General features: G+C 59.2%; 3 protein-coding genes across 4 annotated transcripts; all 3 read right to left on the bottom strand.

The window, feature by feature from the left end:
- Positions 1-8,878: 8,878 nt before the first annotated feature.
- Positions 8,879-18,583, bottom strand: NOP53 (NOP53 ribosome biogenesis factor; the record flags this gene model as incomplete). Of its 2 annotated transcripts, XM_081108196.1 has the most annotated exons (14): positions 17,991-18,583; positions 17,669-17,913; positions 17,115-17,179; positions 15,036-15,144; positions 14,160-14,359; positions 13,932-14,002; positions 12,993-13,088; positions 11,841-11,945; positions 11,551-11,766; positions 10,421-10,596; positions 10,153-10,219; positions 9,366-9,442; positions 9,111-9,167; positions 8,879-8,937 (listed from the first exon to the last, which is right to left on the bottom strand). In XM_081108196.1, the coding sequence occupies exons 1-14, from the start codon at positions 18,138-18,140 to the stop codon at positions 8,931-8,933; spliced, it is 1,641 nt and encodes a 546-aa protein (XP_080964322.1). In that variant the 5' UTR covers positions 18,141-18,583. The 2 variants fall into 2 exon arrangements, with proteins under 2 accessions (XP_080964322.1, XP_080964323.1); XM_081108197.1 differs by lacking the exons at positions 8,879-8,937; positions 17,991-18,583 and having other exon boundaries at positions 9,107-9,167; positions 17,669-17,905.
- A 694-nt stretch (positions 18,584-19,277) lies between these two features.
- On the bottom strand, positions 19,278-36,715 carry EHD2 (EH domain containing 2; the record flags this gene model as incomplete). The annotated part of the gene is made up of 5 exons (XM_081108195.1): positions 19,278-20,936; positions 24,234-24,398; positions 31,375-31,787; positions 35,724-35,821; positions 36,312-36,715. The coding sequence occupies 5 exons, from the start codon at positions 36,713-36,715 to the stop codon at positions 20,385-20,387; spliced, it is 1,632 nt and encodes a 543-aa protein (XP_080964321.1). The 3' UTR covers positions 19,278-20,384.
- A 9,950-nt stretch (positions 36,716-46,665) lies between these two features.
- BICRA (BRD4 interacting chromatin remodeling complex associated protein) lies at positions 46,666-65,985 on the bottom strand (the record flags this gene model as incomplete). Its single annotated transcript, XM_081108194.1, has 13 exons — positions 46,666-48,579; positions 49,019-49,121; positions 49,330-49,424; positions 49,541-49,689; positions 50,736-50,797; positions 51,507-51,616; positions 51,818-51,995; positions 52,144-52,782; positions 58,460-58,636; positions 59,665-61,620; positions 63,984-64,049; positions 65,812-65,854; positions 65,945-65,985. 13 exons carry the CDS (start codon positions 65,983-65,985, stop codon positions 47,519-47,521), a joined length of 4,680 nt encoding a protein of 1,559 aa, XP_080964320.1. The 3' UTR covers positions 46,666-47,518.
- Positions 65,986-69,348: the final 3,363 nt, after the last annotated feature.

Raw genomic sequence — 69,348 nt, 5'->3', positions numbered from 1 at the left:
CCCCGGAACCATCACCCTACGCTGGACCTCTTGGCATCAACCCAATGGGAGACAGATGCCAACCTGGGTACCCAATCCTGGACGTATGAGAGGAGCCCAGGCCTGCTAATCATTACGTATTGTTCTCTTTATTATGAAATGTTTAAAAAATATACAAAGTAGCCCTGGCTGGTGTGGCTCAGTTGGTTGAGCGTGGTCCCATCACCAAAGTTGCCAGTTGGACTCCTGGTCAGGGCACTGCCTGGGTGGCAGGCTTGATCCCCAGTAGGGTGTTTCTCTTTCACATTGATGTTGTTTTTTCTCTCTCCCCCTCTCTCACCCTCTCCCTCTAAAATCAATAAAAACCTATTTGAATACATTTGGTCAACTAACTAGAATGTATGATGCAGCCCCAGGTCAGTGGTTCTCAACCTTCCCAATGCCGCGACCCTTTAATACAGCTCCTCATGTTGTGGTGACCCCCAACCATAAAATTATTTTCGTTGCTACTTCATAACTGTAATGTTGCTACTGTTATGAGTCGTAATGTAAATATCTGATCTGCAGGATGTATTTTCATTGTGACAAATTGAACATAATGAAAGCACAGTGATTAATCACAAAAACAATAGGTAATTATGTATGTGTTTTCCGATGGTCTTAGGCGACCCCTGTGAAAGGGTCGTTCGACCCCCAAAGGGGTGGCGACCCACAGGTTGAGAACCGCTGCTCTAGAGGGAGGGCGGCGCTGGGTTCTTTGTCTGGAGGCCTTTTCGCTCTCCTCTGAGGACAGGAATCCTAGGTTCCAGAACGGGCCAGGCTCATGGAGGGTGATGCCGCACGATTCCCCTTCTCGGAGGTTCTAGAACAGGCGAGGCTCGCGTTTGGTGACGTAGGTCAGGATAGGTGTGGCCCTGCGGGGGAATTGACAGGGCGGATGAAATGGAACCTCCGGGCCGGTTCCGTGTGGGCTCTGGGCGCCCCCTGGCGGCCACCGTCTCTCATCTGTGTCGCTTCCCCTTGAACTTGGGAGCTCCTGCCTTTGACCGTCCACAGAGGGACACGCAGAGAGAAGGGATGTGAATGGTCACGCAGGACCACAGGCGGCGCCACGAGACCGCTCCTGGCGCGGTCACCTGGGGTCCCCGCCTTGGGTGCTCCCACCCCCTCATAGCTACCCCCACGCCCCCACCCTCCAGCGGTTCAGTTCCCAGAAATTCACCCCCTGACCCACCCTCCGCCCTCCTGGGGGTGCTTCCAGCCTGTGCGCTGGGGATGGTGACTCACGCGCCGCCTGGCCCCTCCCCCCACCTCTGGTCGCTTCTCTGTGCCCCTTGCGGTCTCCCTCCATTCATTCAGCTCCACTCATTCCTCCCACCCCCTTAACTTGATCTCCCTCTCCCACCTCCCTCTTTTTTTAAAAAAAATATTTTTTAATTGATTTCAGAGAGGAAGGGAGAGGGAGAGAGAGAGATAGAAACATCAGTGATGAGAGAGAATCATTGATTGGCTGCGTCCTGCACGCCCCACACTGGGGAGGGCATGTGCCCTGAGCAGGAATCGAACTGTGACCTCCTGGTTCATCGGCTGACACTCAACCACTGAGCCACACCAGCCTGGCCCCTCCTCCCTCCCTTTGTCCACAAGCACCTTTTAGAACCCACTCCCACTGCCTCAGAGGCCCACCCCTACGACAGCACCGTCTCCCCAGACCAGTCAGTCCCCAGCCCCAACCCCTGTGCCGACCCACGTCCCCCCCACCCCCCCCAACCCCCAACCCCCCCCACCCCCGACAAGCACAGTAGGCAGCCACAGTCGGGTTTCTCTGCCCCAAACCCACTCTCCAGGCTGTCCCCATCTCAGCTTACCTGCTTTTAACTCCTGCCCCTTCATTCATTCACTCACTTTCCACTCATTCCCTTCTCCCTCTGCGTCTCCCCAGCAGCCAGGAGGGTGTTAGAGCCTCGCTTTCCGGGACTGTGTTCCCAGCACCGTCCACGTCCCTCCCAGCAGAGGCCCCACCGTCACCCAGACGTCCCACCAGAACACCCTGGGGCCATCCTTGGTCCCCCCCGCCCTCTCACACCCACACGCAGCCTCTTGGCCAATCGGTCATTCCCCCTTGAAAATGATCCGGAGCCCTGGCCGGGTGGCCCGGTTGGCTGGAGTGTCACGCTGTACACGAGAAAGGTTGTGGGTTCGATTCCCAGACAGGGTACATACCTGGGTTTCAGGTTGATCCCTGGTGAGAGGCAACTGATTGATGTTTCTCTCTCACATCGATGTTTCTCTCTCTCTCTCTCTCTCTCTCTCTCTCTCTCTCTCTCTCAAATCAATAAAAACATTATCCTTGGGTGAGGATTTTTTAAAAAAAGCCCAGCCAGTGTAGCCGAGGAATTAAGCGTCGACCTAGGGACCAGGAGGTCATGATTCCATTCCCTGTCAAGGCACATGCCCAAGTTGTGGACTCAATCCCCAGTGTGGGGCCTGCAGGAGGCAGCTGATTCTATCTCATCATTGACAAAAAATACATGTATTTACATTTTTATTGATTTCAGAGAGGAGGAGAGAGGGAGAGACAGATAGGAACATCAATGATGAGAGAGAATCATTGATTGGATGCATCCTGCACGCAGCCCAGGCATGTATGTGCCCTTGACTGGAATCGAACCCGGGACCCTTTAGCCCACAGGCTGACACTTTACCCACTGAGCCACACCAGCTAGGGCTGTATATTTTTTTAAAGATCCAGAATCTGACCATTTCTCAGCTCCACTGATTGCACCCTGGCCCAGCACCACCACCGCCCCCCTGCAATTGTTTTCTCGCTGTTATTCCTGCTTCATCTCCTGCCCTACAGTCTGGTTCCCACCCGCAGCCAGAGGGACTCTGTCTGGTCCCACGTTGCTTCACGGGCCTCATTCTCTCCTTGGCTGCAGGCACCCAGGTCTCCCTGCCCTGCCTGAGGCTTATTTATTTTTCTTTTAAAAAAATAGATTTTATTGATTTTTTATAGAGAGGAGGGGAGAGGGATAGAGAGTTAGAAACATCGATCAGCTGCCTCCTGCACACCCCCTACTGGGGATGTGCCCGCAACCAAGGTACATGCCCTTGACGGGAATCGAACCTGGGACCCTTGAGTCCGCAGGCCGACGCTCTATCCGCTGAGCCAAACCGGTCAGGGCCTGCCTGAGGTTTAAAATGATTTTCTTTAACGTAAAAGCAGTTCATGCTTGTCACAGCAGGAATTGAAACCTACACAGAAGCCACGCAGGTGTTTTAAACAGGAAGATGGTGAATACAGGGAACCGGGTGCTTACAGAACCCTGGGAGTGGAGCAGTGGGCTGTGGGCCCGGCCTCAGGGATGATGCCCTGGAAGGCAGGCAGCACAGAACCCACGGACCAGGCGTGCTCCTGCCTCTGAGGCCGCCACCGGCACCCCTGGTTCAAGATCATTGTCCCGGCTGCGACCTGGATCACTTCTGCTGTCCTCCTCTAGCTGCGGCGACCGTCCTGCGTCCAGAATCCAGCAGCAAGAGTGTCTGGGAAATGCAGTGGCTGCTCCAGCCCCGGCAGTGAGGCGGCAGTGAGGCCAGCCAAGCCCACAGTGTCCCCCAAAATAAAGAGCAGGGAGCCCTGGCTGGTGTGCTCAATGGTTAGAGCAGTGTCCCGCACATGGAAGGTTCTCAGGTTTGATTCCTGGTCAAGGGCAAGTACCTGGGTTGCAGGTTGGATTCCTGGCCCTGGGTTGGAGCACATGTGGGAGGCAACCAATCAATGTGTCTCTCTCTTGCACTGATGTTTCTCTCTCCTTACTTCCCTCCCTTCTCCTCTCTCTAAAGTCAGTGGGGCCCGAGCTGGTTCCATTCTTGTCAAAGGCACATGCCTGGGTTGTGGGCTTAACCCCCAGTAAGGGGCATGCAGGAGGCAGCCGATCAGTGATTCTCTGTCATCACTGATGTTTCTCTCTCTCTCCCCCCTCTACCTTCTCCTCTGAAATTAATAAAAATATATTTTTAAGTCAATAGGAAAATATCCTCGTGTGAGGATTAACAAAACAAAAGAACAGGGAGGAAGCCGAGACACAGAAAAGCAGATGTGAGGAAGAGAGTAATGCCAACAGATGATCGTTGGCACCAATTCAACAGCAACAGGAATCCCCAATTTGGGGTGCGGGGACAAAGGAAATTTTATTCAGCGCAAAACAGCTCAACTGTCGCACAGCGAGGCAGCCTGGGGCCAGGCCCCTCTCCACCGCGCTCTGCGGGACCTGCCTCTGCATTGTGGTCAGTGTCTCAGCTCAGCCGGGGAGACGGTCTGCAGTCTTAGGGGGAAAGGGAAGCTGCTCCCAGAGCCCGGGGAGCTGGCTTACACAGAAGTTCCCAACCCTGGTCCCTGCGTGGTTTCTCCTCATGCAAATGAGGACTCCAAATCCTTGCCATCTGATTGGTCCAAAAAGCACAGTCCTGATTGGTCAGAATAGAGTTGCTCTGGCTGGTCGAGCTGCACAGCTCCGGACTGAATGGGGAAAGCCTCCATCCTATTGGTTGAAATAGGATTCCAGGGACTGCTTCAGGGATCGCAGGGCAGGAACACGGTGCAGGCAGTCAGTTCAGTGCAGAGCCAGGTAGCCCAATGCAGTTTTCTCCCGGGAGTGCAATTTACATAAGAGGCCTCTGTGTGGACATGGCTGGTTAGGCTGTCTTTTGTTTGTTTTAATTTGAGCACAGTTAGCCACCAGGAGTCCTTCATAGGCGTCTTCTTTCTCAGGGTTCACAGCAGCAATCCCCATCATTCCCCATCCAGGTGTGGCCCGTCAGCCCCAGCGTGCATCCTCCGGGGCCTTCGCTGCCTGTGTTTATACACATCGTAGACTAGTCGGGGTCATATTGTGCCCCATTTAACAGTTCTCTGGGACAGATCCGAAGTGTTTCCCCAGATCGTTAAAAATCCCTCCAAAAGCTGATCTTTCCTAAGGGGTAGTGAAATACAAGTGTGAACACCCCACTTGTCAAAGCCCATTTCTTATTGTTCTACATTCGGACTGTTTCTGTTTCTGATCTTCCAGATAGCACAGTGGCAGGCATCATTGCGTACAGAGAGGAATCTCTGTCCACATTTCACATTCCTATTTTTTCAAAAAGTTTTCTCTGCGATAGAAAAGTCACAGGAAGGAGAAAGTAGCCCCTGGGGTCCCCACAGAGCCCTTGGGCAGGGGCAGGCTGATGAGCCCGTGTGGACCTGTTTGTCCACAAAGCATCAGAACATAAACAAGTCCGTTATGTTCTACCCCTGGGTTAGCGGCCAGAGTCTCCCTCCCTGGAGTGGCCGGGGCTGCCCAAGTCCATGACCGCATTTCCTTCCATTCTACACGGCGCTCTGCGGGACCTGCCCCTGCATTATGCTTTCCCCCCCGTTTCCGGCCATTCCCTTAGGGCACGTCCCCAAGAGTGCAATCAGTGGGCCAAAAGGTAAAGTCTTTGTGAGGGGTCTTTGGCTCAGATTGCAAGTTTCCATGCTTTTTTTTAAGCCATTTTTTTCCCTAACATTGTTTTCATAGCACACACTCATCTAGGACTTGCTCTGTGCCAGGCTCCGTTCCAAGCGCTTTCAGATGCAGACTCACTTAGTCCTTGTGATAAACCAGTGAGGAGGGTAACATCATGTTGTCCATTTTTCTGAATAAGAACCCTGGAGCACAGAGAGGGGGAGTAACCTTCACAAGGTCACACAGCTGATAAGCAACTGAGCTGGGATTTGCAATCAGGAGGCTGGATCCCAAATCCCAGCTCTTAACAATTCCAGGCTGCCGCCTACAGATGGCCTCCGTCCTCTGAGTCAAGTTGCCCTCATTCTGCGGCAGAGATGACCCAGTTAGTGGGTAGAGCTTTCCATTTGTTCTATATCACAGGGGCAGCTCCAGGTCTTATGGTGCCTAAAGGTTTCCAGTTTGGGGAACCCCTTTAGGAAAAGTTACAAATTCAAAAGGGCCCTGGAAGGAGCCAGCACAGATGAGTGGCCAAAACAAGCTCCCTTGGCATCTCGCTCCAGCCCAGGTGCCTGTCTCCCAGAATTATCAGGGATATTTTCAAACAGTCAAGCTTTCCGTGTACCCTGCCACCGAGGCCCTTCCACTCACATTTCACTGTGCTCTGGTTGTTTTTAAAAAGTATTTTTATTGATTTCAGAGAAGAAAGGAGAGGGAAACATCAATAATGAGAAACATCCATCAATTGGCCACCTCCTACATTCCTCCCACTGGGGATCAAGCCCACAGCCCGGGCATGTGCCCTGACCGGGAATCGAACTGTGACCCTCGGTTCATAAGTTGACGCTCAACCACTGAGCCACACCGGTTTTTGCTGCATCCGCCCATTCATCCCGACTGTTTAAGGCACTTCCAAGGAAGGCACAGGCGTCAGCTCAGCTTGCAAATCGTTTAACTGGAGTTGAGCATTCCCAAGTTTTTCCTTTTGCGGGAAAATTCCGATGTGAAATGTTTGACGTGCAGTAAAGCACGCACATGCCTTCGCCACAGAACCGTCTGCGCACACAGGGGAACGGGCACATTTCCTCAGGCCGTAAAACCGTGAATTTCCTGTGCACTCGGCCTCCTGTCCAGGCTGCAGGATTCGCCCTTGAGCAGCTGTGGCCGCCTCGCCCCGTCCATGAAGTCAGCGGATGCGCTGATGGCCATCTCTGGACATTAAGGGTTTCCTCCCTTCTCCCAGCAGGTTCCTCAGATTCATTCCCCAGGATGTTTACCGGGTCACAGGCCAGGGCTTAAGGCTTTTTTAAAAAAAAATCTTTATTGTTGAGTTTTACATAGGTTGCTTACGGCTCTTTAGCAGGTACCTGGAAGCTTTCATTTTCATCTCAGCCTACCATCCTACCTCTCCCCCACCCAGCTGTTTTGTCTGTACAACATTCCCTTTTATTTTTAAGACAGGAGAGGAGAGGGGAACAGTTCCTTAGTCATGATGTTTTATAGGATGTTGGGGGGAGGGTGGGGGTGGCTCTGACGTCTCCCCCTTCACCAATTTCTTTTCTAAATTGCTTGCTCTATTTTCATAAGTATCTTGTCCTGGAAAAACCTTTCCAAGCAGCCGCAATAAAAAATAGAGCATGTTTAACAGAAAACTAAAAATACTGAACACTTGTCTCTTACAAAAGATAACCTAGACCAGTGTTCGGCAAACTCATTCGTCAACAGAGCCAAATATCAACAGGACAACGATTGAAATTCCTTTTGAGAGCCAAATTTTTTTAACTTAAACTATATAGGTAGGTACATTGTTATTCACTTCATTAGGGTGCTCCTAAGCTGGCCTTTGCTAAAAACGTCCTCAATCTGATTGAGGTACGTTCGCTGAGGTCGACCCCTTCCAACTCTCCCATCCACACTCGTCTTGTATACTTGTTTCGTCCATCTCCTTTCGTTCATCCTCTCTATATGTCCAAACCATCTCAACATACCTTTCTCAATCCTCGACACTACATCTTCTTTAACTCCACAACGTTCCCTAAAATTAACTTAATAAACTTTAAAGTTTTAAGTCAACTTTGCACTGTACGTGCGCGCCCGCACGTGGTATTTTGTGGAAGAGCAACACTCAGGGGGCCAAAGAGCCGCATGTGGCTCACGAGCCGCGGTTTGCCAACTACTGCCCTAGACAAAGTCAAAAGGAATAGCCCGGAAGAAATGTTTGGAATATGTGTGGCTTCAGATCTGTAATAAATAAAGAGCCACTACAAATAAACAAGAAATAATGAAAGGCCTAGAAAGAAAACGGTCAAAAGGTTTGAACCTGCGCAGAAGAGGAAACTGCCAGTGGTCCTACAGAGATGCTTGACCTCTTGGCAACCAAGCACAACAGGTAAGTAGCAAAATCACATGGTATTGAAGCCACGAGGAAACCAGGGGGCTCTATGCGCTGTAGGTAAAAGTCAGCTACAGAGAACAACTTGGCCAACTCGTCAACGAGCCCTTAGATATGCTTCCCTTCAGCCCAGGGACTCACTCCCGGCTCGTCCTGCAGACACGCGGCCGTGCACGTGCAGCTATTGGTTCCAGCGCCAAGAGGGGCGATGTGGGCGTCTGAGTGGAATGGGACGCGCTCTCTAGCGGGAGTGCATGAGCTGTGACAGAGTGAGCAAGCGCCTTGTAGACCCCGCTGGCTCTCTACCATGAACTACAAGGCAAGTTAGAAACCACACACGGTAGGATTCTGCCCAAGAAAAATCAAAGAGAATTGTATTTTCACACGGACAGTACGGTTTCTAATAGTGGCGCCTGGGACATAATGGCACCTTCACCCCAACCGCAGTGGCAGCAAGCTCTGCGAGAGGGTTGAATGGAGGGCAGGTCACGATGACGGCCACGGGTTTTGGTATCTTCATGCACCGTACCCATGACTAACAGAGACAACAGTCCCTTATTACTTGTAGAATTAAGGTTTCGAAAAACATTACCTAGGCGTGTGGGGGAAGGAAAAGTCCCCCTTTCCACGCTTCTGTTCCCTCGCCTGTAAAATGGGTAAGTCTAGCGTCCTTCACCGGGTGGGCGAGAGGGCTCTGCCTGAGAGCCACCCGCACTGTGACAGCCTGTCATCAAGACCCTCCCTCACCGCCTGGGCCAGAGCAGGGGGCCCCCTCAAGCCAGAAACCCAGGGGTGGACCTCCCCTCCCCCCCGCCAGCCTGCCAGCGCGTCTCCTCTCAGACCCTCCTCATGGGAAAGGGTGGCCCACTTTGTCCCCAAGGGACAGGCCCTCTGCTACGTCCGGGGTTCCCACCAGGGTTGGAGGACATGAAGGTTCTGGAACCTACATCCCTGTGAGCGAGAGGGGGACGGACAGGGAAGCTGCCCACAGCAGGGGGAGTAACACACAAGGCCCAGGTGTTGGTACGAAGGTGCTTTATTGAAGGATGAGGCTCCGCATCCACCATCAGCTACAACCTGGGGACAGAGGAGGGGGCTGAGGGTGGACGAAGGCAGTGGGGGCCCCATGTTCTCACCCACTTGACACCCCCCTCTGGTTTGGCTCTTCTGCATCTGGTACAGTTACCAGGTTTGGGACAGGCCTGGGGACCCCGTGGGTGCCACAGGAAGGAGAAGGGGGTGTCACTCACTGGATCTCCCGGAACGCCCGCTTCTCCACGAGCTTCACCTTGTACTTGCGCTTGAACCTGGAGAAAACAGGAGAGTGGTTAGTGATGCACACCCACCAAACAAGGGGGGGTTGTCCCCGCACAGCCGCTGAGGACCCCTCCAGACAGTCTCCAAGCCCCTGCAGGCGGTCTCTGAGGCCCCCCTGCCCCGCAGCTTCCGAGGCCCCCCTCCAGGCAGTCTCCAAGCCCCGCCCTCCCACAGGCAGCGGCCCTCACTTGGCTCTCTCCCGGGGCTCGATCATGTTTCTCTTCTGAAAGCTCTTGAACCGGTCACGGAGGATGTTGCCCTCGGGCTGCGGGACAGAGGAGGTGTCACTGGGCGCCGGGCAGACCCCCAGGCCTCTGACCTCTCCGAGGGTCCAGCCAGGGCTGGGGGGGGGGGGGCTCACTACAGTTTTCCCATCAGCAGAGCCTCGGGCGCCAGGGCTCAGCTGGCCCTGAGCTCATGGGGTGACGGTACTGACCTCCCGCTGCCTGAGCTGGGTTTGCAGAATCACCGGAAAGAGGACGGTGAGGTGAAAGGGGGCACACAGGCAGAGGGAACGACCAGGCCAGGGGTCAAAGAGGGGCACAGCAGCCCACTGAGGCAGCACGGGGCTGCAGGCTGAGGCCAGACCTTGCAGGCCAGTGGCCGGGTGAGAGACTGGGCTTCCTCCAGGGCACTGGGGAGCCACGGAGGCTCCAAGTGGGGGAGGAACATGGTCCGTTCTGAGCTTTAGGGTGACCCTCTGGGACAGGAGGGGACAAGGGCAGCAGACCAGGGGCTGCGACGGGGCCTGGCTGGGACGAAAGGCCTCTGAAACCATCATGTCAGTTGCCCCGCACCCCTGGGGACCGCAATCTCACCCGTGCCCTCAGCCCCCAGGCATCAGCCCACTGGCCCAGCCTGGGGGCAGCCAGAGTGTCGCCCACAGCCCCTGGGGGGCATGGGGAGCAAGGATGGTGTCATCACCGGGCACGGGCTCTCCCTCACAGACCTCAGCACCCCCAGCTGGGCCAGTACCTTCAGGGTCCGGAGCGAGTCAGCCAGCTCCGAGCTGAGCTGCACGTCGATGTCGGGGTCCTGGTACCTGGAGAGCAGGGCAGGGCGTTCAGGGGCTGGGACCAGGCAGAGTCCAAAGACCCTTCTTGGGAGAGTGGGCTGGGCAGTGGCCTCTGAGGACACGGGGCTTTGGGGGAGACATGGTCCCGCAGGAGGGCCAGGCTGAGGCACTGGGATGGGGATCAGGACTCCTGCCGGCCTCCCCAGGGTCCCCCAGCCCGGGCCTCACTTGAGCCGCCCCAGCCTGCGGGGCTTGTCGGCCTCGGCCAGCCGCTGTGCCCGCCGCCGTTCCCGCCGCAGCGCCAGCTCCGCCAGCCGCTGTGCCACCTGGGCCTTGATCCCGCGCAGCCTGAAGAGCTCCTGGTGCCGCAGCCGGGCGGCCCGCACCGCGGCCTGCTGTACCCGCTGCAGGACAGCTGGAGTCAGGCCTCGGCGCAGCGCCCTCCGCCCTGCGGGGCCTGGTCTCCTCCCGGACCTCCGCCACCTCCCGCAGGACGGTTCTCCTGGCCACCGGAGCCCCGGTCACAACAGGCCAGCGGCTCCAGTTCCCTCACCGCTTGGCCTCCCGAACCTTCCTCATCCATCAGTCCCAGCGCCCCGAACGGGCAGGAGGACCTTGGTCTACCCCGTGGTCGGCACACTCATTAGTCCACAGAGCCAAATACCAACAGTACGACAACTCACATTTCTTTTGAGAGCCAAGTTTTTTAAACTTAAACTATATAGGTAGGTACATTGTTATTAACTTAATTAGGGTCCTCCTAAGGCTTAGGAAGAGCCACACTCAAGGGGCCAAAGAGCCGCATGTGGCTCGGGAGCAGCAGTTTGCCGACCATGGGTCTAGCCCAGGGGTGGGCAAACTTTTTGACTCGAGGGCCACAATGGGTTCTTAAACTGGACCGGAGGGCCGGAACAAAAGCATGGATGGAGTGTTTGTGTGAACTAATATAAATTCAAAGTAAACATCATTACCTAAAAGGGTACGGTCTTTTATTTCAATAGTTTTATTCATTTCAAACGGGCCGGATCCGGCCCACGGGCCGTAGTTTGCCCACAGCCGGTCTAGCCTGTCCCCCTGCATCCCCTGAACCCAGAGTGGTGTCTGGAGGGCGCTGGGAAATAGTCTCTCTCAGCTGGCAGAGCAGCTGCGAAGATCCCGAACTGGGGGAGGGGGGGGGAGCAGCTCCGGGGACTACAGAAGCGGGATGTGGGACCAGAGAGGGCGGGGTGCAGGGACCAGAGAGGGCGGGGTGCAGGGACCAGAGAGGGCGGGCTGCGGACACAATAGAAAGCAGGCTGAAGACAGAAGAAATCAGGCTGCGGGAGCAGAGAGCGCAGACCCGGGCCCACGGTGCTCACCAGCATCCGGGCGGCCTTCTCCCGCCGACGTTGCTGCTCCGTCTTCTTCTCCACGGCGGCCAGGCGGGCAGGCGGGGTGGCCTCGGCTCCTCCGAGCTCGTCCTCTCTGGCCTGGTCTCCAGCCCCCTCGGGCGCCTGGCCCTGGCCCTCGCCTGGCTCCCCCTCCCCATCCGACTCCTCCAGCAGCCCCTGGCACATCTCCTCAAACACAGACTCCTGGGGGAGGGAGGGTGTCAGGGGCCAGGCGAGGGCAGACGGGAGGAGGGGCGGGCGGGCAGGTGTGGGCTCACCTGGGTGGCGGCCTGCTCGGCGGGGGGCAGGGCCAGCTGCCGCTCCAGCTTCTCCGCCTCCCTCTGCCGCTGCAGCTCCACCTCGTGGGCTTCCCAGAGCAGCGTCTGGGAGGGACAGGGCAGGGTGAGGGCGGCCCCGGGCCTCTCCTGGAGTTACAGACCTGGCCCCCCACCCCAGCCCCTCCTCTCCCTGGTCCCCAGTTACAGCCTCACCCCGCCCTCCCCGCAGCGGCCAGAGGGGGCTCCTGGCTTCCCTGCCAGTTCCCCTACGGACAGTCTGGGCTGCACACACCGAGTTTCATTTACATGAAACACCCAGAAACGGCAAATCCAGGAAAGAGCGGGGTGGTGCCTAAGATGGGGAGACGGGACTGGGGGCGATGAGCATGGTGGTGCCGTCTACAGGGCTCAGCGCATACACGCGGCACCACTGGCATGTGCCCCTAAGTGGGCGCATCCTATGGCACAGGAGTCACATCTCTGCAAAGCATTACATATGTTTAGAAAATGACTGACCTTCCCCCTCCTTCCAGCACCCACGCCACCCTCGCCTGTCCGAGGGGAGCAGACTGCGGCCAGGCTCCTCCTCCCGCCATCAGGGCGCGGGGTTTGTTTCTGCAGACACCTCGCTGTTACCACGTGGGCCCGCCCCCCACTCCTGTTGCTCAGACACCCGCTAATGCACGATGTGGAATAACATTCACGCGTGTCCTGCATCTACTCACGACCTCATTTCTCTCCGGGAACATGTGCTCCCCGGGGGATGGAGGGGGGGGCCACGTGTCCCCACTGTTCACATCTGTGCTCAACAAACGTCTGTGAGATGAACAGTGACTCTCACAGGCAGGTTTCTTGTTGCTAAACTATCCTCGGCCTCAGACCTGTTAACGGTTTAAGGCCCCTTTGCACCAACGCGCCGTGAACTTCCCAAAAACTGTACCCACTGGACCCGCCTGAAACTCCCATTCTCCTCTTCCCACAGCACATGCCCCATTCTCAGCCGTGTCCCCTCCTCCAGGAAGCCCTCCTGACCCCAAGGCTGGGTGTGGTCGTCCCTCTGAGTCCCCAGCTCTGGGTGGGCACGGAGAACGTGCCAGGCGAGGGAATGCCGACCCCGCGACATAGGCACCGGCTGAGGAGAGGGCTGTGTACCTGGTGGTCCTCAAAGGACGGGTTGTAGGAGGCTCCGGAGGGTGTCACCTCCACGGCGGGCACCTGGGACGGCTTGGTGTGGAGACGCGGCGGCCGCTGGACAAAACCCAAAGCAGGTGAGGCCTGGGAGCTCCGGGCGCCCCTCCCCACGAGTCCAGGCCGGGAGGTGCTGTGGGAGCCTGTGTCTGGGACAACGGCCACCTGGCTCCGCCGGGAGTGGCCCCCCCAGGCCCAGCCGGCTCCCCGCATTGGCTCTGCCCGCCTTCCCTGAGACCAGTCCCTGTGACCCCCACGGGGGCGGGGGGGGCGACACCTGACTTAGTCACCATGGCCTGTCACCGACCCGGCAGCAGTGCCGGTCAGAGCAGCGCCGGCCGACAGACTCAGAGCGCAGCCTCCACCCCCTGGGGCCTGTGAGAGCCACACAGTCCTGGCTCCACTCAGACCCTCTGCACCTCAACAAGACCCCGGTGACGCGAGTGCTCCCTCCGGCTGAGCAGCACCCTCACAGCCTCCACTTGCGGACTTTCGTCGTCCCTGCCCCTGCCCGTCGGGCCTCCCCAGCCGAGGCCCTGTCTCCAGCAGAAGCCGGGGTCACCCTGCGTACCCTGCCCTTGTTCCCCTCCCACCCAACGCCGTCTCCCCAGAGCCCAGATCCCACCCGCTCCTTTACAACAAAACATCAGCAGAATAAAACTCTGAAACCTGAGCTGCCCCCCAATCTCCCCCCGCCACCCCACCCCGCAGAGGACGCCTGCAGGTCCCCCGACTGCCCGGCCTGGAAGCTCCCCAGGTCCCGAACCCTCAGTACCTTCTTCTCTGCAGCAAGGGCTTCCCTGCAGCACCTGCTCTCCCCCTTCGAGGCCCCGCCCCATCTGCTGCTCCCCAGCCCCTCCCTCGACCCTGACCGCCCCGGACGCCACTCAGGCGCAGCCTCACCTTCACGCCCTTCTTCTTGGTCTGCTCCAGGAAGAAGGGGTCCTGGCCGGCCAGCGGCCGCTCCAGAGGGTCTGCGGAGGCAGAGGGTGCTGGGGGCTGGCCCGTGTGGGGAACCGACGTGACCCCTCCGGCCCGCCCCCAGGTGACAGCCCGCCCCAGGTGACAGGCCGCCCCCAGGTGACAGCCCGCCCCAGGTGACAGGCCGCCCCCAGGTGACAGCACACTCACTGTCTGTGGCCCAGAGGTCGTAGAAGGGCCGCTCCGCGGTGTCCGGGGGCCCGGGCCTGGCTTTGGCCGCAGGGGGGCTGCGGAGCCGGGCCTGCGCCCTGCGCACCTCCCGGGGCAGCTCGCCCTGCTTGGCCAGTCTCTCCCATAGCTGCTCCTTCCGCCTGAGCTTCTTGGCGTTGGGGACCTGGTGGGCGAGGACGCTGGGCGGGGGAAGTGCACAGGCCAAGTGGGTGAGGGGAGCCTGGGAAGGGCCTGGCTCCCCCAGTCGGGCTCCCACCCCTGCTCACCCCACACTCGGGCACCCGCCTCCAGCAGCCCCTCTCCCAGGCACCCTCCCCAGGCCAGCTTCCTCCCAGGAGCCTTAGAGAGCATCTCCCCGTCTGTCTGCAGCCCAGGCCTCTCTGAGCCTGAGACCCAGCAAAGCAACGCCTCTGGGGCCCTTGCCCCGACGTCTCCCAGGAACCTCACACCCCACATACCACCGACCTCAGCAACGTCCCCAAAGCTCCTCCTCCTGCCACACTCCCATCTCAGGGCCAGCCCCACCCTCCACCCACTGTTCACCCATCGCCTGACCACCTGCCCCCTCCTCCAGAGGTCAGTCACTAAGCCTGGCCTGACCCACCTCCTGCCCCCCCCGCCCCCCAATCCCTGGCAGGTCCAGGTCCCACCCTCGCCTGCTCCAGCCGCAGCACCCCGGCCCTGCCTCACGCCCTCCAATCTTTCTCCAAGGCCCAAATCTGACCCCACCCCTGCCCTCCAAGTGACCCTCACACCCCCTCCCTCCCCAGGAGCTCCTTCAGGGCCAGGACGTGAGCGGGGCACAGGCAGGAGGCCCTGCCCGGGGGAAGCAGGGCCTAAGCGACTGGCACTCACTCTTTGGGGGCAGGGATCTTGGACGTGTTCTCTAACACCAGGTCCACCCGCAGGGGTTTCTTGAGGAGCAGTGGCCTCTTCTGGCCTTTGGTGCTCTTCCTGCCACGCTCTGGGGGTGGAGAAAGGAGAGGAGTCAAGGCCAAGGCCTCCTCATGCCCCAAGACCAGCTCCGCACCCACCGCATGCTGTTCCTGGGACCTGCGTCCCAGCAGACCTGGGGGCCCCAGGCTGACTCAGGCCCCTGCCTGGGGGAGGACGCCTCCAAGGCTCTGCCTCCCACACCACCCCCCGGGCCAGCCGGGCCAGCCCTGTGCTGGCGCAGAGGGGTCAGACCCACACACACGAGGCTCCCAGACACAGCGGGGACATGGCCACAGAACCAGGACTAACAAGGAAGGAAGCAGGACCCGACATGGCAGATTCTCAGCACAACAGCCTTTACTTCTAAAACCTCACAGTGAGAAGCGAGAACTCCGGGACAAAACCCGCTCCCGCCCACGGACCGTGGGACCACGTGGAAACGACCTGCTCCTCTGTGCCCCACAATGAGGCTGATGCCAACCTCGAGGGCGGTGTGGGCAGCCTGAGCTCGCAGCCGCTGCCGCCTCTCTAACCTAAAGCAGGACCCACACTCGCCCCTCCTGTTCCCAGACCGTCCCACCAGCAGAGCCTCCTGCTTCCTCCCCGGCCTGAGGGCAGGTCCTGACAGCCCTGAGCCCAGATCCTCTTCTGGGAAACCCGCCTCGTCCACCACCTTCCCCCGGTGAAGGTCTCCTCTGCCTGGAGGCGGCCCGGTGCCCCTCTTCCTGCTCACTGACACGGCCGCTCGCTTTGGTGAGAACAGGTCCCCTGACTGCTCTCCAACGTGACCGTGAAGCCTTAGAGGCTTGCCACATGCTCCACACGGCCGCCAGCTCTCCCATGAAGCAGACCCCTTCGCCTGCTCTGCCTCCCCCGGACCCCCGTTACAGCAGGTGCCTGTTCCCGGTCTGTTTCCAGGTGCCGCGGACCCCCTCACCGTCCTCACTCACTCCCCACCTGTCTCAGCACCTCCCGGCCCTGCCTTCCAGCCAATGATAGCCAGCAGGTCGAGGCAAGTGTCTCACTTACTCATTCAAGTGCGCCCTCTACTCCTTATCAAAGCACGTTTTAGTAACTAACACCAGTCTGATTCCTTCCCTGCGGGTCCTTGACTTGCTTTTCGGCAAACGAATGCGCCCCGCTATGTGAAGTCTAATCTACTCATCGAGACAGACCCCCGCCGGCTTTTCTGTGCACTGAGATCTCCGATACCCCAAAAAGGAAACCCGACTCCTTTACGGCAGGGCCTGGCCTGCTTTCTGCTCATCCCAGGCCCTCTTGTTTATGAAAGGGCTAAAGAGAATAAACCGGGGCCGAGAAAGACTTCTTGTGCTCAGCAGACACCTTGCAGAACGCTTGCAGCCCTGAGCACAGCATAGCCCAGGTAACCGGAAGACGCCTGGCATGGGAGGAGCCAAGGGCAGACCGGAACGTCGGCAGAGCGGCTCGCAGCCAGCAAGGATTGATAAAAACCTCTCTCGCCCTAGCTAGTCTGGCTCAGTGGATAGGGCGTCAGCCTGCAGACTGAAGGGTCCCGGGTTCAATTCGGGTCAAGGGCACATGCCTGGGTTGTGGGCCCAACTCCAATCCCCGGTAGGGGGCGTGCAGGAGACAGCCAATCAATGATTCTCATCACTGATGTTTCTATCTCTCTCCCTCTCCTTCCTCTCTGAAATCAATAAAAATATTTTTTAATAAATAAATAAATAAATAAAATGAAAACCTCTCTCTCCTGCTCTCTTGGCTGATGCCTTTCTCCGTCTCAGCCCACCTGCACCCAGGTGCCTGGAATAAATCTTTTTGGATGCGTTATGGTCTCAGGTCACAGGTGCGCGACCCCGGCCCACCCCGAACCTTTCAGTTTACAGTGAAGCCCCTTTTAGGAAGGGTTTGCCATCGGAGCCATGTCATCCGCGCGGACGCTCTCAGAGGCAGAGGTGGGCTGGACAAGGACTCACCGTTGCCTAGCAACACACCACAAAGCCCTTCCTCACTCACCTCTGCCCTTGGGGCCAGTATCCACGAAGAAGAGTTTATCATCGGGGGCCTCCGACACCAAGCCCCTGGGAGATGGAAATACAGAATGTCAGCCACAAAAATAAAAATAAAGAATGTCAGCCACATCCTCTAGGAATTGATCGACTTCCAGATGCCGGGGAGGGAGCAGGGTGCTGCGGAAGGCGTAGGTTTCGCCTGGCAGGGGGGGCTCAGCTTCCGCTTATGCCCATTCAAGCACCCTCTTGCCGGGGTGGGACCCCTTCCGGCTAAGGCTTCCGCCATCGGCTTACAGAAGGTAATGCTTAAAGCCCACGGCGCCAGGCCGGGTGCACGGGTCACACAGACGCTAGGAGGTTACAGCACCGGTTTACCTGAATCCTAACTTAACCGGGAGTCCCGTACCCGCTCACCCTACCAAGTGCCTCAGCCGCCCACCCAGGTCCCCAGCACAGACGCTCCCAGCACCCCGGAAGCCCCCCCCTCCCCCCGCTCGCTCGGCCTCCCCGGACCGTACAGAACGGGGCCCAGCAGCCGGAAGTCCCGCCCCCACGCACCCGCTCGTGCGCTCCTGCAGCCGCACGTCCTCTAGGAACTGGTCGATTTCCAGCCCCAGCGGCTCCTGAGCGAGCCGCCGCCAGCCCCGCTTCTTGTTTCTGGGGCCTCGCCGCCGCCGCCTCAGCGCCGGGTCCACCGAGGTGGGCCGCAGCCCCAGGAAGCCGGAATCGGCCTCGCTTTTTGAGCGGAGCTGGCCGCTGCCGCCGCTGCTGCCCGCCGCCATGTTGTTAAAGGAAGACTCCGGCTGCCGGAAGCGGAAATGCAGTGTGGGGCATGCGCGCGCAGACACCCCCCCCCCCCCCGCTCACTCCCGGCACCCACGTCGGTGGCCGCCATCTTGGTAAAGTGGATGCAGGGGCCCAGGCGCAGGGAGGCGGCCATCTTGAGAAAGGGCAAATGGCTCCTCCCTCCTCCGTGGATTCCCGTCCGCCGCGGGATTTTGGGTACTTGGCTCTCGCCCTCGCCAAACATCTTGCCCAGACGCCCAGGAATATTTTTAAATCGGAGTATTATTTTTTTTAAAAAATAGTCTCCTTAGAAAAGAAAAATCGGAACCATGACTGGCAGATGCGGAGCGAGACACGTTCCAACCTCAGAGCGCTCGGCCGGTCCGTGTACCCACCCTGGAACCCCGGGACCCCGCGGGCTCTCGGAACGTGGAGGTGGAGGCGCAGGAATGCACGTGCGGGGAATGTTAGACACGCCCTGTCGGGACCCCGCCGGGGCCGCGAACCCGGGGCCAGCCACGGAGCCCGGCCTCGGTTTCCCCGCCTGCACAACGGGGGCGATAGCAGCGCCTCGGCCTCGGAGGCCTTTCTGAGGCAGAAACGAGGTCCGTGCATTTCTGCAAAGCGCTCAGGAGCGTGCGCGGCGCCGGAACCTGGGCTCTTGCCGCGGCCTCCCCGCCGCGCTTCATCATGGATTCAACGACGTGTCCACTGTTTACAAATAAGGAAGGAAGCTCGGCGGCCCTGGCACCCGCCCCAGGCCTCCGGGGCCTCCTGGCGGCGGCTCTGGTCGCAGGGGGGCAAAGGCGCGGAGCCCCGGGAAGGAGCCGGGCCCTGGAAGCCCGGGCGCCCGCCGCCCGCCCCGCTCCCGAGCGGCCGCCAGGGGGCGCGGGGAGCCGCGTCCCGGCGCCGTGGGTGTGGCCTGGGGCGTGTGTCCGCCGCCCAGTCCCCGGCGCGAGCGCGCACACGGGGTGCGGGGGTGCAGCACCGCCCCCCCCCCCGACCCCCCAGGAGCCCGTGCGTCCCCGGGGCGACGTGTCCGGAGCTGCGCGCCCGGTGCTGGGTGTCGGCGGGCGGGGCCGGCTGCGCCCGATCGCGCGCTCACCAGCCCGGTTCCCAGGCCCCCGCGGCGGGCGGCGGAGGGAGGGGTGTCCCGGGGGGAGGGCCCCGGAGTAACTTTTCGACGGAAAATATGTCGCTCTGGCCCGCGGCCCAGACTGAGTCATCAGGCCCCGCAGCGTTGAGTCACGGCCTCCGCCCTCGCCCCCGAGAGCTCGGAGGGGACCCCCGCAAGTCCTGCCCCCCATCTCCCCCCTCCCCCGCGGGGGTCGGAGCAGGGCGATCCCCCCACGGCCCGTCCCAAGACAGCCGACTGCCCCGTGGAGAGAAGCCTCGGCTTTATTGCTGGGGCCGCCGTCGCGATCCCGGGCCCCTCCCGGCACAGGGGTGGGGGGTGGGGGGGAGCGTGGGAATCCCAGCCAGCGCCCCGGAGCGGGAGCGGGCATCGTCCGCAGCTGTTTTCTATTTATTTCCCCGTCTTTTCCATGGGGTCCCACCAGCGTCAAGCACTCATAGGGGGTGATGGCAGGAAAGGGGGGAGGGGGGAGGCCCCTACAGGGAAGGGGGGGGCTGTAGCACCAAGAGCCTGTCCCCCCGAGACATCCCTGAAAAGGGGACTGAAGTTAAGCCCTGGGGTCTTTCCTGTGCGGTCGGGGCGCCACTTAAATATGACCTGATGGTGGGCAGGGAGGCTGGGGGGCGGGGGGGGGTTCAGCCCAGGGCAGGCGGGCGGAGGATGTAAATGCCTCACAGTCTGGGGTGAGGAGTTGGGGGGGTGGGGTAAGGGGTCCATGTGCGGATGTAGGAGGCTGTGTCTCCCCTGGGAGTCCCCTAAGGCCTGAGGACATGGGGGGGGGGGGGGTCCTTGCCTGGATGGGCAGGAGGAAGGGGGGCAGGGGCCTGTCGATTAGTCATTTCAACCAAGTGGCTGCTCTTCTATGGGGAGGGGGAGGGGTCCTGGCCAGAATGCAGGGCGGGACTGGTTCTGGTTCGGCCGGTGTGTGTCTGTGTGTGTGTGAGTGACAGGCAGGCGCTCTCCCGGAGGGTCAGCTCCACGAGGGCACGCATCCGTGTCTCTTCTGCTCTCTGCCGGAATCCCCGGTGCCCAGAACGGGCCCGGACACAGAGCGCAGTAGGTGCTCAATAAATACTTGAAGAGGGACGCCCGGCGGGACGCCTCTGTGTGTTAGTGTGGGTGTGGTGTGCCTAAGTGGACGTGCGGGTGGAGGTGGGAAGGGCGAGCGGAGAAGTCCGGCCCCCCCCCCCTGGTCCCCTCTGTCTGGGGGTGGGGGGCAGAGAGGCCCCCATCCCTTCAGCTGGGCGGGTGGCAGGCGGTGCAGGTGGCCAGGGTAGGGGTGTGCGTGCAGCTGACGGAAGCTGGGAGCCACAGCAGGGCGGGGGGGGAGGGAGGCCCCGCCGGCCCGCGGGCTCACTCGGCCGAGCCCTTGTGGCGCCGCTTGGAGGGCGGCACGAGGCGCCGGGGCAGGTTGGCGGGCAGCCCGTGGCCCTCGAGCTTGGCCTCGATGAGGTGGCTGGCCAGGGCGAACTCCTCGTCGTCCAGCATGCCGTCCCGGTCCACGTCGCTCAGCTTCCAGATGCGGCCCAGCACCGAGTTGGGGAGCTTGGTGCCCACCATCCAGGTCTTGGCCTTGGTGCCGCTCAGCTTGCCGTCGGCCGGCGCCAGGTTGTAGAAGATCTCGTCGTATTTGGACTTGTCCTTGGTCACCACCCACTCGGCCTCGTCGTCGTCCGAGCCCTCGCCGTTCTCCAGGGCCTCGTCCGGCCCCCGCTCCACGAACGGGCCCATGTGGGTGCCCTCAAAGGCGCCGCCCTGCACGCCCACCTCCGTGCTCTCCAGCTCCTCCTGCCGCAGCAGGGGCATGAGCTTGGCGATGTCGTGGGTCAGCAGCTCGTCCAGAGTCTCCAGCAGCTTCGGCTTCAAGGAGTGGAACTTGGTGAAGTCGTGAGCCATCAGCAGCTCCTGTGGGGGCGGGGAGAGGGCGCCGGAAGTCAGGGGGCACCATCTCAAGGCCCCCCCCCCACCCCCCGGCCCCTGGTGGCACCGGGACGCTTGAGCAACCCGGGCAGCAGCTCTTTACCCAGCGGCGCGGACCTGTGTGAATATCCGCCTGGTACCCGCCACTCAGAAGGGACTGGGGAGCAGGGTCCCGGCGGCCGCCCCCTGTGCCGGGCGGGCCCTGGGATCGCTGGACAGCTGGGGGCTCGGGGGACCTCCCGTGACTCAGGCAGCAGCCTGGCAGCGGGCGGAGGAAGATTGCAACATTTTGACATCAGCTCCAGAGCACTCAAGAGTCGGCGCTCGGCCCTGCCCGCCCCCTTGGCGCCCCAACTGCCCGGCCAGCACCCCACCATGATGCAAGTTGAAGAATGTGGTTCCTGCCCCTCTTAGCTCTGTCACCCACAGCGCGGGCAGGGCTAAGGGCTGGCTGCCCCTGTGGGAGTTCGCTTCGGGACCTTAGGGGGCCCTGGGGACTCCCCGCCCCCAAGTGTCTTCTTTTGCTGGAGCAGCTGTGGGGCTGGATCTGAGGCCACCGGGCTTCTCACCCAGGCAGCTCTCGGTCACTCACACACACAGTCACGACAAACGCCCGTAATAACGGCAACGTCATGTCCAAAGCCGAGGCGGAGAGACCCACTGATCCTGACCGTGAAGAGATGGAGGTGTGCCTGGCCGGCGTGGCTCAGTGGTTGAGCATCGACCTATGAACCAGGAGGTCGGGGTTCGATTCCCGGTCAGGGCACATGCCCGGGTTGCAGACTTGATCCCCAGTGTGGGGCGTGCAGGAGGCAGCTGATCAATGATTCTCTCTCATCATTGATGTTTCTCTCTCTCTCTCTCCCTCTCCCTCTCTGAAATCAATAAAAATATTTTTTCAGCCGAAACCGGTTTGGCTCAGTGGATAGAGCGTCGGCCTGCGGACTGAAAGGTCGATGTTGGTTTTTTTTTTTTTTTTAATATATTTTATTGATTTTTTACAGAGAGGAAGGGAGAGAGATAGAGAGTTAGAAACATCGATGAGAGAGAAACATCGACCAGCTGCCCCCTGCACATCTCCCACTGGGGATGTGCCCGCAACCCAGGCACATGCCCTTGACCGGAATCGAACCCGGGACCCCCCAGTCCGCAGGCCGACGCTCTATCCACTGAGCCAAACCGGTTTCGGCTCATCGATGTTTCTAACTCTCTATCTCTCTTCCTTCCTCTCTGTAAAAAATCAATAAAATATATTTAAAAATATATATATATATATTTTTTTTTTTTTCAAAAAGTGATGGGGGTGTGATGGTGAGGCGGGGGCAGGACTCCAAGGCCAGGCTGCGGGCGCCCACCCAGCGCTGCCACTAGGGGCTGTATGTCCTCGGGCAAGGGCTGTACCTCTCTGGGCCGCAGTTTCCACCTTTGTAAGACAGGTCGATAACAAGCACCGGCCTCATTTGGGGGGATGGAAAGCTAAATTAATTCATCTGGATAAAAATGTCAGCGTAATATGAATAGCTGCAGCCCCAGCCGGTGGCTCGGTTGGAGTGTGGTGGGTTGGATCCCCAGTTGGGGCATATAAGGGAGGCAACTGATGGATGTTTCGACATCAGTGTTCTCTCTATCTCAAATCAATAAACGTATCCTTGGGTGAGGAGTAAAATAAAAAATACTCTAAAAATATTAGCAGCTGCTCTTAGCCCAGCAGTTCACAGTTGGCAAGCTCTAGAGATATTTTTGATTGTCACAGCTGGGGGGAGGCGGGGGGGGGGGCTACCACTGGTGAGTGGAGGCCAGGATGCCACTAACTATCCTGTGACAGTTCTCTGGCCCCGAATGGCAGTAGTGCTGAGGCTGAAAGGCCTTTTTTAATATATATATATTATTGATTTTTTACGGAGTGGAAGGGAGAGGGATAGAGAGTTAGAAACATCGATCAGCTGCCTCCTGCACATCTCCTACTGGGATGTGCCCACAACCAAGGTACATGTCCTTGGCCAGAATCGAACCTGGGACCCTTGAGTCTGCAAGCTGACGCTCTATCCACTGAGCCAAACGGGTCAGGGTGAGGCTGAAAGGCCTTGAGCAAGTCCATACCCGGAGCCAGACCCTGTTCTGAGGGCTTTGAAAGCATTCGCACCCAGTGCTCGCAGCAGCAGGCAGACACTGCTGCCAGGATGCCCATTTTCCAGCTGGAGAAACTGAGGCTCAGAAAACGAAGCCACTTGCCCAAGTTCACGGAGCTAAGTGAGCGGCCAAGGCGAATGAATGCACTCTCCCAGAATCCCTCTGTCCTGGGCTGGAGACGTCTCAGACCCAAAGGTCACAGGCATGGCGGGTCAGCCCTCAGAACAGGCCTGGACTCTTCTCCACGGTCACTCCTGATCTGCCCACCTCCTCTCCGTCCACCCGGACCCCCGGCTTTCCCCAGCACCCGTTAACCCTGGGCCTGGATACGCGAGGAGCCTCTCACTCGTCCCCCAAGACCAGCACTGGGGTCCCTGAATGCTACGTGCATTCCTGGCCACGTAGAAGAGAGACCACTTCCCAGCTCCCCTTGCAGCTGGCCAAGGCCACGACGAAGTTCTGACAACTGGACGTCAGCACAAGTCACAAGTGCAACGTTGGTGGACTCGCCCTGTTCAGCACAGTAGCCACATGTGATTATTTAAACTGAAATGAGTTAAAATTAAATACAACCTAAAATTTCAGTTCTGATGTGGCTAGTGGTTACCGTTTTGGAGCATAAAGCACTTTCATCATCGTAGAAGGTGCGTGGGACAGCACTGCTTTATAAAGAGAGAGACTGTCCCATTAGCTTTCCCTCCCCTCCCTTCCCCTGCCCTCCCCACTCCTTGCTGGCTGGAATGCAGGCGCAAGGGCTGGAGTCTCCACAGCCGTTTTGTGCCATGAGGGGTTCTTGGGCCTGGAGGCCAGGCCTGGAGGGGAACTAAGAAAGGGCTTGGGTCCCTGGCTCTGTGAAGCATAAACCAGCCCTAAATCTTCTTCCGGGACTTTTATTTATGAAGGAGAGAGATAAACTTCTACCCTAATTAAGCCATAATTATTTGGGGTTTTCGTCTTCACTCCCTTTTCCTACCTCATCAAACCACGCTCCCATGGAACCATTTGCAGGAGGTGCTCCCAGAACCTGCCATGCATCCCTCTGGTTTTCAAGGCCCCATCCGGGAGCCCACAGAAGCCTGCCCCCCTCCTGCCTGCCCCCCTCCTGCCTGCCCCCACCCCGCCCCCCAGCCTCGCTCCGGGACGGCCGCCCACCTGCATCTTCTGGCAGTCCGGAAAGTCGCCCGGCGAGATGTGATGCTCCAGCTGGATCTTAGCGAAGATGACGGGCAGCTTCATGATCAGCTGCTTCTTCTTGTTGTCCTTCCCGAACATGGAGGGCATCTCCTTCTTCAGGTAGCTGATGATGTACGCGTGGACCTGTGGGGGGAGTTCTCGCCTGAGCCCTGCCGCAGGCCACCCGGCGGCTCATCACAGGTGCCCAGGCCGGTGGGGCTCAGTGGGATGGGTGCCCTCCCATGTACCGAAAGGTTGCCGGTTCGCTTTCCCATCAAGACACATGCCTGGGTTGCGGTCAGATCCCTGGGCGGCCAATCGATGTTTCTCTCTCTCTCCTCCATCTCTCCCTTCCTCTCTCTCTCAAAACCTTTTTTTAAAAAGGTTCCCAGGCCTCCTGCCTGGAGTTGCTGATACACTAGGTGCAGGGCAGGGCCTGAGATCTTTGCATTTCAGACTGTTACCGGGGAGCTGCTGGGCTGTTGCGGCCACAGGTCGAAGGGCCCCGCCGCTCTGGTGGGCAGCCTGGGCCCCTCCCAGGCTGAAGCGCCCTCAGCAGCCCAGCCTCGCCCTGCCCCTCCGGCCCAGGGCTGAGCCTGTCAACATTCCTGGGGACGCGGTGTCTTAGGGCGCCCTCTGTGGAATTCGGGCCCAGCCCCCAGAGCTGGGTCCCCCTCAGCTGTGCCCGTCTTGGGGAACAAATGGCACCCCCACCTACCCCTCCCCAGCGGAGGCCAGAAGTCAGGAAATCAGTCCTGATTTCAATCTTCTTACAGCTCCCTGGCCTCCTCCAACCCCAGGGAGTCCTTGTCGCCGGCCGTCGCCATCTCTTGCCTGGGGAGACGCACCAGTCACCCATGGCCCCCTGGCTTCTCTTGTCCCTACAGACCCTTCTCCATGAAGCAGCAGGGAGGTTTTTGGGGTTTCGTTTGTTTGTTTGTTTGTTTGTTTGTTTGTAACATACTTTTATTGGTTTCTGAGAGGAAGGGAGAGTGAGAGAGAGAGAAACATCAATGATGAGAGAGAATCATTGATCCGTTGTCTCTTGCACGCCCCCTACTGGGGATCGAGCCTGCAACCCGGGCTTGTGCCCTGACTGGGAATTGAACCTGGACCTCCGGATTCATAGGTCGATGCTCAACCACTGAGCCACACCGGCTTGGCTGTTTGTTTATTTTTTAAAGAACAAACAGCAGACCACGAGATGCTGCTCCAAAGGCTCAATTTGCTTTCCATCCAAGTTCAAAATTCCTACACGGCCCTACAGCAGCAGTTCTCAAAGTGTGGTCCGGGGAACCCCAGGAGGTCTCAAGACCCTTTTGGGGTTCAGCCAACCCAAAGTGCCGTGGAACCTCAGCTCTCAAAGTTAATTCGTCCCAGAAGGTGGTTTGACAGCCAAGTCATTCTTCCCATTAGCAATAATGTACATTGAATTAGTTCCAGACCCCAAATGAGTCCCTGTTTTAACCTTTCTTATACACAGTACATGTCTAATGGACTGGTTAATTGAGAAATAAACACTTCAAAAATGAAAAGGACATGAAATATGAATGAACATTTAACAGAAAGGAAAGGAACTGTGCAGTAAAAAGGGAAAAGCTAATCATAAGCCGCAACAAGAGCCAAAAACACCCACGAAAATATTCACAATACAATTTCCTGGCTGGCAGACGCGCGTTCTCTCGCTTGCTTGTCGCCTGGGAGACGTGACTGATCACACAGGTATCAGCACGAAAGGGGCGTTGGGGTGAGAAGCAAACCGTTCGATGGGAGGCCTTGCAGAGCGGAGCTGAGGTCTGACTGTATTTGAATAATAAGAAGAAGACGCTTTTTTCCTTTTTTAACTTTTCATTTCCGCCCGAGTGGACGGTGGAGTTTTTTTTTAAGGCTACAAGACAGGGGGAGCCAGGCAGCAAAGAGATTTGCAAAAATGTAGGACAGGGGTCCTGTCCTCCCTGACTTTTTTTGTTTCAAAAAAAAGTTAATTTTTGCCCAGCCCGTGTGGCTCAGTGGTTGAGCGTTGACCTATGAACCAGGAGGTCAGGGTTCAATTCCCAGTCAGGGCACATGCCCAGGTGGCGGACTCCACCCCCAGTGTGGGGTGTGCAGGAGGCAGCCAATCCATGATTCTTTCTCATCATTGATGTTTCTATCTCTCTCTCTCCCTCTCCCTTCCTCTCTGAAATCAATAAAGAAATTATATTTTTTTAAAAAAATAAGAGTGTACTGAGGTCCTGAGAATGGAAGGTTTGAGAAGCATGCTCTGCCTGACTTGGCTGCTCCAGCTTCCCCGCCTGCCTTCCTGGCTTTACCAGATGCCACTCATCCCCCACCCCAGGGCCTTTGCACATGCCACCCTCTGCCTGGAACTCTGGCCTGGGCTCCCTGCAGCCGGCTCCCTCAGCTTCCTTTTGCGGTCACCCCCTCACACAGGCCATCCTCTGGGAAGCAGGTGCCCCCACCGCCACCATCCCGTTATTTTCTGTCTTCAACCTTTATCGTTTTGTTCACAACATTCATCACAATTCATTATTATTTTACTGATATGTTGGTTGGCTTGTCCTGTCTCTTTCCATCAGACGGGGAGCTCCAGGCTGGCCGGGGCCTTGCCTAGGCCCCTGTCCTCCGCGCTGGCACGACGTGCGCACAAACACTCAAGAAATATTTGGAGCAGCAACCCATGCGCTGGCGGACCTCTGGGCCGCAGGCTCGTACGTTATCAAAAAGCAAACAACGACGGCAGAATCATGAGCACACCACATCCTACTTTAAATAGGAAGCTGAAGAATGGCATGTATGTGCTTACACGAAAACAATGTCTCTAGGAAAAGGCACAGAAACCAATCGTGGGGCGGGCGGAGCCCTGAGAGCTGGGGGCAGGGGTGGGAGGGAGGGTGTCTGACAAACGTGAATGCTTTACCATGAGCCGGTCTCAACCGTTGGCTTGAAAACACTTATTAAGTGAATCATACGTTTAGAATGTTGGCAATTCTCTGGTGAGTCTGGCTGGTTCTGCGCGCGCGCGCGCACACACACACACACACACCCCGTGTCCTCCGGCCACCCTGGGCTCCTGTTCAAGCAGGTTCCTTCCTCAGGGCCTTTGCGCTTGCTGTTCCCTCTGCCTGGTACGGTCCCTCCAGATCTCCACTCAGCTCCCCTTCCCCTCCTTCAGGCCCCTCCCCAAATATCACCTCCTCAGGGAGGCCTTCCCTAACACCCCTTAAATAGCCCCTCACCCGTCTCTCTTTTCTCTGCCTCATTTTTCTTCAAAATCCTTATCGCATACATTTCATATCCACTTCCCCATTAAAAGGTAATTCTAGCCCTGGCTGGTTTGGCTCAGTGGATAGAGTGCTGGCCTGCGGACCTAAGGGTCCTGGGTTCGATTCCAGTCAAGTGCACACGCCCAGATTGTGGGCTCCATCCCCAGATGGGGGCGTGTAGGAGGCAGCTGATCAATTTTTCTATCTCCCTCTCCCTTCCTCTCTAAAATCAATAAAAATAACTTTTTTTTAAGAAAAAGTAATTCAACAAGGAAAGACTGTCCGGCTTGCTCGCTGCTGTGTCTCCAGGGCCTAGGACAGCGAGGGGGCAGGTCAGTAACAGGCAGTAACTGTTGGTTAAGTGCATGTCACTGGGCGGCTCAGAGCAGCTCGGTATGAAGGTCCAGGGCGTTTGGCCTCGCTAGACTCAGACCTCCCAAGACCTTGGCCTCAAGTATCACAGCGCAGCTCCCCCCTGGCGGAAGGGCAGAGCTGGGGACTCATCCGCACCCTGCCTCTGAAGTAGGGGGGCGGGGGGGGGGGCGGTAGGGGGAGGGGCTGCCAAAAAGAGTCCAGAAGGGCTTTGCACCCTTGGGGGGGACGACTTTTCTTTTTTTAAAAATCCCCATCTGAAGATATTTTCCTGTTGATTTTTAGAGAGAGGGAAAGAGAGAGAGAAACATCGATGTGAGAGAAACACATTGACTGGTTGCCTCTTGCACAAGTACCCACCAGGCCTGAGCCGGGGAGGAGCCTGCAACCAAGGTACCTGCCCTTGACCGGAATCGAACCCGGGACCCTTCGGTCCACAGGCCGATGCTCTGTCCACTGAGCCAAACCGGCGAGGACGAGAGCATTTGATTTGATTGGATTGATTGATTTTAGAGAGGAAGGGAGAGAGAGATCGATGGGCTGTTCCACTGATTCTGCCTGCATTGGTCGACGCTTGTCTGTGTCCTGACGGGAGGTGGGGCCCGCAGCCTGGTGCATCAGGACGATGCTCTGGCCACGTTTGATGACGGACTGACTGTGGCAGAAGCACGTGGGGCGTGGGCAGGTGACGGGGGGCAGGGGCGGGGCTTGGTCACAGTGGACCTGGGCCTGGCACCGCACTGGGGAGCCACGGCTGGATCTGCAGCGGGGAGGTGAGAGGGGCCAATCAGGGCAGGGGTGTGGCTCGTGTGGGCGTGGCCTGTGGCGCGGGCCAATGGGGCGAGGGGGCGGGGTCCTGGGGCGGCTCCTGGGGGACCCGGAGCGGGAGGCGGTGGGGCGCTGATGGCTTTTCCAGAGAGGAAGCGGGGGAAGGTGCCAGGAAGAGATAAGGTGGGAGGGCTCCGGGGTTTGTCCGGGTTTCCGGAGCCGCCTCCTGTCCGGCGGGGCTCCAGGTGTCCGCCCGACCCTGCCCCTCGGCCCCGCGGCCTGGGCTCCATCCAGCTCCGGCCGCTCCGCCTCCCTGGAGGGGCCTGGGGGCTGGGGTCCATGAGGGGCGAGGGCGAGCCCCAGGGAGGCTGAGACGGGGAGGAAGACAGAGGAGGAGGGAGTAGATGATGGTAGATGATAGATAGATGGATAGATAGATAATTGATAGATAGATGATTGATAGATAGATGGATGGATAGATAGATAGATAGATAGATAGATAATTGATAGATAGATGATTGATAGATAGATGATTGATAGATAGATGGATAGATAATTGATAGATAGATGATAGATAGATAGATAGATAGATAATAGATAGATAGATAGATGATAGATAGATAGATAGATAGATAATAGATAGATAGATAGATGATAGATAATTGATAGATAGATGATTGATAGATGATTGATAGATGGATAGATAGATAGATAATTGATAGATAGATGATTGATAGATAGATAATTGATAGATAGATGATTGATAGATAGATGATTGATAGATAGATAGATAGATAATAGATAGATAGATAGATAGATAGATGATAAGATGAGGGAGGAAGAGGAGGGAGACCGAAGGAGGGAGAGGAAGAGATAATTAGAAAAAGAGGGGGAAGAGGGGGAGAGAATGAATGAGGGACGCAGGGAGAGAGGGAGAGAAAGGGGGAAAGAATGAGGGAAGGAGCGAGGAAGAGAAAGATCAAGAGAGAGGCTGAGAAAGAGGCAGAAGTAGGAGAGAGAGGGAGACCGCCCAGAGCCGGGCAGAGCGGGAAGAAAGGTGGGCTCTGAGGCTCCGGTCCACACCGCGCCCCTCCCTCCCAAAGAGGATTCCTGGGGTGGGGGTGGGGGCTCTGACTCACCCGCTCCGAGCTGCTCCCTAAACCTCTGGCTCCTTCACCTCCCGGGCCTCCCTGCTCGCCCAGCTTCCTGCCCCACCTCCATCCTGGCAGCCGCCCCCACGAATGTTCCATTTGGCCTCCAAAATCGCCCTGAAACCAGGGCTCCCTGCCCTCCCCATGGCCCCGTCCAGGCTCCTCCTAGATCCTCGGTACCCAGCCCCCTCCCTGGTCTGTGCCCCATCTCACCGCCCGGGAATCCACCCTCCAGAAGGCAGCTAGTCTGACACTGTCCCTCCCTTAGACTGCACCCACCGTGGCTCCCCTGTGTCTTGGGACAAAGCGCACATTCCTGGACAAGCCCTGGGTGCTCTGACTCCCACACCTCCCAGCCTCAGAGGCGGTACCGCCTGCACCGGGTTCAACGGACATTTCCCCTCTTCCCTGAGCTTGCCATGTTCTCATCTCCAGCCCATGTGCTCGCGGCTCCCACTGTCTAGAACCCCTTCCCCTCCTGGTCCTCATCCTCCAGTTTGCAGCACAGGTGCCCCTTCCTCCAAGAAGCCTTCCCGGGTTCCCCCAGGCTCCCCAGTCCCAGCCCTGACCATGCTGGGTCTTCACAGGCTGGGGATGGGACTGCCCTGCACCACCTGGCACAGGGCCAGGCACAGAAGAGATTTTGTTAAATGCATTTGTTCAGCGTCATTCGTTCAATAAATGTTTACTGAGCACCAGCTCTGTTCCAGGGGCTGGGGTGCCACAGGGAACACGTTCAGAGAAAGATCCCTGCTTCTGTGGTGCTTAAATGCAAGCAGCAGAGACAGCAATAAAGAGCAAAACCCACTGATTGGGTAACTTAGGACCAGGTAGCAAGACCCTATGAAGAAAACTGCAAGACGGATAAAGCAGGACTTGCAGGGGGGAAAGGGGCGGAGAGAGAGACGAAGGGGGTGTTATTTTCATAAAAAGGGAGGGCAGGCAGGGAAGCCTTTGAGAGGTGACGCTTGAGTAAAGACGAGATGCAGGTAGGTGACAAGTGAGCCAGGTGAACCAGGAGGGGTGAGTAGGGGGAGGTCTCCAGGAAGAGGAAACAGCATGTGCAAAGGCCCTGAGGTAGGGCTGAGGAGGCCAGTGTGACATGCAATGAATGATGGGAAGAGGAAACAGCATGTGCAAAGGCCCTGAGGTAGGGCTGAGGAGGCCAGTGCGACATGCAATGAATAACGGAAGGGAGTGGAAGATGAGGGAGGAAAAGCAGGGTGGGGTGGAGGGTGGAAGGGATCGCTGTGGACAGGAGTCCTGGGCGGGACATGGTACAATCTGACTGGTTGCAGGTGATGAATGAAGGGATAACAGGACAGAGGAGAGAGAGAGACATGGAAAGAGACAGACAGGAACGCAATGGTAGAGGAACAATTCGCCACGCAACCCCGCTCCCGCCAGTCCCCTGGGCGCCAGAGTGCCCAGCCTGGCGAACTCTCTTAGATTGGACAGCTAACTACTCAGGGAGCTGGTCCGTTAGCAGCCAAGAGGGTGGGAGGAAAGGCTGGCGACCCCCGGCCCCCCGCGCTCCCTGCCCCGCGCCCCGGGCCTGCTCACCCGCACCAGCCGGGCCCTCTTCACCAGGTCGTTGAGCTTGCGCAGCGCGGCGTGGCGCGGCAGGCCCTGGATGTCCCGGAACAGGTCCTGCTCCTCCAGCTCGAAGAGGCGCCGGTTGTCGGGCACGAGGAGCGGCTGGGACCAGAAGGAGCCGATGTAGACGCGCAGCACCTCGGGCGTGCCCACCACCTTGCCCAGCGCCCACATCAGCGCCCCGTACACGCGCATCAGCTGCTGCGTCTCCACCATGTCGGCCTTGTTGAGCACCACGCGGATCTTGTCCTCGTGGCCGCGCAGGGCGCCGATGGCCTCGGAGAACTCGTCCGAGATCTCCAGCTTGTGCGCGTCGAACAGCAGGATGATGAGGTCCACGCGCTCGGCGAACCAGCGCAGCACCGCCGGGAAGTCATAGCCTGGAGGGGGTGGGGGGGGGGGCGGGGAGGCAAAGGTCAGCCCCCTCCAGCCATCGGAGGCGGCGATCCCTTTGGGTTGACTATCAGAATGGCCATCTATGTGAAATAGCCAAGGTCCTGGGAGTACCCCACTGCTCCTGCTTCGCGTAGCCCCCAGAATTCCCCCGTCACTCTGGCCCCAGTCCTCAAGCCATCTAGCTACAGGGGCAATCAGCCCTTCCCTTTCCCATCCATCCATCCATCCATCCATCCATCCATTCCTCATTCATTCATTCAGCAGATGCTAGTGGTGTGCCTTGGTTCGGGTGTACAGGTTGTTAAAATACTGCAGTGCTGCCCTAGCTGGTTTGGCTCAGTGGATAGAGCGTCGGCCTGTGGACTGAAGGGTCCCAGGTTCGATTCCAGTCAAGGGCATGTGCCGGGGTTGTAGGCTCAATCCCCAGAAGGGGGCATGCAGGAGGCAGCCGATCAATGATTTTCTCTCATCATTGATGTTTCTCTCTCCCTTCCTCTCCCTTCCTCTCTGAAATCAATAAAAAACCAACAAACAAAACCCCACAGCAGCGCTGAGTGCATGGAACAAGTCAGGAAGCATGCCAGACCTGGTGGGCGTCATTCACGCCTGCCCTGTGCTGGGACACGGCTTGCTCAGGCAGCCCAGTCCTGCCCTTCCCGGGCTCCGGGCCCACTGGGACACAGACCTGTCCCCAGAGGGGTCCGGCTGGGGTGGGGGAGCCCAGAGGGGATGCCTGACCCCGCCTGGGGAGTCCGGGAGGGCTTCTCAGAGGAAGGGCTGCGGAGTGGCCCCCTGGGGGACGAAGGTTAACTGGCAGAACAGGGAGCCAGAGCTGATTCCCTGACGTCACTTCATGGTCTGCTCGATAACTCACTGAACCTCCAAACAGCCCCAGGAAGACACACACTTATGCCCCCCCTCCCCCTTTTCCAGATGAGAACATGGAGAGATTAAGGCAGTGGTTCTCAACCTCCTGGCCCTTTAAATACAGTTCCTCATGCTGTGACCCAACCATAAAATTATTTCCGTGGCTACTTCATAACTGTCATGTTGCTACTGTTATGAATCGTCATGTAAATATCTGATCTGCAGGAGGGTCTTAGGCGACCTCTGTGAAAGGGTCGTTCAACCGCCAAAGGGGTCGCGACCCACAGGTTGAGAACCGCTGGATTAAGGGCTGTCCTCAAACACACAGGGAAGAGGCCACAGAGCAGGAGCCTCCACGGGCCTCCATGCCCAGCTGGGGAGCTGGTGCCGGCCCAGCCTCCCGGGAGGGGAGGAAGCCGGCTCCTGTGGCCGCCGGGCCTGGAGGGCCGGGTGGGGGACATTGTTTGGGGGGAGGAAGGGCCGGTCACCAGAGGGACGGCAGCTGGGGCCCCTCCCTCCCGTTTCTACACAAACACACACACAGCCCGGATTTGGAAAGTGTGCCTCATGCGGGAGGGCCGGCGGAGGGAGATTGAGTCAGCGTGGGACTGGAGACGTGGCAGAGACAGGCCGGGCGCGCGCACTCACCCAGGAAAACAGTCCCATTAGCACTTCCGCAGCACCTACTGTGTGCACACACTGTTTTCAGTGCTCTGCACGGTTTTTTTTAACAGATTTTTATTGATTTTTAGAGAGAGAGGAAGGGAGAGGGAGGGAGACAGAAACACTGATGTGAGAGAGAAACATCGATCGGTTGCCTCCGGCACGCACCCCAACTGGGGATCGAACCCGACACCCGGGAATGTGCCCTGACCAGGGAATCCAACCTGCACGCGCTCAACCAGCTGAGCCGCGCCTGCGAGGCACTGCACATTCTGACATTTAATTTTAACCCTCAGTGCAACCTGGGAGGCTGATACTATTATCATCCCCATTTTACAGATGAGGAGACTGAGGCACGGGGAGGTTGAGTAGCTTGCCCAGGTCCCACTGTTTAAAAATAGCGGAGTCCAGATTTGAACTGGGCCAGAGCGCTCCATTATGCTACAATCACACACACACACACACTCACAGATCTTACACACACAGGCAGCCACGAACCCCGCCAATGCTCACACACACACACACACACACACACACACACATACGTGCTCACTCACAGGCGCCCACCCAGCGCACACCCGGCCACACGCTACAAGTTGCAGACGCCAAGACACACTCTTGCCCACAACCTGGGACCTTCACAGAGATCCGTGGTCACACAGTCACAGACGCGGAGACACGCACAAGCAGAGGCACTTTCATACCCACGATGCGCACACAGCCCCGCAACCTTCCAGGCGCCAAGGCGCCCGCACGGACACGATCACACAGTCCCACAGAGGCACACCCCTCACACTCTCACTTGCACACACAAGCTCACACTGTGCGCAGAGAACCGTCACCCACAGTCCCTCGGAGTCCCCACAGCCCCCCACGGTTCTCCAGAGGCACACAGTGTCACAGCCAGGCCCAGGCACAGACTCCCAGGCGCGCGCACTCTCCCCCCTTGACAAGGAGACCCTGCCCCCCCCCACACACACACACACACACGGCCTTTGGGGCCCCCTGGCACCCCTGCTCTGGTTGCAGACCCGCTAGGTTCCATTCTCCCAGGGACCCCGCCCCCTGCCTCCCTCCCGATCGCTCCTGCAGCTGCCCCTGCCTCCTCCCCGGGGACGCGCGCCGCTGGGCCGCCGCCAGGGCCGCCGTAACCCTCCGCGCCCTCGCCCCGCCCCGCGCCCAGCCTCCCGGTCCCCTCTGGCCCACACTGCAGCCTCCTTTGCCCCAATTCCTGGCCTCCCGGGCGCGGGGCGCGGGGCGGAGGGCAGGAACGCTGGGCGGGGGGTGCGGGGCGCAGATGCGGAGCGCTCCGGGCAGCGGTGGGGCGGGCTCTGGAGGCCCCGCTGGAATTCGCCCCCCGCCGCTCCCCCTGCACAGCTGTTTATAAATTCCAGGCCGCCCTTGGCCCCCGCCCAGGTTCCCTCCCAGCCCCTTCCCAGCCCCATCGGCCCAGGCCAGCCAGGAGCTCCCAGTGCCCACGGCCTCCCGGCCGGCTCGGCCTCCCCTCTGGGCCTCCTGTCTGCCTCCCTGCCTCGCTCTCTGAACCTCTCTCTGTCTCTGACGCTGTGGATCTCTCCCTGCCTCTCTCTCTTCATCGCTCCCTCTCAGTCCTTCGGGCCCAGACGTGCAGCTGCGGCCTGTTCACACGTGTTCACCCACCGCCTCCCCCACTGGCAGCGTGTGCCAACGCGGGAGACTCACAGCCTCTCTCCACCAGCTCCCTTCCATCCCGGGCGCTGACACAGGGCAAGTCCTAGCAGGGACCCGGCCCTCCTCCCTCTGACTTGGGAGTCCCCGTGTAGTCAGCGCCCTCCTCCCTCAGACCCAGGGGTCCAGATCCCCAGCCCTCCTCCCTCAGACCCTCCTCCCTCAGGCCCAGGGGTCCAGGCCCCCAGCCCCTCCTCCCTCAGACCCAGGAGTCCAGCCCCGAGCCCCTCCTCCCTCAGACCCTCCTCCCTCAGGCCCAGGGGTCCAGGCCCCCAGCCCCTCCTCCCTCAGACCCAGGAGTCCAGCCCCGAGCCCCTCCTCCCTCAGACCCAGGGGTCCAGATCCCCAGCCCCTCCTCCCTCAGACCCAGGGGTCCAGGCCCCCAGCCCCTCCTCCCTCAGACCCAGGGGTCCAGATCCCCAGCCCCTCCTCCCTCAGACCCAGGGGTCCAGGCCCCCAGCCCCTCCTCCCTCAGACCCAGGGGTCCAGGCCCCCAGCCCCTCCTGCCTCAGACCCAGGGGTCCAGGCCCCCAGCCCCTCCTCCCTCAGACCCAGGGGTCCAGGCCCCCAGCCCCTCCTCCCTCAGACCCAGGGGTCCAGGCCCCAGCCCCTCCTCCCTCAGACCTAGGGGTCCAGATCCCCAGCCCCTCCTCCCTCAGACCCAGGGGTCCAGCCTCACTCACCACGGCTCACTCTCTGTTTGGCACCCGACAGGATGCCTGGGGTGTCGATGATACTAATGCTCTCCAGGACCTGGTTGGGGAGGTGGGCGCACATGAACCTGGGGTGGGAGGAAGGGCAGGGGTCAGTGCAGGGAGTGACAGGAGGAGAGGACACAAAAGAGGGGAAACCAGGGTGGCATGGAGCTTAAACCAGGTTCAGAGAAGGGAAGACTTCAAGCGAAAAGGGAGATGGGACAGAGAATAAAAACTATTAAAAAATCCAAGCTGGTGTTTACTGAGCATTTACTTTGTGCCGGGGGCGGTTCTCAGCACCTTCATGTATTGTAATTCACTTAGTCCTCAAACAACCCTGTGGTGGGGGCCAAGGGTGATCCCCATTTGCCAGATGAGGACAAGGGAGGCACAGAGAGGTCAAGACACTTGCCCAAGGCAGCCCAGCTGGGCAGGCTGGCTCCCCTGGTGAAGCGCCGAGGCCGGACTGGGAAGGTTCAGGAAGAGAGAAAGGAATTGGGGAGAAACACAGGCGGGGAAGGGACAGAAAGGGCCCCCCCCCCCCAGACAGGGAGAGGCGCCCCCTCGGGTGCCCACCTGTTGAGGAAGGTGTTTCCGAAGGGGTTGAGTTTGCGGAAGGGCTTCTCCGGGTCGACGATGAGGGCATTGCCCGGCACGGTGCCCTCGGTCTCGCCGTGCATGACGGCCACGAAGCAGTCGGTGGTGGGCTCGGGCCCCACGCGGGAGCCGGGCACCTCCTGCTCCAGCAGGTACTGGATGAAGCTGGTCTTGCCGGTGCTGTACTGGCCGGCCACCAGCACCATGGGCTTGCTGTCGAAGTCGGCATCCTCCAGGGCCGGCGAGTGGAAGTCGCCAAAGCGGTAGTGCTCCTCCAGGGGCAGCAGCTTGCTGCGGTACAGCTCCTTGAGGGCCGAGGTCACCGTGCAGATGGCCTCGGGCTGCTGGCCCCGCGCCCCGCCGCGCTTCAGCCAGCTGAACATGGTGGCCGCACACTCCCCACTGGGCGCTACCCACTGGGATCACCGCCGCCGCCGGCTGAGGGAGATGCGCAGGCGGAGAGCTGCCTGCGGGAGAAGGAGAGGGCGTTGACGGAGGACTGCCTGGAGGAGGAGGAGAAGGAAGGGAGCTGAGAGGTGGGCCGGGAAGAGGAGGACGGTGGACTGGGCAGAGGGAGGAGCAGCGAGCCCTGCTGATGCCTGGCGGGAGGTGATGGCCGAAGGAGGATGGAGGTGATTGTCCCAGTCTAACGGCGGAATGATGGAGAAGGGGGGCTGGTGTGGAAGACCGAGGGATGGACAAGGGGAGGATGCAGAGGCCGCCAGAAGAAATACATTCCTTCGCCCTTTTCTTTTTTAAAATAATTGTATTGATTTCAGAGAGGAAGGGAGAGGGAGATAGAAACATCAATGATGAGAGAGAATCATGGATTGGCTGCCTCCTGCAGGCCCCCCACTTCCCAGGCATGTGCCCTTGACCGGAATCGAACGCGGGACCTTTCAGTCCGCTGGCTGATGCTCTATCCACTGAGCCAAACCAGCGAGGGCATCCTTCGTCCTTTTCTTCTCCCTTCTCCCCTCCCATCATCTCACACATCGTCGCTGAAATCCCTCCAGGAGTCAGGAATGATGGACCCAGAAACAGGCCAGAGACCACTCCCCTCCCCACCTCCCTACTCAGAGCTCCCCGTGAGGAGAGGGCTGGGCGCCAAGCAGTCAGGGATGCCCGGGAAACGCCAGGCAGGGGACGTGTGGGCCCCAGAGGGGGACATGACGAACCGGCCACGGTCCTTAGAGACACGGCTGATTCTGGGGCCCGAGCAGGGCAAGAAGTGAGCCTGGGTCAGATGGGGGGGAGGTGCTCAGAGACAGAGGGGGGATGGGGCATGTCACAGGGGCACGGCCCCGGCCTGAAGGGACTCCCACTGGCTACAGATTGGACAGTTTGAGCGTCAAAAATAATTGCCGCCGAAACCGGTTTGGCTCAGTGGATAGAGCATCAGCCTGCGGACTGAAGGGTCCCAGGTTCGATTCTGGTCAAGGGCATGTACCTGGGTTGCGGGCACATCCCCAGTGTGAGATGTGCAGGAGGCAGCTGATCGATGTTTCTCTCTCATCGATGTTTCTAACTCTCTATCTCTCTCCCTTCCTCTCTGTAAAAAATCAATAAAATATATTAAAAAAAAAAATAATTGCCAATCAGCCGGGCCGGCCAGAGCGGCTCCGTTAGCTGAGCATCATCCCGTGAGGTTGCCAATTCGAATCCCAGTCGAGCTGGCTCCCTCCCCAGTGGGGTGTGTGCAGGAGGCAACCAATCCATGTTTCTCTCTCATCGATGTTCCTCTCGCTCCCTCCTTCTCCCTTCTTCTCTCTGAGGAGCAGCACATATTTTAAAAATAATTGCAGATCAAATATGTTTTAAAATCATAACGAATGTTTTTTTAGGGAGGAGTCAGGGAGGAGAGGTAAAGAGGAGGCAGGAGCTGGGACGGGCGGTGGCCGAGGGAGGGGGCCGGGGTGGTGTCCCAGGGCGGGTGGGGCCGGGGGGACGTGGCTGGAGGGGTGCTGGGTGGCTGGAAGGGCGAGGGAGCTGGGGAGGTGGGAGAGGAACTTTTGGGTGGGGGAGGAACTTTTGGGTGGGGGGAGGACCGGGTAGGACCAGGAGGATGAGGGCGGCGGAGGGAGACCCAGAGACGGATCGCCCCGCGGAGAGGACGGGGAGGGGAACTGAGAGCGGCTGGTGGAGACTGGGCGAGACTGGGGGCGACGCAAGAGTGGGGGGCATTGCTGCAGACTGGAGGGGCTGGGGGCGTGGGAGGGCGGGTTCAGGAGGGCCTGGGGGCGCGGGAGACCCCACACTCCGCGGGCGGGGACTGAGGGTCCTGGGCGAGCAGGGGCGCCTCGGGGGCCGGGCGGGCTCGGGGCTGGGTGTCGCGGAGGCTGGGAGCGACCGCCGCCGTCGGGGGCCACTCACCGATGGGCGCGCGGGCGGCCGGGCAGGGCGGGCGGGCGGGCGGCCGGGCAGGGGGTCCCGCGGGGATCGGAGGCGCCCGCGGAGCGGCCTGTGCTCGCGGTCCCGTCCGGAGCCGTCTGAGCCGGGTGGGGCCTGCAGCCAGCAGGAGGGAAGGGAGGGGCGGGGGGGGGCGGGACGAGGCGCCCCCCCTCCCCACACCCGGCGCCCGGCCTCTGGCGCCCCCTGGTGGGCAGCGGGAGGGCGCCTTCGCGAGGTGGTAGGAGCTGAGGTTTCATTCCCGGTTCAAATTCGGGTTCAAGTTCTGCCTCCACCTCGGGCTCTGGGCCACTCCCTGACCCCTGCCACCGTTTTAGAAACACACATTTTTATTGGTTTCAGAGAGGAAGGGAGAGGGAGAGAGAGAGAGAGACATCTATGATGAGAGAGAATCATGGATCGGCTGCCTCCGGCACGCCCCCCACCGGGGATGGTGACCTCCTGGTTCGTAGGTCCAACCACTGAACAACACCGGCTGGGCTCTGCCACCTTCTTCTTTTTTTAATAGGAAAGCGTTTTATTTTTTCCAATATATTTTTATTGTTTTGGTTTTTTTTACAGAGAGGAAGGGAGAGGGATAGAGAGTTAGAAACATCAATGAGAGAAAAACATCGATCAGCTGCCTCCTGCACGCCCGCTACTGGGGATGTGCCTGCAACCAAGGTACATGCCCTTGACCGGAATCGAACCTGGGACCTTTCAGTCCACAGGCCGATGCTCTATCCACTGAGCCAAACCGGTGCTGGTGCCACCTTCTTAACATGGGAATAAAAAGAACAATCACAGCAGCAGCGACAATAATGGTAATTAAAAGGCTTAAGTGAGCCCTGAGCGGTTTGGCTCAGTGGATAGAGCATCGGCCTGTGGACTGAACGGTCCCAGGTTCGATTCCAGTCAAGGGCATGTACCTTGGTTGCGGGCCCATCCCCAGTGGGGGGTGTGCAGGAGGCAGCTGATCAATGTTTCTATCTCTCTATCCCTCTCCCTTTCTCTCTGTAAAAAACCAATAAAATATATTTTTTAAAAATGGTGAAGGTCAACATTTAAAAAAAAAAAAAGGCTTAACTGAGCCTGACGGGGTGCGCCAAAAGGTTGAGGGAACCCAGTCAGGGCACATCCCGAGGTTGCGGGGTGGATCCCCAGTCCGGGCGCATCGGAGGCGACTGATAGATGTTTCTCACATCAGTATTCTCTCTCTCTTGTTCTCTCTTTGTCTTTCTTCCTCTCTAAAATCACTAAAAACATAGCCGCGGGCCAAACCGGTTTGGCTCAGTGGATAGAGCATCGCCCTGCGGACTGAGGGGTCCCAGGTTCGATTCCGGTCAAGGGCATGTACCTTGGTTGCGGGCACATCCCCAGTGGGGGGTGTGCAGGAGGCAGCTGGTCGATGTTTCTCTCTCATCGATGTTTCTAGCTCTCTATCCCTCTCCCTTTCTCTCTGTAAAAAATCAATAAATATATTTTTTTTAAAAAACATATCCTCGGGTGAGGATGGAAAAAAAAGCCTTAAGTGAGTTCAGGAAACTCCTCTGCTCGCTACTCTCCCCGGCTCCTCACACTCAAAGCAAAAGCCCCCAAGGTCCCGCACAACCCGCCCTCCCTCTGCCCGCACCTCCCGCCCTGTCCCCCTTGCTCACTCCCCGCCAGTCACTCTGTTCCTCCAACAAACACAGCAGCAACCCTCCGACCCCAGGGCCTTTGCACGTGCTGTTCCCTCCACCTGGCAGGAATGGCTGTTCCCGCCTCTCCCTCGGTCTCTGCTCAGACGCCACCCCCTGAGAGAAGCCCTCGGGCATCTCTCTGTTTACTGCAGCGCCGCCCTCTGGCCACTGTGGCTGCTCTGTTTCTCTCCAGTTCCTACCACTCTACCTGCTCCACATTCCTCCCCTGAAGTTGATTGTCTCCCCACAACAGCAGGAGCCCAGGAGGGCAGGGGTTTCCAACTGGGCGGCTCAATGCCGTGTCCCAGCCTAGCCTAGTGCCCCGCACCCGAGAGAGGGGCTCGGTAAGTATTTGTTGAGTGAAACCCTAACGCAGTGGTTCTCAACCTTGGCTGCACAGTAGAATCACCTGGGAATCTTTTTTAAATCCTGATTTCTGGGCCTCATCCTCTGGAAATTCTGTTTCTTTGTTACTAATGTTGCGGCCCCCACCCCATAACAAAGAAACAGAATTTCCGGAGGATGAGGCCCAGAAGTCAGGATTTTAAAACGATTCCCAGGTGATTCTAACGTACAGCCAAGGTTGAGAACCACTGCCCTAACGCTTACAGAGCGCCTCCTATGGGTAAGCACCGCTCTAAGCTCTTTGAATTCTCAAATATCCCGGAGAAGTAGGGATGATTATTCCCATTTTACAGGTGAGGCAACTGAGTCCGGGAGAAGTGGATTCAAAAAACCCAGAGCGCCTTACCTGGTCCATGGCAGGTGCTTAGAAAATATCCGCTCCCTCTTGCCCTAACCGAGTGATCGGCAAACTCACTAGTCACCAGAGCCAAATATCAACAGTATAACGATTGAAATTTCTTTTGAGAGCCAAATGTTTTAAATTTAAACTATATAGGTAGGTACATAGTTATTAACTTAATTAGGGTGCTCCTAAGGCTTAGGAAGAGCCACACTCAAGGGGCCAGAGAGCCGCATGTGGCTCACGAGCTGCAGTTGTTGACCACGGCCCTAACCGGTTTGAGCATTGGCCTGCGGACTGAAGGGTCCCAGGTTCGATTCCGGTCAAGGGCATGTACCTGGGTTGTGGGCACATCCCCAGTAGTGGGTGTGCAGGAGGCAGCTGATTGATGTTTCTCTCTCATCCATGTTTCTAACACTCTATCCCTCTCCCTTCCTCTCTGTAAAAAATCAATAAAATATATTTTTTTTAAAAAAAGAAAGAAACATCCGCTCTCATCATGCAGGTCCCCAGCTGGGTTTTCTCCTGGCGGAAGCGGGGGAGGGCAGGGGGACGGGGGACGGGGGCGGGGGGGGGTGGGGGTGGGGGGGAGCTCAGAGCATCAGGCCCCAAACAAAGCCCCGCCCTGCTGATGCTTGGTGGGCCGCTCCCTGCCTCCCTGAGCCCAGTTCCTCATCTGTCTTCCTTCCCAGGACCTTCCCTGGCGCCCCAGGCACCGCCTCCCTGCACCCTGTCCTGACGGCCCCGCCTGTCCCCACCCCCTCCCCAGTCCCCACCTCCTCCTGCTCCTTCTCAGCTTTTATCAACATGGGCCAGAATATGTCTGTTACTTATTTTACTTCTTTTCTTTTCTAAAAAAAATATATTTTATTGATTTTTTAAAAATCACTCTCACCCTCTTTGCACACAACCAGTTTCTCGCCATATTGGAGCCTCTAAATATCCTTTTTCACCAGAAGAAACCAGGGCTCCTTAGAGACAGGGCTGATTCTGGGGCCGGAGCAGGGCAAGAAGTGAGCCTGGGTCAGATGGGGGGGAGGTGCTCAGAGACGGAGGGGGGATGGGGCATGTCACAGGGGCACCGGCCCCACACCCCCACCCAACGGTCCCCGCCCACCCACACGCACCTTGCCTCGCAGGCATCCTCACTCACCTGTGCACGCCCGCTGCGCACGCAGCCTCCTGGTGATGGATTGTTACGGCCTGAGGGCATCACAGCGTGAGGGTGTGGCGACCACATAGGCTTGTGTTAGTATAGATATGGAACTTGCAGTGACTAATGATATTACCACTAAGAGGCAGGCCCTATTCCATTCTCTTTTATTATTGATTTTTAGAGGGAGGGAGAGCGAGGAAAACATCGATATTTGTTGTTCCACTTATTTGTGCGTTCGTTGGCGGTTGCTTCTGGTATGTGCCCTGACCAGGGATCGAACCCACAACCTTGGGGTATTGGGATGGCGCTCTAACCCACTGAGCGGGTCAGCCAGGGCCCAGGCCTATCCGGAAAGCTTGTCATGGACCATCTCCTTTCCCCCAGGAGGCGTGACCCTGTTCTTAAATTTATTATGTTATTAATCCGATTCTCAGATGGGGAAGTTGAGACACAAGAAAGGGAGTCCCTCTGGTCCAAGGAGTGGAATGACGAGGAGCCGAGCCAGGTTGCCTGGCGGCAGATCCCTGCTTTCATTTCTACCCGGAGACTTCCAGCCTCAGTTTCCCCGTCCGTCCTCAGGTGAAATCCAGGAGGGTCCGTGAACTTGGCCCAGGAAACACAGCGGCCTCTGGACTTGACGCTGAAATTCAGTGTGAGCCACAAGCCAGCAGCCTCAGCGGCCCTGGACCCAGCGCTTTGCAGTTGCTTCGAAGATTTCCAGTAACTGTTTCCGCATCACCAGCCTGCCCACCGCTCGCTCTGCCTACTTAACGTGTAATTCATAGCAGCCCCTCTTAGCGTGTCACAGGTCGTGGGTTTAATAAACAGATAACTGTATTTCAGTAGAATTGTTTCACACATTTAAAGACATTATTCTAGCCCTGGCCGGTGTTGCTAAGTGGTTAGAGCACTGTCCCTTGCATCAAAGGGTCCAGGATTCGATTCCTGGCATGTACCTGAGTTGCAGGTTCAATCCCGGGGCAAGTATGAGAGGCAGCCAATCGATGTGTCTCTCTCACCTCTCTCTCTCTCTCTCTCTCTCTCTCTCTCCTCACCTTTCTTCCCTCCCTTCCACTCTCTCTAAAAACCAACGGGGGAAATATCCTCGGGGGAGGATTAACAACAACAAAAATGTAAAGACATTATTCTGGGCAGGGTCCGTGGCGTGAAAGCCCTGCCTCATTAAACATTCTTTGAGCCTTAATAAGGGGCTACTGTCTCCTCGAGCTCCCTGCCTGCTCCCTGCACCAGGGGCTCTCGGAGGCCTGCCCCCGGTGCCTACAGCTTCCCCGACGCCCCCACAGCCTCTGGAGCCCCCTCCCTCTTTCCCCATCTGTCATAACCGGATGGAGAAATTCTGGCACATTTTACAACATGGGTGGACCTTGGAGACATTGTGCCAAATGCAATAAGCCAGCCCAGAACACCAAATACTGTGTGGCTTCACGCCTGTGAGGCTCTTAGAGGAGGGACATTCACGCAGACAGAAGTTGGCTGCCAGGTCCGGGGAGGTTGAGTTTCATGGGACGAACTTTGTGTTTTGCAAGATGAAACAAGTTCCGAGGGTGGAGGGTGGTGACGGTTACACCGTGTGAGTGTACTACTGCCACCGAGCTGCTTACACAAACATGGCGGAACGGTAAATTTTATGTTATGTATATTTGACCACGATTTTTTTAAAAAATGGAGCCTGGCTGGTGTGGCCCAGTGGTTGAGCATCGACCTATGAACCAGGAGGTCATGGGTTCGATTACCAGTCAGAGCACATGCCCGGTTGCAGGCTTGATCCTCAGTGTGGGGCGTGCAGGAGGCAGCCGGTAGATGTTTCTCTCTCTCTCTCTTCCTCTCCCTTCCTCTCTGAAATCAATAACAAATAAATAAATAAGTTAAAAAAAAAAACAAAAAACAAATGGAGAAGGCAGCCAGTGAGCCTCGGAGTTACTCAATGAATTGCGGACTCTTTAGTCTTGGGTTCCAATCCTGCTCCGGGACCAGGTTACTTGGGCCCCAGGTAACCTTTGGGGCCTTTTCCCAGATGGGGGATAGTGGGACCCCACAGACACCCACCAAGCTGTTCCCAGCAGCTGGGAGCTTATCGAACAACTTTGGTCCCCAAGGCTCACCCTAAGGAACGGAGATCAGTTGGGGCCCCCTTCGCAGGGGTGGGGGCGGGGTCACCCCAGGGGCCCCACGGATCAGCTTCCCCACCACAAACACCCCCAGGGGCTTGCAGAGAACTACAGTCTGTCTGTCCCCCCCCCCCCCCCCAGCGCCCCCCCACAACCCCGCTGCCAGCCCTCAGTCACCTGTACTCCGGCAGGGACCTGGCTGGGCGGACTCCTCCCTCGCGTCTGTTCCCCATGCGGCCACCAGAGGGCGCCGGGGACACCTGTCAGCTCCCAGCCGGCCGCTCAGAATTGTCCCGAGGCTCCCGCCTCAGTCAGAGTCAGGGACCCCAAGATCCTACACCACAGCCCCCCTTTGGTCCCTCTGACCTTGCCTCTCACCCCCACGCCCCTGCCCCCGGCGTGGGGCTTCGCGCTGGCTGGTGTGTTTAAGCACAGAAAGGCTGCGACGTGCCTCGCGGAGAAAATACGGGTTGGATGAGCCTCTTCCCGGGTGTGAGTTGGAGTGCTGTTGGCCGTGAGCCCCATGTTAATGAACCAACAATATAGATGAATACGTTGTCTCTAAACAGAAACACACATGAGCCAAGGTGACAGACACTCTGATCACTCGGCAAAAATGCTGTGGCCAGAGGCTTGAAGTATCCGTTAATGTCGTGTTTCAGGAGACCAGGGAACATTAACATGAATCAGAATCTCGGAGAAAACGAAATAAATGAATAAGCAAAACAGAACAGAAACAGGTGCGTGAACGTAGAGAACAAGCTGATGGTCGGTCACCAAAGGACAAGGGGTGGGGAGAAGGGATTTAAAAACAAAAAAACAACAAAAAAAAATCTGCCCTAGCTGATTGGCTCAGTGGATAGAGTGAGGGCCTGCGGACTGAAGGGTCCCGGGTTCGATTCCAGTCAAGGGCACATGCCCAGGTTTCGGGCTTGATCCCCAGTAGGGGGCATGCAGGAGGTAACTGATCAATGATTCTCTCTCATCACTGATGTTCCTATCTCTTTCTCCCTTGCCCTTCCTCTCTGAAATCAATAAAATTATATTTAGGGGGAAAAAATCGCCTGGCCCTGACCTGGCCAGTGTGGCTCAGTTGGTTGGGCGTTGTCCTGTGCACCAGGAGTTGCTGGTTGATTCCCGGTCAGGGCACATGCCCAGGTTGTGGGCTCCACCCCCATAGGGGGCATGCAGGAGGCAGCCGTTCAATGTTTTGATCTCTCTACCTGTCTCTAAAAATCGAAGTATTCCTTAAAAAAAATAAAAAATTGGCCCTAGCTGGTTTGACTTGGTGGATAAAGCGTTGGCCTGTGGACCTAAAGGTCCCAGGTTCGATTCCCATCAAGGGCATATGCCTGGTTGCAGGCTCGATCCCCAGTAGGGAGCGTGCAGGAGGCTGCCGATCCATGATTCTCTCTCATCATTGATGTCTCTCTCTCTCTCCCTCTCCCTTCCTCTCTGAATCAATAAAAATATATTTTATTTATTTATTTTTTTAAATATATTTTATTGATTTTTCACAGAGAGGAAGGAAGAGAGATAGACAGTTAGAAACATCGATGAGAGAGAAACATCGATCAGCTGCCTCCTGCACATCTCCTACTAGGGATGTGCCCGCAACCCAGGTACATGCCCTTGACCAGAATCGAACCTGGGACCTTTCAGTCCGCAGGCCGACGCTCTATCCACTGAGCCACACCGGTTTCGGCAATAAAAATATATTTTTTAAAAAACCTAAGAAAAAAAAATTGCCTAGCCCAGCCAGCGTGCCTCAGAGGTTGAGTGTCGACCTATGAACCAGGAGGTCATGGGTTCAATTCCCAGTCAGGGCACATGCCCAGGTTGTGGGCTCGATCCCCAGTGTGGGCATGCAGGAGGCAGCCCATCAATGACTCTCATCATGATGTTTCTATCTCTTTCTCCCTTTCCCTTCCTTCTGAAATATATTTTAAAAAATTAAAAGAAAAAACACGCCTGTTTGGTTGAGTTGTTCAGCCTTCCTCCTTCATTAAGTCTGTCCCCACCCTGCTCCCCCCACCCCCACCCCTCCAGGGCAGAATTCCTGTGTGCCGGGTTCATGCTGCACCCCTGTGCCCGGAACAGGGCCTGGCACCCAGTAAGTGCTCAACTAATACATGTGGGATAAGCCCTCCCTCCCCCTCCCTACCCAGGTCTCACCCCAACCCCCAGACTCTAACCCCAAAGACCCCCAAGCAAAGGGCTGAGGGGGCGTCGGTAGTTTTAAAAAAAAAGATTGGTTTTTAATTTACAAGAGTTCTAAATGTACAGAATTCTCCATTAAAAAAATCGTTATACACAATAAATACAGTACAAAAATTTATCTTACAGTACTAGTTTTGTCTCCGAGATTTCAAAATCTGGCGCGGGTGGCTGGCGGCAGGAAGAACAGAGGGAAGACTAGTTGGGGGGTAGGGGGGAGCCCGGCTTCCTGTTTGGGGGTGCTCGGATTTCGGTCGAGGGGCGGGAGGACTGGAAACCTCTCTCCTGCTCACTCGGGGACACGGACAAGGAGCCGGACGCGCACACAGGGATGTGGCCGGCGCCCCACGGGGGACCCTGCAAAGCGGGCTCACGCCGCCCCTGCCCTGCGTTCCCTCGGCCGGCCGGTGGGGGGCGGTGTTGCAAGGCTGAGCGCGGCCCCGGACCCTCCCTCCCCGCTGAGCGCCCTCCGGGCTCGGACGGGGGAAGCCACAGACAAGCCCGGTCCCGGACACGCGTGAGCAGTGGGAGCAGAGCGCCCCATCCCTGGCAGACACACGCATGTCCCGGGACGCAGGGGTGGAGTGCGGCGGGGGCGGGCGAGGCGGGAAGTGACACACCAGGTGACCCCTCTTCGGGGGACAGTCTACATGTACCGCCCCCTCCCCGAAACCCACACCCCCACCCAACGACCCAGCCACGACCCGGCCGATGGGCGGCGGGAAGAGAGGCTTTTGTGACTCAAATAACTTAGGCAAGAAAAACTCGGGGGACCCCCGGCTCGTGGCCCCGGGAGGCGGAGGTGGGGTTCCCAGCGGGCGGCCGGGCGGCCGGGGGGCGAGGGGAGGGGAGGGGAGACCGGCCCGCTGTTATCTGTTCAACGTCCTGGCGCCGAGGCCGCCGTTGTGACTGGAGGGCGGGAAGGCCTCCGGCCGGTGCAGGGGGGACCGCGCGGCGGGCGGGCCGGCGGCCGGCGGGGCGTGGGGGTACGGGGGCGCGGGCGGCCGGCCCGGGGCCTGCTGCAGGTTCAGGATGCTGTCGATGGCGCTCTGCAGGTGCTCGGTGAGCGTGTCGTCCTGCGGGCTGTCGCTGGAGAAGCTGGCCTGGTCCACGTCGGGGGACTCCGACTTGCGCCGCTTCGCGGGGGGCGGCGGGGGCGCCTCCCATCCGGGCTCCCGGCCGCCGCCGCCCTGCCCGGCGCCCCCCGCGGCCTCGGGCGGGGCCGCCTTCAGCATCCGCTGGTACAGCTCGTCCTCCACGGCCGCCAGCTCGCGGATCAGGCCGCTGGTGGCCTCGTCCACCTTGGTGGCCGCCGGGCTGCCGCCCCGCGCCCGGCCCGCGCCGGGGCCCTCGCCGCCCAGGGCCTCCACGTTCTCGCGGTACGTCTTCCGCAGGGGCAGGCGCGGGCCGTGCGGGGCGGGGGCCGGCGGCGGGTGGTCCACGGAGCCGTTCATCTGGCCCGCGGGCGGGGGCGGGGGCGGGGGCCGGGGCGGGGGCTCGGCCGCCTTGAGGGGCGCGGGGGCGGGCGGCGGGGGCTGGTGCACCGGATCCAGGGCCGTGTTGTGCACGACCTTGCTGAGCCCCGCCTCCTGCTTGATCTTGAGCTTGAGGCCGATGCGGCTGCGCGCCTCGTAGGTCTTGATGGGCGGGCGATTGCGCGAGGGCATGGGGCCGTCCTCGTCCGCGTCCAGGGAGGAGGCGGCGGCGGACGCGGAGGACGAGGCGGACAGGGAGGAGGACGCGCGGGCCCAGGTGACGGAGGGCGAGCCGCCCCCGTGCCGGATCACCAGCTTGGTGGGCAGGTGCAGGGGGGGCTGGGCGGGCGCCCCAGACGCTGAGGGCGGCGGTGGGCAGTGGCCGGGAACCCGATGTCCCTCCGAAGAGGCGGCGACAGGGAGGCCGAGAGAGCGCGAGGAAGACACGTACTCATCTGCACAACGAGGGGCCAAGGAACCCGGGTGAGGGCGGGTTCGGCGCCGGTGCGGACGCGCTGAGGGGCGGTGTGCACTGAGCACCTCCCACCCCGGGCCCTTCCCAGCAATGCCCACAGCCCGGCTGTGCGGGCGGGCAGGCACCGGGACCGAGATGGATGCCACCTTACATTTTGCAACCGGGGTACCTTGCTTGCCTCCCCCCCCCCCAGTCTGGCTGTGCGCCCCTGCTTTTCTATCCCCGGGAAGAACGGTCCCTCCAGGCCAGGACGAGGGGTGAACGGGAGCTCAGTTCCCAGGGAGACCAGCCACCGGGGAAGGCGGGGCTACGGCGCCACCTAGTGGCCACGTAAGGTGCGGCCGCGCCCTCATCCCCAGTCGAATTAGGGCGCAAGAGAAGGAGGGGCCACACCGCGCCCTCCCCGCCACCCCCCTCACCAGGCTTCTCCTTGGCCAGCTGCTTGTCCAAGGCGAGGGTGGTCTTCTCCTCCTGAATGAACATCCGGTCGATCATCACCATCTCCGCTGAAGGGCTCACCCTCTGAGCGGGGAGAAGATGGGCAAGTGAAGGAGCCAGGACCCAGGGAGGGGATGCGAGTGTCAGGGCTGCGAACTAACGGCCAGCCTCCCTCCCTCCCTCCCTCCCTTCCCCCCCTCCCCCCCTCCCTCCCTCCCTCCCTCCCTCCCTCCCTTCCCCCCCTCCCCGAGGGAAGGGCAGGGTCCCAGGGAGGAAGGCGAGGCCACCCTACCCGGGACTCCTCCAGGAGCAGGAGGCGGTACTTGTTGAGCATGGCCTGGGTGCGTTTCAGCAGCTGCGTGGACACCGTCTCAAACTCCTCGTCCACTGCGAGGAAGAGCAGAGGCCCGGGGCCCAGACGTTGGGGCGGGCTGACGGGGCAGCGTGCCTGCCCCCCCTCGGCAAAGCAGGGCCCGGGTGGGGGCAGCCCCGGGAGGCCTCACCTCGGTGGTAGTCACTGGGGGAGGGGAGGGCGCCCTGGTAGACGTGGTAGGGCAGGAGGCGGTGCAGGGCGTCCTCGAAGGAGGGGAAGGCCGTCTTGTAGTCCGGGTGCAGGACCGCGCCCTGATGTTTGTGCAAATGCTCCAGGAAGCTGGGGGGGGGGGGGGGGGGAGACCACACGCGCAGAGCTGGTGGTGAGGCCAGGAGAAAGCAGGCCCCCGGCCCAGGCCGCCAGCAGCAGGTGCAAGAGGACACTAGGACTCAGGCGCGGCCTGTCCTGGTCCGTCTCCCTGAGTCTGGTGACAACCAGAGGCGGCAGTGCTCTCTCTGTCTCCATCTCACAGATGGGAAACCTGAGGCCCGAAAGGGGACGTGCCTCCACTCAACACACAGCCAGGAGGGAAGGCAGAGCCGGGAGTCAGCGGCAGGGCCTGAACCGCATCCCACGCTGCCGGCTCCCGCCACCAGGGGGCAGCACGGCCCCACGCCGCCAGCGGCCCAGCCGCAACCTCCGGAGCGCAGGGAGGTCGGAGGGGGGCTGCTGAGCCGGTAAAATCCCATTCTTCTCTCACAGGCTTCCCACCTGAGCGCAGGCTGAGTTATGTCTCCATCGCGCGATGGTCTCCCCCACCCTGTGCTGAAGACCAGCGGTGCCCACACACGGGGCAGGATTGGGTCCGCCCTGTTTCCAGAACCCAGCACAGGGCGGGCAAGGAGTGAGCACCTGACCGACACTTGGTGGAAGGAGGGCAGGAGGCAGGGAGAGCGCGCAGGCAAGCACCCACCCCTCCACCCACCTACCCACCCCTCCACCCACCTACCCACCCCTCCACCCACCTACCCACCCCTCCACCCACCTACCCACCCCTCCACCCATCCACCCACCACCCCTCCACCGCCCACCCGCCTGTCCGAGGTGCCCGGGTGCACAGTGACCAGGGCACGCCAGTGCCTCCCTCTTGATGCTGGCAGCGCAGCGGTGCCACATGCTCGCAGCACAGTCGCATCGAATCCTCACCCCTCAGCCTATTCTCTGACTGTCAGCACCCGTTTTCCCGCGGGGGAGGCTGGGGGTCTGTGAGGGAGCCGGCCAGGGAAGCCGCGGGACTCCGCACCCAGGCTGCCCGACCCCTGCTGCCCTCGGGCCTCTGGAAGGCGCGGGGCGGGGAACACCGACCGGGGCGCGCTGCCACTCACCAGGCTTCTTTGCTGGGCTGAAGCTGGGGTGGTTTCTTCAGGCCACTCAACTTGCTGTCATACTGCGGGCAGAAAGGCGAGTGGGGGGTCCACGGGAAGCCCGCCCTCCCTCTGCGCCCTGACCCCCCCCCCAGCCTGGGGCAAAGACAAGGCCCATCTCCCCCAGGGGTCCTGCCCTGCCCCCCACACTCCACCTCCAGGGAAGACCTGGGCTGGGCCCTGGTGGGGGACAGGGCGAGGAGAGGTGACACGCAGGCGCGAGCCCTGGCACCCCACCAGGGACCCTGCAGCCCCTCATGAGTGGCCTCCGCCCGCCTGCTGTCTGGACCCAGGAACACCCGGCGTCTCCCACCCCTCCTGCCCTCCCATGGTCTCCGTGGCCTTTCCCACGGGAGTCCTCACTCTGCCTCAGGCCTCAGACTCCCCCCTGCCATGCCAGGCCTCTGCACGGCTGTGGTGGGTCTTGTCTCCAAGTCTCTCCAGCCGGGTCCCTCACCTGCCCCTCTCATTTCTATAGATGTCTCTGTCCTGTCTTCCTGTCCCCCCATTTCCGACAGGTGGTCCCTGCCTCAGTCCCCCGCCCCCCCGCAAGGTCTCTCCAGATCCTCTCGAGTTTCTCACCCACCTGTCCTGAGCTGCCACCTGCCACTCTCACGTCCCACTCCCTCCCTCTCAACCTCTCATCTGCCCACCCACCACCTCCCTGCCCCACTGGCCCTTCGGGGTTCGCTGGTGACATGCTCGGCGCCGCCCTCCACCCCATCCCCTTACCTGCAGCCCCGAGGGCTTCCCTGGCCCCGATGCAGGGGCCTTGGCCACACTCAGGGTCGGGAGGTTGCTGGCAAAGGCTTTGTTCTCGGCAGGAAGCAGAGGAGGGAGGCCTGGGGGCAGGTGGGGGCGGACAGGGCTCAGGGGACACTGCACTGAGGCCCCTGCTCACCCAGGGCCCCCAAGCCTGCACTCTGGCCTCGGTGGGGGACACCCTCCCCCACCTCCCCGGGCCCATGCGATGTGAGGGGCTCCTCAGGTTCACACCCCCAGCTCAGCCCCCACCCCTCCTTCGTGGGCAACCTGCCCCCTACCTGTGGTGGCCATGGGTGCCGGGGCAGGGGCGTGGCTGGGGGCGGCGGGGGTCCCGGGTGGGGCCTGCCCGCTGACCAGCACCGAGGCGGCGGGGCTGGCCAGGGGCCCCAGGCTGGTGGAGGTCTGCGGGGCGGCGGGGCCCCCGGCCTTGCTCTGGAGAATGATTCCCGACGGCACCTGAGGAGGGGACAGTGGGTGAGGGGTGGGGGCACACACCAGAAGGGGGGAGGCACCAGGGCTGGGGGGGAGGGGAGGGGCTCTGGTCAGACTAAAGGGCAGGGCCGGGGCTTGTGAGCGTGCGGCGGGGCCACTCCTGCCTCGTTACCTGGTGAAATCTCTCCAGAAGAGCCTTCGGCTGGGGCAGCGCCGGGAAGGGGGCGGTCACCATCTGGAAGGTCCGAGGAGGCGGTGGGGGGACGACTGAGGGCTCGGGGACCAGATGGAGGGTTGGAGGGGGCGTGGGGGACTTGTGGGGCCCCTGGCCGGGTGGGAACTGGAGCTGGAAGTCGGGGGGCGTGGGGGCCGGCAGTCTGGTGGATGTCTCGGAGGAGGCCACCACGGAGGAGGTGGAGGCAGGTGGGAGGTGGGGGGCTGGGGGCAGCGGCCCCTCGGGGGGCTGGGAGGGGGGGTGCAGAGGGGGCTGGGGCTGGGGTGGGCCTGGGGCAGTGGGGGCAGGGGTGCTGACAGGCGGGGGGACGCCCAGCTGGTTCTGGATGACGAAGATGCCAGGCAGGGTGGGGGGGGTCTGGGGCGGGGGACAAGGGTGCGGAGCGGGCTCTGAGGGTGGGCGGGGCAGGCTCTGGGGCTGGGAGGGCGGCCGGGAGTGGGGTCGGGAGGGAGGGCGGGAAGGGGGCCTGGTGGGGTGCGGAGAGGGCAGGTGGGGGCTGTCTCCCAGAGGGGCCTGGTGAGGTAGTGACGGGGACGAGGAGGGGCCTGGGCCCTTCAGTGGAGCCGCTGCTGGGATCTGGGCAGGACAGGGAGGCAGAGGCAGGGGGCAGGGTCAGAACCAACCTTGGCTCCCACTGCCCCAGACCCCGGGGAGCCCAGCCACTCCCCCGACACCACCCTTCTTAGCAGCCCCTTGTCCTGAAGCCTCCACCATGACAGCGCTATCCTTCCCACGTCTCCTTTCTCAACTCCCCACCTCACCCCTGCACCTGTGCCCCACCTCATCCCCTACCTCACCCCTGCACCCCCCCATCCCCTCGACACCTCTGCCCTCTGGTCTCTCCCACTCAACCCTCCACCTGTGCCCCCCTCACCCCTGCACCTGTCCCCCCTCATCCCCTCCACACCTCTGCCCTCTGGTCTCCCCCCCCCCATATGCCCCGCCTCCCAGTTCCCCGGATGAGGCAGCGCTGCAGGGTGGGGGCAGCAGCAGAGGAAGCAGCAGGGACACCAGGCCAGCTGCCAGCGGGGAGGGCAGGCCAGGGAGCGGAGCACAAGCAGCGAGGGGGAAGGAGGCGCCGCGGGCAGCGTCCCAGCAGCCATCCCGGCCTGACTGCCTAGCTAAGCAAGGAAAGCAGACGCAGTGTGGATGCCTTCCTGCGTACCAGGGTGGGGACGGGGACCCCGGGCGCTGAGGGGCAGGCTGTGACTCCTGCGCCCCATTCTCAGGCCTCCGCGGGCCTGTGTGTCAGGGCTGCGGGCCCACCTGGGCCACAGGAGCCTGCAGGGACGGGCATGTGTGTGCACACGAGTGTGGGGTGTGCACACGTATGACTTGCACCAGAGCCGACACAGTCTGCTACAGGGACGCAGCAACCCTGGCTGCACTGCCTCAGCCAGAGCACCTCGACCCCCCGGGGTCACCTCTCCCAGAACCATGACCTCGGAGCCGCGGCGTCACCCGTGTACCCGGCACTGGCACCGGCGAGTCCGCCCCAGTGACGGCTCCGACCCAGCGTGCGGCTGGCGCCTGCGCCCACCCGTGTGGCCTTCCCCGGCCCCGAGAGCTGGGACCAGGCTGGACCGATTCACAGGTGAGACACTGAAGCCAGGAGCGAGATGACTGGTCCGGAGACTCCGTCTTACCCCCACCCGGGACCTCAGAGCCGGCCGAGGACTCGGGACTCACTCGGGGTCACCCAGCGCTGCCTCCTCCAAAGCCGGGGCTCCGGGCTTCGAGCCCCCAAGGTGGACTGACTCCTGACCTCAGCGTCATGGCCCGCTTTAAGGCGCCAACGCTCTGACCCTCCGGCCCCCTCCAAACCCGGCCCTGGATAACCGGCATCCAAAACAACGTCCCAAACCAACAGCTCCCTCCACACCCCCCCAGGGGCCTGCCGCCCGCCCGAGGGCAGGTCAGAGGGGCAGCACTAAAGAAGCGGGAAGAGCTGGCCCCTTCCACGCCTCCCTGAACGCACGGCCAGCACAGCGCGCGAATGCCGAGTGAGATGAGAAGAACGCATTCCGTGACGGCCGGACAGCTGGCTAAACTGCATGACGGACAGTGGATTAGAGCAGCGGTCGCCAACCGGTGGTCCGCGAGGTCCGAAAGGCTGGCGACCGCTGGGTTAGGTAACAGTACTGACTCCGCGCTAAACTTGCTGAATTTGAATATTATCGACCACAATCGAGTAAGAGAAGATTCTAGCTCTAAGGGCTGAAATACTCGCTAAAATATTAAAGGCGGAGGAGCCTGATGTCTGCAAATGACTCTCAAGTGGCTTGGAAAAATAATGCTACTGAGAGAGGCAAGCAAAGTAGCAAAGTATAAATAAAAAGGGAAGAGGGGCAAAGTATTTATAACTAATGCGTGTGCCTGGTGTGGCAGCCAGCTTCTGAGCCGGCCTCCAGCGACCCCACCTCCTCAGATCCCGTCTCCTCTGACACTGGACCAGGGTTGGTCTCCGTGACCAAGAGAACCCAGCCAGTGACCACATGCTCCTTCCCAGGCTAGGTTATAAAAGACCGTGGCTTCCATTCAGGGCACAGTCTCACCCTCTTCCTGCTGGATTGTTCGCTTTGGTGGAGACCCTGAGCAGCGTGTTATGAGTCTCCTGAGGGAGGCCCCACAGAGAGGCGCTGAGGCCACAGCCACACGAGTGAGCCACCGTGGAGGCCCATCCTCCGGGCCAGTCAAGCCTTCAGCCCCGGTTCACACCCTGAGCTCATGAGCAGTGGGAGACAGAACCCTCCCGAAGCTACTTCCAGATTCTTGCTCCTTAGAAACGGTCTGAGATACGTTCATGGTTGGTTGCTTTAAGTGGCTAAGTTTTGGGATCATTCGTTACACAGCAATACATAACTAATACATCTGGTTAAAGAGCAAAGAACGCTCATGGGTTCTTTGTACTATTCTGGCAACTTTGCATAGATCTGAAATGATTTTAAACTAAAATCTAAAAATACCCAAATTTAAATTTTTTAAGAACCTGTTCTCATTAAAAATGCAGACACACACACACACACACACTCCACCACAAACAAAGTAAAAAACCAAATGATATACAGGGGAAATGTCTGCAATTCATAGCACAAACTTCCTCTCTTTCCTATGTAAAGAGCCTCTAGAATTCACTAAGAATAACAACCAGTGAGAAAAAGGGGGCAAAGGTATGACCCAAAGATGCACAAGAAAGAAAACAAAAGGCTTAAGTACTTCAAGAGATGCCCCAGTTCACCTGTCATATGGGAAACGCAGAGCAAAAGCACCCTGAGGAACCAGTTCCACTCATCACGTTAGGAAAAGGCCATACATCTCATACAGACACTCCCGCATGCTGCCGTGGGCGTCCGCACTGGCACGCTGTGCTACAACTCCAGAGGAATGCAATTCGGCAGCAGCCACCAAATTATAAGCGCACATCCGCTTTGTTCCGGCACACAGGCTCCTGGAAGTGACCAGACCACACGCTTGTCTGTGCGAAATGACTCGCCAAGAATTTTTTCACTGCAGCTGCGTGTGGAGCGCCAGCGCCTGGCCATGGTCTAATGGGAATCAATACAGCATTTACTGGGGAAATGGGATTCGTTTCAGGCCCCCCCTCCCCCCCACGGACACCAAAGCCCTCAGATGCTCAAGTCCCTCACATTAAATGTCAAATGTCAAAGTATTTGTATATAACTTACGCACATCCTCCCGTATCCTTTAAATCGTCTCTAGATTACCTGTAATGCCTACTACAATGTAAATGCTATGTAAGCAGTTGTTATACTGTGTCCTTTAAGGATCAACTTTCTGGAAACCCCCCCTCCCCCCACAAATCTTCTATCTGCAGTTGACTGAATTCGTGGATGCAGGACCTGGGGTATGGAGGGCCAACTGTCATGTGCTAGCTTCTGGGCAGGGAAATGGGAGAGCAATGTGAACCATGTGCACTGCAGGCTACAGGTGCTCAATGAACTGTCAGCATTTACAAAAATGAGCTGCTCTGGTGACCTGGAGGGACTGTGGGCCAGGCTTGCAGGCATGGAGGACACCTTCCCCTGTACTTTATTTATTTTTTTTTAATATTTTTATTGATTTCAGAGAGGAAGGAAGAGGGAGAGATAGAAACACCAATGATGAGAGAGAATCATTGATGGGCTGCCTCCTACATGCCCCCCACTGGGGATCGAGCCCACAACCCAATGTGTCCTGACCAGGAATCGAACCCTGACCTCCTGGTTCATAGGTCCATGCTCAACCACTGAGCAGCACTGGTCAGGCCCATTTCCACCCCCCCCCCCCGCCCCAACACACACACACACACACACACACACACCGTACTTTAAAAAATGATTTTTGATGGTTGAAGCATATGAAATAATACCTAATTTTAAAAATGAAAAATATTTCACCCTGGCCAGGTAGCTCAGTTGGTTTGAGCATCGTCCCCTATACACCAACATTGTGGATTCGATCCCTCGGCAGGGCACATGCAAGAATCAACCAATGACTGCATAAATGAGTGGAACAACACACCGATGTTTCTCTCCCCCGTCTCTCTAAAAATCAATAAATAATAAATACATGTCCAATGAATGAGAAGAAACTGGAAGAAAATTTTGTATCAAAAATATTACCAGTGGCTCAGTTGGTTGAAGCATCATCCCTTGCACTAAAAAAAGTTGCAAGTTTAATATCCTGGTCAGGGCAGGCAACTGATGTTTCTCTCTCTCTAAAATTCAGTGAATATATCTTCAGATGAGGATAAAACACACACACACACACACACACACACTCACACATATACACACATACATATACACACACATACACACACACACACAACCACCCAGTGGGGTTACGAGTGATTTCTTTTTCTTCTCTGTCCTTTTGTGTGTTTTCTCAATAAGCATGAGATTATTTGTATAATCGTTTCTTTAAACCACCACACAAGGGGACTGTTTACCAAGTGATCCCAACTGTCCATGTGTAGATGCCAAACGCACAGCTTCCCACAGAACTGGAGAGCCGTGAGGAGGGGTGGGGTTTCGCCCTGGTGGGAGCAGCAGCCAAAAACCTGGGGTTGATGAAGCTACTGGAGGAAAAGCCCCCATGGACACACGCCTCGGGGAGGAACGGCCGGGCTAGCAGGTTCTGTAAAATGTCTGGACAGTGCGCACACTCTGACCCAGCAATTCTGTTCCTAGACATTCACCTCACCGCTATTTTCCCATGTGTGTGCAAAGCCTGGGTAAAGAATATGCCCTGGCTGGTTTGGCTCAGTGGGGAGAGCATCAGCCTGGGGACTGAAGAGTCCCGGGTTCGATTCCGGTCAAGGGCACATGCCAGGGCTGTGGGCTCGATCCCCAGCAGGGGTCCTGCAGGAGGCAGCGATCAATGGTTCTCTCTCATCATTGATGTTTGTATTACTCGCTCCCTCTCCCAACCTGTCTGAAATCAATAAAAACATAAAACAAAACAAAACACAAAACCCACAAGATACAATTTTCCCCCTAGCAGACTGGCCTGGTTGAATATATTGCTGAGGTGTGGGAAAGCAGGCATAGATGAAGGAGAAACCAATTTACACTTACGGAGACAATACCTGTCACAACTACAAATACAAATGCTCTTAGCGGCAGCAATGTCCTTTCTAAGAACGTATCCTACAGAGAGATGGCTGCGCAGTCATTTCTGCAGCCTTGCTTACAGCAGGTAAAGACCGGAAGTGACCGCAGTGCCCACGCGGCCTGCCGGTGAGATAAACAGCAGCACATCCACACAACCAAGCCCGTGCGGTTGTGTACAAGAGCAAAGCAGCCGCCTCCAAGACAACATTTTAGATGATAAAAGCAGGGCTCACTCGGGCACGCAGAGCACACGCCCATTTTTATAAAAACGGAAGGCAGAGGGTCCAGGTGTCATCTTGCTGCCTGTGCGTGGGAACGCAGGGACAGAGGAGGCCAAGTTCAGGCAGGCCTTCTCGTCCGTATCTTTGAAACGGGAGCTATCGGAATGTTTTAACAACCCAGACGGGAAAAGGATAACTTTAAGAAGTCAGCAACGTCCTGCTATGTGTATCAACCTCCTGCCTCCTGTGTGGGCTCCGCGGGCGGCCCTGGTCTAGGGTCCGTGGAGCCCCGAGGAAGTATCTAGAAGCGAAGGAGCCAGCGAGACAGAGCAGCAGGCAGGGCAGCCAGAGGGGGGTGCGGGGAGGGCGAGGGCAGGGCCGGTCCGGGCAAGGACAGAGGCTGCTGGGTTCATCTACCTGGGGGGCTGGCGCCGGGGAGCCCTGGCCGTCGGGGGTCTGAGGGCCAAGGCCGGCTCCTTTGGCGACGGGGGTGGTCGGGGCTGGGTCTCGGGCAGGAGCTGGGGCGCTGACTATGACCGAGGCGGGCACAGACAGGTGGGGGCCCTCCGTGGAGAGGGGCTGCTGGCTCCTCTCCTGAAATGGGCAGCCCACACAGGGTCACCAGGCTGCCCGCGGACCTGCAGCCACACCCCCCACCCCCACCCGCACTGACACCCCAGAGAAGGGGGTGGTGGGAACCCGGTATGAAGGGCACCAAGAGGCCGCAGCCCGGGCAGCTCCTTCCTCTGTCAGCCGGCCCCTCTCTTGTCCATCATCTGTCAGTGGGCCCCTCTCTCGTCCTTCATCTGTCAGTCGGCCCCTCTCCTTGTCCATCATCTGTCAGCCGGCCCCTTTCTTGTCCATCATCTGTCAGTCGGCCCCTCTCCTTGTCCTTCATCTGTCAGTCGGCCCCTCTCCTTGTCCATCATCTGTCAGCCGGCCCCTCTCTTGTCCATCATCTGTCAGTCGGCCCCTCTCCTTGTCCATCATCTGTCAGCCGGCCCCTCTCCTTGTCCATCATCTGTCAGTCGGCCCCTCTCCTTGTCCATCATCTGTCAGTCGGCCCCTCTCCTTGTCCTTCATCTGTCGGTCGGCCCCTCTCCTTGTCCTTCATCTGTCAGTCGGCCCCTCTCCTTGTCCATCATCTGTCAGTCGGCCCCTCTCCTTGTCCTTCATCTGTCAGTCGGCCCCTCTCCTTGTCCATCATGTCAGTCGGTCCCTCTCCTTGTCCTTCATCTGTCAGTCGGCCCCTCTCCTTGTCCATCATCTGTCAGTCGGCCCCTCTCCTTGTCCATCATGTCAGTCGGTCCCTCTCCTTGTCCTTCATCTGTCGGTCGGCCCCTCTCCTTGTCCATCATGTCAGTCGGTCCCTCTCCTTGTCCGTCCATCTTCCTGTCAGTCAGTAGGACCCTGTCACCCTGGGGCCTCCCTGGATATACTGGTACCCAGAGCAGGGGTGCCATCTCGGAGATGCTCTCCTAGCCTACAGACCTCCCCAGATGCCTCGCTGCTCTCACCGGTCTCGACAGCAGAGGCCCTGCCCTAGCTACCCCCTTCCTTGGTCCCTCACCCCCCCATGCCCACAGCCCCCCGCCCCCTGCCAACCCCCCCAGCCCGGTTACCTGGGGCAGGAACATCTGCAGGGAGTCCTGAGTGAGGATGGCCGTGGCAGTGGCGGATGGGGTCAGCACGATCTTTTCCGGACTGGATGCCAGGACCGGGCTGGGCTGGGGGGTCGTAGCCTGAGGCGGGTTGGCGGGCTGGGGCGTGGGGGGCTGTGGGGGGGTCTGCTGCTGTGCCTGAGACTGCTGGAGGCCCAAAGGCAGTGGGGTGCTGACCGTGGGGGGCGCCTGGGGCGCCGCCTGCACCGTGAGAACAGGCGCGGCCTCCCCGGCAGGGGCGGGGGTGGCGGGCTGCACCAGGCCGTCGGGGGCGTTGAGCATGGCCACGGCGCTGGGGGGCAGCGTGACGCCCTGGAGGACGGTTGTGGCAGTGGGGCCGGCGGGCGCCGGCTGGCTCTGCGTGGGCAGGCTGCCCGCCGCCAGGGACACGGGCATCTGGAAGAGCGCCGGCTGGCCCACCTGGATGGGGGCCGAGAGGATGTGGGCGGCACTGTGGGCCCCCGAGTGGGGGGCCAGCACGGGGCCCAGGCTCAGCGGTCCCGCCAAGTTCTGGTTGGTGAGGATGGGGTTGGCGATGAGCTGTCCCCCGGCGTGGGGGGCCGCGGCCGCCAGGATCTGCCCCCCCACGTTGGCCGGCAGGGCCGAGAGCGACTGGGGGAGCTGGACGGCGGACCCGCCGGGCAGCAGGAACTGGTTCTGGCCGGGCAGCATGTGCTGGGCGGGGATGACGATGCTGCTGCCTTGATTCAGGAGGTGGACGCTCATGGGCTTGCTCAGGGCCCCGGGGGGCGGCGGCGGGGCGGCCCCCGTGGTGGTGGCGGGGGGCTGCTTGAAGACATTCGCCGGCAGGGCGGGGGCCGGGAAGCCTGAAAGCACCACGTTCTGGCCGGCCTTGCCGGCCGCCATGAAAGTCAGGTTCTGGGGGGCCTTGGGCTGCTGCGGGAGGCCCCCCGCCTCGCCCTGGATGGTGAGTGTGGCGCCCGCGGGGGCGAAAGGCTTGGGTGTCAGCTGGTAGAGCTTGGGGGGCAGCACGCCGGCCGGCTTGGGCTGGATGGGCGTGGGCGTGCGGTGCAGGATCACGTTGGGCGCGGGGACCAGCGGTGAGGTGCCGAGGCCGGGGGCCACGGCCAGCGGCTGCCCTGAGGGGGCCCCGGCGGCGGCCGCAGTGGCAGCTCCTGCTCCTCCAAACACCGAGTTCCCGTTGAGTGTGGTGGCCACGGCGGCCGGGAGGTTCTTCTGGATGACCAGGCCGGCGCCCTGGGGCGAAACCCCCGCCGACGCCAACGTCACTGGTTCCGAGGGGCCGGCCGCCGAGGCCAGATAGCCACTGACAGGCACCTGCTTGGCCAGGAGCTGGGAGGTGGGTGGGTTGAGCGCCATGACCGGCTGGCCCACTACCTGGATGGGTGCCAGGCCGAGGGTGGCAGCCGTGGCGCCCCCGGGGCTGCCGTTGGGCAGGCCCTGGAGGCCCGGGATGGGCTGCAAGGTCACGTTGCCCAGGCCCACGGGCTGCAGGAAGGGCTGGACGCTCAGGGCTTTGTTGACCACATCCTGGGGCGGCACCAGGGCCTGGTGGGTCAGCACGGTGGGCGGGGCCTGTAGTCCCAATAGGTCTGTGCCCCCCGGGAAGAGGGCCTGGGGCCCCGAGGCCACGGCGGCAGCCCCTGCAGCACCCGCCTGGCCGGCCCCGCCATCTGCGGGCTGCAGCGTGGGCAGCTGGAAGGGGCCCAGGTCCAGCTCAGCCTCGGCTTCGAGCGTCTGCTCGGTGATGTTGGCCTCCTGGAGGCTCTGCTGCAGGATGTCGCAGGGCTGGTCGGCGCTCCCGCCCCCACTGCCGCCACCCCCTGCGGAGGGCGAGCCCAGGATGTCATCCTCCAGGAAGTCTAGGTCCACGCTGGGGGCTGGCTGGCTAGGCTCCGGGTTCAAGTGGTTGCCAGAAGCTTCTTGCACGTGGAGCTGGAGGCCAGATAAGATGGGAAGGAAAGGCCTGAGATGAGCAAAGGGCCTGCGCAGGGCACGGCTGCAACAGACACGAGGTGCCAGGGGGGCACAGAGAGAACATTCCTTCTGGAAGTGGCTGGACCCTGCTTAACGTGGCCTCTATCCCCACTGCACACATCAGTAGAACAAAAATTATTTACTGAACAGCCCTACAAGGCCCTTGATTCTCACCTGCAACTCCCAAACCCCAGAGGCTCTGAAAAACATGGATGCTTTTATAACATGGCGGAAGCAAAACCTGACCAGCACCCATGGGCACTCTGGGGAAAAGGCATCATTTACCCACGTGATGACTCTTCTGAAGTCTGGCCACGGAAAGGTGAACGAGTGGCCTGTTGCTATGAGCAGCACACACTCCCCTGCATCACCTTTCCAGAATCTGAAAAATACCTGCCCTGAAGGTTTCAGAGAAAAGATCATGGTTCACCCTGGCTGGTGGCTCAATGGTTAGAGCGCCGACTCAAGCACCGAAGGGTCGCAGGTTCGATTCCCAGTTCGCTCCCCACCCCTGGTCGGGGCACGCTTGGGAGGCAACCAGTTGATGTGTCTCTCTCTCTCTCTCTCTCTCTCTCTCACATCAATGTTTCTCTTTCTCTCCCTCTCTCTCCCCGCTTCTCTCCCTCCCTTCCACTCTCTCTAAAAAGCAATGGAGCCCAGCTGGAGTGGCTCAGTGGTTGAGAGTCAACCTATGAACCAGGAGATCACGGTTTGATTCTCGGTTGGGGCAAACGCCTGGGTTGCGGGCTCGATCCCCAGTGTGGGGCGTGTAGGAGGCAGCCAATCAATGATTCTCTCTCATCATTGATATTTCTATCTCTCTCTCTCTCTCTCCCTCTCCCTTCCTCTCTGGAATAAAGTTCGACCTCCAGTTGGGGCGCATATAGGAGGCAACCGATTGATGTTTTTCTCTAACATTGATGTTTTTCTCTCTAAAATTCAATTAGCATACCCTCGGGTGAGGATTAAAAAACAAAAATAATGACAACCATAAACATAACAGCAGCAGCTGCTACTGCGCACAAACCTTAGTTTGTGCCACATGCGCTGAGTCTCACATTTCTTCTTAATGATTTCAGAGAAAAGAAGGGAGAGGGGGAGAGATAGCGACATAATGGTGAGAATCACTGATCGGCTGCCTTCTGCACACCCCACACTGGGGATCGAGCCCACAACCCGGGCATGTGCCCTGACTGGGAATCAAACCGCGACTCCTGGTTCATGGGTCGATGCTCAACCACTGAGCCACACTGGCTGGACTCTGACATTTCTTAAGTACTTTCCATGCACACCCCAGGACACGTGGGAATAAATACGTGTGTGAGTATTGGAACAAATATCCCACAGGCAGTAATTATGCTCATGGCATGGAATCCAGATAGGAAGGTCCTGTGGTAAGTGGCTACGTGGCCAGAGAGCTTCCTAGGGTGGCCGTGACATTCCCCGACATCAAGTACGGGAGGTGCTTGGAGCCCAGCCAGGGACCGTGTGGGGACTGAACAATGACAGCAGCGATGAGAATAATGATCACGGAGCAAGAATATAGGCTCATTGTTCCAGGTCTATAAAGGCAATAACATGAAATGATGTTTATTTGTTGGGTTCTGGATGTAATCATTTATGTTACGAAAGATAACTTATTCAGAATATATTATTATAGTTGTGAGAACGAAATGAAAATTACTTTAAGGGTCTGGCATAGAATACATGTTCCGTGAGTGATAGTTATGATGATGAAGAGGGAGGAGGGAAAAGGGAGGGGAGAAGAGGAGAGAGGCAGAAGCAGCAGGAGAGGAAGAAGAGGACAGTCAGTAATGGGTCCAGCACAGCCAGGCATACAGTAGGTGCTCAATAAATGACCACTGTGGCGCCCACTCTGGGCTTTGTCCATCACCCCACATTCACTTTTCAGATGGAGACTGAGGTCCGTATCAGTTGATCCCTTTCCCCCACTGGGTCACCCCCCAACAGCTGAGCAGGGACAGACCTCCAGGGCCTGTTCCCAGAGGAGTATTCCCTGGTGAACCCCAGAGCCAGCATCTGCCTCAACTCCCCAGAACAGCTCTACATTGCTGACCCCCAAGGCCCCCCCCCCCAAGGCCAGGGCCCAGCCAGGGTGCTCCAGCAGCAGAGGCCCCACCTCCCCCACCCTGCTCTCTGGCTGCCTCCCACCCTCCGCCCAGCACAGTGCATCATGGGGATGGGTGTCACGTGACCCCTCCCTCCTGCCTTCGGGGCCTCCTTTCCACTGGCTGTCGCTGTGGATGGCTTGGGAGATGACTGGGAGCCTGCAGCCCGCCTCCAGCCCCGGAGCCACTTACCCCAGGACCTTCATAGAAGGCACTTTGGGCCTCCCCAGGATTATCCAGGAGGTCGTCACCATCGAGCTGTAACAAGACCCGCCCCCACCTAAGGTCAAAGGTCAGCTGGACGGTAAACCAGCCCTGCTCTAGAGCAAAAAGACAAAGAGGGGGGGGGGGGGCAAGACGTCCCCAGCACTGGGTCCCTCAGCCTGGCTTCCTAGGCTCTCCTGACATCATGGCTGCGGTGATGAGAGAATCCCGCCTTTCCCCCTGGCAGCACATCCTTCAGGGCTTGTCATATATGCCACCTCCTCCCAACAACTCTCATCCCTTCCCACTAAGTCCCTGCACGTCCCCCCAGCCAGGCCCCCACCCTGCACGGCACTGTCTCTGGGAGGCAGGGACGGGCTGGTTTCCAGGAGCGCCTTCAGGACCTAGGACAGAGCCTGGACCCATAAGCGCCCGGTGACTGTCCATGGCCGAGGTGGCCTCCTCACCAATCTCTCCAGCGGGTGTCTCTCCAGAGCCACAGACTACATCCAACAGCCCTCCCTGGAGCCCTGGAATCCACCCCAAACTCCCAATCACAGGAACCCGGATCACAGCCCGCTCAGCTGCTCAGGCCAAAATCCAGGAGGCATTCCAGACACCTCTCTTCCTTGACATCAAGTCTAGGAGACTGCCTCCCACCCAGACCCCACCAGCGCCTGGCCCTCCTCACCCCTGCCCTGGGGCCCAGGCCCTCGTCATCCCATTGCATTCCCCTCTCCTTTCCCTCCCTACGGGTGTGGGCTGGCTCCGTGACCTGTGACCTGCTTCTAGCAAATACAATCTGACGGAAGTGACAATGTGTGACTTCGGAGACTAGGTCATAAAAGGCACTGAGCTTCCACCCTTGGGTCCCTCGCTCTGGGGGAGCCACCTGCCGAGTCGTGAGGAAACTTAAGTAGCATCCCAAGGAGATGTCCCCGCGGTGAGGAGCTGCGGCCCCAGACAGGCCCTCAGACGACAGCAGCCCCAGCCGACATCTGACTGCAACCCCGGAGAGACCCCGAGCCAGACTCCCAGCTAAGCCGCTCCCTGACTCCTGACCCAAACTGCCAGAGCTCTAACATGTGGGTTTAAGTCACCAAGCGTCGGGACGATTTGTTACGCAGCCTTAGATGACTGTCACAACTCCTCGTGGATCAACAGACGTCCACTCTCCCTTACTCTGTCCCACTCTCTGGGGTGATAATCAATCGAATATGGCTTTCTCCTGCTTGATAACACGCCAGAGCTGCCTGTCACATGCAAAATAAAACCTTAACTCCTGGATCCAGGTCTTCCGGGCTCTGCATGACCAGGTGACTCTTCTCACCTCCAGTCTCACCTCCTACCAGTCTCCCCTTTGGTCCAGCCCCATCAGCCTTCTTTCTGTTCCTCAACCATGCCAACTTTTCCCACCTTTGCACCTGCTCTTGGCTGCCCAGAGCACCGTGGCACCTTCAGGTTCACCTTCAATGTCACCTCCTTAGAGTGACTCTCCCTGACCATACTGGCTAAAGAAGCTCCTGCCCCCACCCCCCATTCATTTTCTTTCAAACCTCTTTTGTTGTACAAGCGACACTATTATTTCTCGTCCTATTCTGCACGGTGCTTTCCACTGTCACTTTTATTGGTTACTCTGTTGACCAAGGAAATGTGTACGGCGTGAGGTCAGGGATTTGCCATCTCTTTTGCTCTCCTCCACAACCACACTGCCCAGCTCACAGAAGTCAAGGGGTAGGTGTCTACTGACTCAGGGAACATGTCAGTTCCCAATTCCACAGACCCTGCCCCAGACACCTCCCCGCCCAACACTCACCTTCTCGGATCCATGTAAGAAGTCATTGAGGGCCTGAGGGTCACTGAAAGAGAGAAGGGAAGAGGCACTGAGGAGGCAAGGGGTGGGTGGGGGAGGGGAGGGAAAAGGAGGGTGGGGGGAGCCAGTTACTCACCAAATCACGTCTAGTAAGCATCTCCCATCCTCATCATCCATCGCCACTGGGTGGGGTGGGCGGGGCAGGGAGAGGGCAAGGGAGAGAGGTTAGATGTCAGCAGCATACCAGGACCTCCCTTCAAGGACCACTCCTGGGGTCAGGCCCCTGGATGGGGGTGGGGGGTCAGGGTTCTGTTCCCATGGGCATGGGTGGGGGTGCCCTCCCTGCAGAACTGCCAGACCAGGCCTTTTGCTCCTCCCCTCTCACTCTCTGTCCCCAGAATCTGATAACGATGAGATCAGCGAGCCTGACCCTGCGCAGCCCGGTGCTAAGCACTCCACACTCTCTTAGCTCATTCTCCCAGCATCCCTCAGGTGGGCCCTGACACTCCCACTCTGCAGATGAGCAAATGGAGGCTGAGCCCGCCAGCATGATGAGGATGAGGATGAAGGCGGCTGACATGTGCCGAGCACTTACACTGCTCCAGGCCCCGTCCCAAGCGCTGCACAAACGTTAGCTTGTCCAACCCCCGGGACAGGGAGGGATGCCGTTAGCCCCGCCCTACAGGTGAGGGACCGGAAGTTCTCTGCATCTGCCCATCCACCCCCAGCCCACCAAGCCTTCCGTCTTTCCTAACACCCTCCATCCCTCCAAGCTTCCACCTGTCCATCTGGCCAAAGTGCCACTCAAACATCCATCATTCTCTCCTTCCAGCACAATCGACCCTGCCTTCCCTGCCCGTCCTTCCTTCCCAGTGATGCTCGGAGGACAGAGAAACCATGCCCAGTCCCTCCGCGCTGCAGCCCAGGGCCCTCTTTTCTTAGAGGTTCTCTGGACCTCCCCAAAGACGCACTGACTGCCGTGGACCCCCATACCTAGTCTCACATGCTCGCTCGGCTGGTCCCCAGCCCCTCGCCCACACAGCGTGCTCTGAGCAACGCTCACTGAGACCTCCCAATCGCCACTCAGCTCCCGTGGCCCCCAACTGCTCTGTGATACAAGCAGAGGCAGGTGCGCCCTCTCAGAGCTGGGTGAGGGTCCTCTCTGAATAGGGCCTGGGAGAAGCTGATGAAGGTGAGACACTGCTGCCAGAAGCATGTGTGTGGCCTAAAACAATACCCATACTTCCCAGGATTCGTGGTGCGCGCACACACACACACACACACATGCGCGCGCGCGCGCACACACACAGTGCACGGGCCCAGCGGGCAAGCCAGGTCTGCAACAGGGCAGGCAACGCAGACGGCGCACCCCAGAGCCCCACGTGCCACTCACTCCCCCTCCCAGAGTGGGCCCGTCCTCGGCTTTGCTGCACTTGGTGGCAGTGGCTCATCTCTGACTCCGTGTCCCAGCCCCACCGGTCTGTCTTCCTCCCATGTCGCCAGGTCTGTGGCCTACAAGCCCCCGCCCTTCTCTACCAGCCACAGGCGGGGGGACAAGGCCCGGCGGAGGATGGAAAGGCAAGGTCTGCAAAGAAGCTGGGGAAAGGGGGAGGGAGGGCCTGCCTGCAGCGGGTAGAGGCGGGCGGGAGGGGGGGTGCCCACATGGCCCAGGGGCCCGGCTGGAAACGAGGGGCTGCAGGCTCTGCCAAGACGTAACATCCCTTCCCAGCCCAGGGGCCTAGGTGGGCCCAGGAGGGTGAACTGGGGAGCATGGGGACCCCTCCCGCTGGTTACCTGTGCTACAAACGAATCATGAAGGGAAGGAGGGGGTGTCCGCTCCAGGTCTACGCGGGGCCCCCAGCAGGGGACTTGGGGAGTGTCCTTTCGGGGGCCAGCTGTGGAGAGAGAACGAGAGAGAGGCTGTGAGTGAGAATGTCAGCGGACGGAGAAAGATGTCGCTGGGAGGGGAGTAACGGGATGGGGGACAGGAGAGAGAGCAGAAGGGTTGAAGATACAATGTTAAAAGGAGAGGTCAAATCCACTTTAAAGCCACATAAACCAGCACTATACATGATCATATACACACATACTGTGCCGTACGTACACATGCACAGGACAGGATATATACACCTGGTACATAATCTATAATAATAAAAGCGTAATATGCTAATTAGACCAGATGTCCTTCCGGAAAACCTTCCAGACGAAGCCAGGGCTGCGAGGGAGGCCAGTGCCGGTGGGGGAAGGAAGGCTCACTCTTGCGAGAATTTCGTGCCTCGGGCCTCCAGTGTATATAACACTGTACAACAGCATTTACTGGCACATCATTCTAACAAATCCAGCCAATTCTGGCGTCCGTGGGACTTCTGTTCTAATGCTGCCAGGAACACTGAACGGTGAACCCCGAACCCCCGCTCCCAGGACACACAAGGGACTAGGTCCCTACAAGCCTTGTCACACTTTCCTGCACCAATCCATGCTTTCCCTGTGGCTCTGTCTTAGGACGCCTGATTTCATACCAACTGTTGGTCGTTTACACCGAACAGGCAGCCCACAGCACGCTAGCTCGGGCCTGAGCACAGCTTCGCGGACAGTCTTTCCTGCAGGGCACATCCCGCCTCCCTGGCCTGAGGAACCCCAGGCAGGGCCTGGGCTGGACACACGCGTGGTGTGCGTTTCTCACAGCTCTGCACACGTCTGCAAGTGGCCCGGAAAGAAGCATGTGTATTGCAGAGCTGGGGGTCACCGATGTTAGCCAGCAGGCAAAGTCACAGATGCAGAGTCCGTGAATAGTGAGGTTCGCTGTAACGGGCGCTGAGTCACTGATGCGGGCCCACTGTGTGCTGGCACGGGTTTTAAGCAAAGCACTCTGCGGATTAACCTATTTCAGGTGGGGCTTTTGTTAGCCCCATTGCGTAGATGAGAGACTGAGGCTCAGAACAGCTGGCAAAATGCCCAAGACCCCTCCGCTGACAGCAGCCAGGCTGGATGGGAGGGAGTCCCCCACTCAACCGCTATGACACGGAAGATGCTCTTTGCATTGTTTCTCTTTCAAGATCTGACGCAAATATCGCAACAATGTCAAGATAAGAGGAGCTGGTGCCTGGCTCCTGCAGGCTTTTGTTATCGCTTTAGGAATGCCTGCGATGGTCAGATTCGAAGCGATAAGAATGAGTGGTACAGCCCTAACCGGTTTGGCTCAGTGGATAGAGCATCGGCCTGCGGACTGAAGGGTCCCGGCTTTGATTCCGGTCAAGGGCATGTACCTTGGTTGCGGCTCAATCCCCAACAGGGGGTGTGCAGGAGGCAGCTGATCGATGTTTCTCTCTCATAGATGGTATGGAAAAGAGGAGCGTGAGCCCAGCCGCCTCCCCTCCTCCTCGCCCAGAAAGCTCTAGAAAGCAGCTGTCACAAGGCCCCGGGTCCCACCTGGATTCCAGGTGCACGCCCCTGGCCTAGAGGCTCTCACAGGCACCCAAGGGCATTTCAAGGACGCAGCCAGGTTCCCAAATCTCCCCTCCTCCTGCCTCCAGTCTGGGG

This window comes from Myotis nattereri, assembly GCF_964212035.1.
Source record: "Myotis nattereri genome assembly, chromosome: 15".
NCBI lineage: Eukaryota > Metazoa > Chordata > Mammalia > Chiroptera > Vespertilionidae > Myotis > Myotis nattereri.
The sequence above is the reverse complement of the archived record's forward strand: the minus strand, read 5'-3'. Positions and strand labels throughout refer to the sequence as shown.